Genomic DNA, 72089 nt, shown 5'->3' with positions numbered 1-72089 from the left:
TCCGAGCACTTAGCTATCTTTATACAAAAACTATGACGATTTGTTTTTATAACAGTGCTTTTAATTTTCATAACAATTTGTTTTACCCTTTATCAATAATAAGCATTTCGATTTTGATTTTAATTTTGATGTAAAGAAAATTCTTTGCTTATCAAATAAATAATGGCTTATACTTAAATAAAATATGATAGCCCAGAGGACAGGACGACTTCACTTTCAGGGGCCCAGTTCGAATCCCAGCTCTCTCTCTAATTTTAATTAGTTGTGTGCGTTTTAAGCAATTTAAATATCGGTTGGTTCAACGGTGCAGGAAAACATCGTGAGGAAACCTGCATGCTTAAGAGTTTTACGTAATGTTTTCAAAGGTGTGTGGAGTCCACCAATCCGCACAGGGACAGCGTGGTGGACTACCTCTTCTTATTGTGGAATGAGTTGATATGATGATTTATAATATTGACTCATAATATAGGACTTAAAACATTGCTTTGTAAAGAGAGATGGATGGATATTTGTTACTCTTACACGCAAAAACTACTGAACGCAGTTAACTAAGAGATCTATAAAGATCGCAGGCTGAGAAAATACGCAACGTTCCATAAGATGGCGAATGTTTTAACTTTTTACCATTATTTGAAAACCGTTTCACGACTTTGTACATTTGTCTCAGCTTCATTATTCAATAAGTTGATACGGATATTGAAATGTAATAATATTTCCGTGGAATAGATTTGCTTTTGTTTTTCACAGAGCAAGAGATCGACGTGTGTTCTTGCATAGTTTTAGTTCAAGGGGCAGAAAATGACATAGGCATTTACCTCAAAATTTGCACGGAACGAAGTCGCGAGTAATTCATATATTACGCATATAAAAGAACGAAAAATAATATCCATGAACAACTTATGTCATATCCTGATCAAATGAATTCTGTTAAAGGTTTAATGACATGTTATTTCTTAATACTCTTTCCCCTTCAATTAGTGTCGCAGTTGTAGACTATATAACTACACTCGTAATTGTGAACATTTCATTCATTTCAGTGACGTGGTTTCATATTATGCAGTCGTTTTTATTCACCCTGAATCCCGCAATACAAAGGCGTGTCAACTCACTATATATGTAAAGCATCATGAAATAAGAACCGCACTAGAAGAGTCTCAAAAGCATACTTTCTTATGGTAAGAATAATTTGGTGAAATATTCAATAATTTTTGGAATAATATTCAATAAATAATCAGGCAAGAAAGTTAATTTTTAAGGTACAGATATTATGATACTTTGAACTTTTGTTGTATCTTGAGATACTTTTGAGATACCTACTACTAGACTCTAAGGTAATAAAGTTTTGTTATTGGATAATCCTTACAAAATATTTTAAATGTGAAAGTATATTTGTTTGTTTGTCCCGCCCTAACTAAGCAACCAATACACTTGATTTTTGGCATGGATTTGGTTGAAAGAACTATGAGTAACATGGACTACTTTTTATACCAGGAAAACTAATAGTTCTCACGGGATTTCTAAGAAGCCATACTAAACGCGGGCAATCAACTATCACTATAAGAATGCGAAAGACCGCTTATCGTTGTCTCTTAGCCCCCGGAGTAGATACAGCCAATTTATTACTATCGGCTGGTATAAGATTTTTTATATCCGATCCTGCAATCTACCTCAGAACCTCATAATGCAAGAACAAGCTTACTTTTAGCCCAACGAGATATACTAGTATAGTATTTGATACTTATCCTCTTTTTAACTCACAGCGAAGACCGATCTAGTAACTTTATACGTTTAATATTTAGCACGAATGTGCATGTACGGCGTTATGATGGTCTCATCAAAAGAGCGACACTGTGTGGGCTGAATAGTTAGTCGTCAACGAGTGAAACATCCAGACTCCCCGTAAATCTCCTGATGCGGTTGTGTAGCTATAACTCTTTGTGTATTTCGAAACGAGGCGGGTTGGGTGGTTATTTTACACAAAGTAGCACATGTATGATGTATTTTTTTGATAACTGAGCGGTCTTCTTTGACTAACGTTTCTTTTAACAATAGTAAAAATGATCTTATCTACTTCGGTATCGTGTTCTTCGTGTTCCAATTTGTAGTAGTAGTTTTTTTATCAAAGTTTTTTTTTGTTTTGGTTGTATTCTAAAACTATGTAACAGTTTTCTGTAGCAATCGGTTAATTTGTCCAAAAACTGTATATGTTTTAACAAAAAGTCCGAATACCATGTTGCATAGATTAACGCTATAAATCCCATCACCCAACAGTGATATTTAAATCGCATAATGTGAACGAAATATTTTTTGATAGAAAAGGCAATCGCTGAACCCAGTAAATCTGCTTACGAAGCATTAAGGTAGACCTACATTTCCACGCCGCAGACATCGTTATAATGGGTGAAATTAATGAAATGAAACTCACCCTCAGCCCGCAGAAGGGAAAGGATATTACTAAAGCGATTACGCACACGCGTGTTTGATTCAGGTGAGCATGAAATTCGTCGCCCACTCGATGTGCTGGACCATTTATTTCAAAGCGACTAATGTGGAATCAATGTGAACGACGGTAAATAATCCTTAAATTTATTGCGGTATTAGAATTCACGGAATCGTACAAAACGCAAAAGCGGTTATAGCCTAGTGGTAAGAGCTTCAGCTTCCCTTTTAGGGGGACAGGGTTCGATCGTTTTTAATTCAAGCAATTAAAATATCATTTGCTTTACCGATGAAGGAAAACATCGTGAGAAAACCTGCATGCCTGAGAGTTCTACATAACTCTCAAAGGCAACCTAAACTTTAAGTCTGTGTTTTTTTTCCCTTTCCTTTACTGGATTGCCTAGCAGAGATCGCTTTTTAGCGATAAGGCCGCCCATTGTACCCGCGTTTCATTTAGTGTTGTTTTTGTTTATAATTTCATTTCTATTAAGTGTATTTTATTCAAAGGCGTGTTAAGTCTACCGATCTACACTTGGCCAGTGTGTTAAACTACGGCTTGCACCCTTCTCATTCTGAAAGGAGACCCATGCTCTGTAGTGGGACGGTAATGGGTTGATAGTAATTACTAAACCTATTATTTAATAAAAAAAATAATTAAAATGTTGTCAGCATAAAAAAATAAGGTTTGTTGGACAGTTACAACAACAAAGAAATCTTCAACGACAAAGAAACTATCGAAAACTCATAATAAGCTACCTTTAATTTTTTTATTAGGTACGCTTGAATCTCCTTTATGATGACCAGTCTGATGCAGCGGTGATCGCTTGGATCTTAAATGTGGGGGTCCTGGATTCCCAGCAAGGAAAATTCGTGAATTTAAAATTTCTCTAGTCTTTTCTGTTGGGAGCATATAAATCTTAATAATATTGTCTTGTTATTAAGATTTCTTTGGGCAGGCTTCAGTCGCGACTAGTTACCAGCCTACCAACAAAGACGTTCCGCCGGTACGATGTCGCGTAGAATCAATTACGGTTATGTTTTAAACATAACAGTGAATGAAAAAGTTAATTCGTTAATTTAATTATAGGGGTAGTAAGGTAATGCATAGTTAACCAGTACCTCGTTATACGTAGTTAAGGTATTTTGAAAAAAAGGAGTTCAAATAGTACTAATAATATATTATTTTGAACTCCATATTACTGTTATCATTCGAAGTGAGATTACTGTTGTATCATTTTAATTTTCATCCTACAGCAATAAGTACATGAAAGGAGTCCTTTATACCACAATCGCAACTTAATGCACTCTAAATCTCTTCAGGATCGGATTAGAAAAGAGAAAAGCGTGAGGCTTAGAGCTCTTAATGGACACTTTATTCAGAGGCTATATTTTATAGCTTCATTGATAATATAATCCAGTAGGATACCGATAGCTTATACGGGCAAAATAGGTGAACTTTAGATAGAGAAATAATTTGTTATATATTCGCTTTATCTAAAACTCCAAATATTTTTACTTTGTACTCAATAATTATATCATGAAACTCTGACCGCCTATATGCTTAAAAGCCCTTATTTTAAAATTTTGTAGGCTAACAACTGGGTTAATAAATCCACCGGTGTAAGCTATGAGTTGACTGATAGGCAGTCAATGTGCATATTGTAATCGTGACATGACCGGATTCAATTTTAGTATACGAAGTTAAACACTAGCACCGCTTCCATACTCGAATTACTTCACAGTAAATTATAATTACAGACTTCAATATTCAACATCTTCGAAGCACAAAGACGTTTCATTAATGTTCAGAAATATTTGATGAGGATTACTCGCACCGCATCCATTAGTGCGACAGTTGCTACTTACAACCTGCGTTCCTGTAATTCGTGAATTGGTGACAACACATCACTTTAAAAAAATATATTAAGTTGGATTATTATGTATGTTCTTTCGGAGTAAAAGGACGTTCTGACGGACTGATGATCACAGAAGATGGTAGAATTAGCACTGAGGACGCTACTGCCTGCTAAATTTTATAAGTTACCTTCTACGATACCCGCGAGAAGAGCAGGAAGGTGGCAACTGTATTCTAAACTTAGGTCACTTTAAAATAGGATAACTGTTAATGTAAGTAGAAGTAGCATAACAAAGGCAAATGAAATAAAAAATGTCTAGTGAGACACAGATAGAGCTAGATTACTTAACTGATTTAGATACTCGTGTCAATTTGAATTTCAAATGGCGATTTATCTTTACCCGCTGATGATGTTACCTCGCGTCCTATTAATAAAAATAGAGCTACCAACTAAAAGTAATAACTGTAATTTGCCATTTTTGTCAATAGGTAAACGAACTCCAAACCGTGATATCCAACCTGCGTCATCGTCCTTTCATTCACCTTTCTCCAACCATTTTATATGCCCTAAGATATGCCTGACGAGCGTTAAATTATTAGTATTAGAGAAATCTAATAACATTTTCATTGAACTTTGGGAAAATCGGGAAAGTATTCTGTAAAAATATTTTTGCCCTATATAGGTTTGGTCGTCAGAAACTGAAGCGAGTAAAATACTGTAGTAATAATGTAGGAGCTAAAGGCAATGCTTAAAGCAAACTTATTACTTTCCTCTTTTATCCGCTACTCTTGGGTAACGCGTAGTTCTTATTTTTAACCGAAAGCAATCATACTTATTTTCGTGGATATAACTAACGAAAAATAGTTAAAATTTCTTGAAAAACTAATTAACCTTTCATTTTCTTATTTCACCCGTCATTCAATACTGTAAAACACGTGATTTTTGACGAACTCCCTGGCGCCACGGTAAGCGCTGTGAATTTAAGCAGGAGGTCCTGGGTTTTATTCCCGGCAGGGACAATTTGGGAATTTATAATTTCTGAATTTTCTTTGCTCTAGTCTGGTGGGAGGCTTTGGCCCTGGCTAGTTACCACCCTACTGACAAAGCCGTGCATGTAAGTGATTTGATCCGGTGCGATGTTGCGTAAAAACCGATTAGGGGTATGACTACCATACTCCCTAACAGGTTAGCCCGCTACCAACTTAGACTTAATGTATCTAAAATATCAAACGACCTTTTTATGCTAATAACAGACTTATCCATTGATTATTACTCTACTGCTGATAGGGCTTTTATATTATAGAAGATTGGTTTATGAAGCTCAGATCTATAACACACTGCATGGGGATTACGTACACAATCCCTAGACAGCTCGCTTTATTCTTTATTCGTATAGTGTTATATGAATAAACCAGTTTTGGAATATCCCAATAGCAAATAGTACGAAGCTATCACATATTTAGCAATAAAAATCACTTAAAGCCATTAAAGTTTCATCCTTGCGCTGTTTGCAGCAAATATATCCCACAATAACGTCAAACTTCTTCGAACTAGATCCGCCTCTTAAAAATTAATGTTCCGAGCGAACAAGGGATAACATTGCTTCCTGCGGAACCTGGCAAAGATCCAGGCTTACGTCCCGGTCACAGCGTTATTTGAAATTGTCTTATGACACTCGGTAAAATGTTTCGTGGTCTTTTATTATCTATCTTTTGGTTAGATCTTCCTCGCTCCTGCGGGCGTAATATTAAAAACTAGTAAACTAGAGACAGTTATTTCATTAAGACAAGTATTATAATTATCAAGTAAATTTTGCAAAAAAAAACTAAATCCCTATCGTTTTTACTAATAAGGTACATATTTGAAGTAGCCGACGCCAGCAATTTCGACTACTTGGAATTTCTGATATGCCGCGTGGTTAGAAATTTCCCGCATTATCTACGCCCGCAGAAAGCAAACTACAGGATATAAAACAAATAGTCAAAATACAAAATTAAATACATTTCTGCAAGTTTTATTCCTTTTTTAAACTTTAACCTCACACACCACAACCAATTTCTATTATATTCTCTAAAACTTGAAAAATATTAACTCCTATTTCACCCGTTTTTGGGCTAAGTATTCTTAACATCTGTGAAACACATGTTTCTTATTTTTTAAACTAAAGGTCCAGATAGCAAGATTAATGGATAAAATATTGTTCACAAATAGATAAATACAAAAAGATTCTAATTATTAGGTTTTACTGTTTCCCTGTTTTCGCAGTCTCAACTAGTTCTGAAAAAACAGGTACACTTTTTATCTGCGCATAATAAAACAAAATTTGTATTAATTTATGTGTTATGTTTAAGTACTTTTGTTTCTGTTTTGTTTTTCTTTTCAGACAAAAAAAAATAACATTTTTTCATAGTCGTTTATCGTCGTGATTTACCAAAGGCTATCTAAAAATTCTCTTTCCTTTTAAACTTTGGAAAACGTCACTTTCAAGTAAGTTTGTTTATTCGTTAACTAACATATTATTATCTAATTTGAAAATCATTGGAATCGTTATTCATTTTCATACAGCCTATGGATTATCCTAGATAAACGGACATGAGTTTCTCGTCTGTTATCTAATGAAGTGATCGTCTTATGGACAACTCATGAAATATTCATAGGTGGATATTCATAGGAGGAAGCGGTTGTTTGTGTGATGGATCGAACTACTTAAAATCAAAATAAGGCTTATATTTCAAAAGCCTAAGGAAACAATTCATCAGATTTTTTGAATAACGATCAATAGTACCTAAATCTATATATAAAAAAGAGAAAAATCACCGACTCTCTGAAAAATCACTGACTCTCTGACTGACTCATCCCTTCCTGATTAGTAGTCTCCTTTTAGGTTAAGCGTAAGAGTAAGTGACAGCTAAGAAACGGTTTTGAGAAATTAACCCTAAGGGAGGGAAAGGGGTTCGAAGTTTGTATGAAAGTCCTATGTTTTGGAAATAGATAAGTAGAAATCGGTACTTAAGTTACACCACGCTAACCTTTTAGGGAGTATGGTAGTCATAGCCCTAATTAGTGTTAATAGCCTGTGTCTCGTAGGTTATAGTTTAGTGATCGCACCTTATCCACATGTTTTACATATTCACAAATTAGTACAAAATCTAGGGAGGGCAAGAAAAATTTCATCTCACACGTAGCTAAGTAATAAAGATTTATCATGACGATAAAAATTCGGAGCAGTAAACCGTTCATAAATATTTCAGGCATAGGTGCAAATACTAAATTTACATGGGTCAGAGATGGTCTGAACCCTAACATGGAACTTGATATATATATTTTATATTTACTGGCCCTGAATAAAAGTCTGAATTGCACTGAGAATTAAATTTCCTTCGCAGGCGTCATAATAATTAGGTTGGAATTTACCAGTTCTATGGTAGTAATAACAATAATAAAAAATATACTACTGCAATACACAAATCGTGATCAAAAAAAAAATTCAAAATTCAAAATTCATTTATCTCAAATAGTCAAGTCTGTCTGTTTGTAGTGACTCTACCACCGGTTCGGAAGGCAGATTCTACCGAGAAGACTATGTGACTATACTTGTCCTTTCACGTAGTAGACCTTTCATTTGATGCCCATATTGAGAGAGTAGTGAAAAAATATCTAGTCCGCCATTTTGTGTTGGCGGCCATTATTTTTAAAACTTGTCATAGTGTATTATAGTAGTGTTCTAGTAAGCCCTTTTATTCCTATATATCTATATTAAAGAGGAAAGAGAGGGACACCTATATTGAGGGAGTTTTGAAGAATTATGTAATACGCCATTTTTTGGTTGCGGCCACCTTGGACTGATTTTCATAAAACAGCTTTTTTTTTTTAAATATGACGACATAGACAGTCAATAGACAAGTGCTTGACTGCAATCACACCTGATGGTAAATGATGATGCAACCTAAGATGAAGCGCGCTTGCCTAGAAGATGCCTATTCACTCTTGATTTGAAGGTACCCAGATTATAGGTATCAGGAAAGACGGAAGATGGGAGGGCATTCCAGGCCTTTGCGGTGCGGATCAGAAAGGAAGAAGCAAAACGCTTCGTACGTGTTGATGGTATTTCAACCACGTAACGGTGCAGGTTTAGAGCTAAGAACACTCTCGACTGTGGAAGTGACAACGATAAAGTTTTTACTTTCGTTCATGTTCCAAGCAGGGCGTTAAGCATCGGTTAGTCATCTATTGATAACCTGTGCCTATCAGTGGGAGATTAATAAACTATCAAACATTAACATCCAGGTTTTACAATAATAGGAACTGGTGGCAATAGTAAAAAAATAACCGATTATATTGCCCAGTTTCTAAAACTAATTGTAGGCTTATACTTAAATAAGCGAAGAATTTCACTTGAAAATGTATCTCTACCAAAAACAAGATAAAGTTCAAATTAGAATGCGCTCAGACAGAACTAATTCAAGCTAACAAAAACCACATTAGGTCGCTTTGTCGCTCGACCATTATTTCAGTAGTGCGGCTAACCAAAGGATATCTAAACCATTAACTACGGAATAGGTGTCTTATAAATTTTGACTGTGCACATATAAATCAGGCTTGCGAATTCACCGAGTTCGCCAAGTAAACATTAACAAACAAAGATAAAAGACGTGGTCTGTTTATCTGTAGATTTGTACCAGATGCGACATCACACTTATAAGAACCCGACTTCAAAAATTTTAAGAAAACCAAGAGTTTTATTAATTCACATTCACATTATTGACTAATACAAAACTCAAATTTAATTCATACGTAACAATATTTCGAATACCTTCGATTTCGAATACTTTTCCGTTACGAGAACAACTGGAACAGTAACTTGATACTGCTACTGCACAGACTCCCTGGCAATCGCTGAAGGATTTTTCTGAATGCATCGAATATAAATTATTTTCCTTCATTGTGCGAACCATTATCATTATCAATCATCTACCGGCCTATACAATAAGGGGTGTAGGTACAGGTGTCAGTATGAGAAGGGCTTAGGCCCAGGACCATAACGCTGTCTAAGTACAGATTGGTAGATTTTATACGCCTTTGAGAAAGTTATGGATATATTTACTCTCGGTCATCCCGGTTTCCTCGCACACCGTTAAAGCAAGTGATATTCATTGCGTGGAACGCACATAGCTCGAAAAAGTTAGATGTATGCGCCGGTATCGAACTCGTAATCCCCAAAAAGGAAGACGAAGTGTTACCCACAAGGCTATAGAATATAAAAATGCAAAAATATATTTAATAGAAATTAACTATTCTTTTTCCAAAAATTATATTTGCTTTGAAAACTATATATACTGGGTCAACAATAAAAAAGTCATCGTGTATATACTTTTCTTATAACAAATATATTTTATTGTGAAACGTACGGATTTTTTTCCGAGTCGCCTCTTGAGTAACGTCCGGGAGGTTGGTACGCCGTGAAGAGGACTCTAGAAGTCAAGCGGTCTGGCGAGAAGCCAAACAAGGCTCAAAGTTTTTAGGCCGGCCTGTCACAGACATATTCCACACTACATTTACAGTGTAACATAATAGGATAAAAAAAAAATACTTTCTTACTTCTATGTGTTATGTATTGCTATGGTTAAAAGTATAGGTCTTCAGAATGCTATGCTTTGTCACAAACTGGATGACAATTTCGAAACCTTACAGTAGGGATAAGGTAGTGTATAATTGTTACTGAACATATTCGAGAGCTTGGAATCGATAGTTACATGGCAATGCTGTTTTTTCAGATTATTATATATAAATATTTCTTTTCTTTTTTCACGGTACCATTCCAATCTATAAATTTCTCATGCTACACAATAATCACGTGTAAAAGTCAAAGTCAAAGTCAAAAATATCTTTATTCAAGTAGGCCCACAGGTGGCACTTTTGATGCGTACATAAGATCCACACGGTAGTGGGATGATGGCGATAACCACATTCGTAAACTTAAAACTAAAGCTACGAGAGTTCCAAACGCGTCCTGGTCTAAGAAGAAGCCCACAACAAACTTAGCCGGGTGTTTTTTTTTTTTGTTAACACCATCTCACAATGTCATTTTAAATTATTAGAAGAGCAACCTGGTTAGAGCAATAATTTACACCCAAGCTTTTTTATCGTGTAATGATTTTCTGTGGCCAGTCTATGCCAGGGTATGCTGTGATCTGGTCTAAAGGGCGTGGTTGCTAGTATAATTACAGGCTGAACAGCTCAGATTAGTGGACATAGGGCGGCACAACGTAGGAAGTTTTCCTTGCGTACCTCTGTATACAGGTGACAGTTTTCCTCTTAGGTTGAAACTATATTTTTAAATAATACGTTTGTACGAATACAAATTATACGATGACAAAGACAAGTGTTGGCTAATTCATGGAACTAGAAACTGCCCGGACCCTTTCAGATAAGCGCGTTTCCATCACGTAAGATATCAGTCAAGCGTAGTAATCATCTATACCAATATTATAAAGAGGTACAGTTTGTGAGTTGGTGAGATTGTAAGGGGTTGTCTCTGGTCATAATATTATAAATCTTTTGAGAAGAAGAAGAAGAAAAAAAAGTCTTTATTGCACATACAAATAAAAAGCCAGGTTACCAAAAAAAAACGATAATATACATATGCACAATGGCGGCCTTATCGCTTGAAGCGATCTCCTCCCGTTTGTTATTATATTTACTATAATTGTGCTAATTATAAACATTACATACACAACACATACTAATACTACATATATACATATAATATATATATATATATAGTTAAAACATCTATAAATAAATATATATATATATATATTAACTTTAATACATATTACTATTTAAACATACACATAAAATACATGTAAGTATTATAAATCTGTATATTATTAGTATTTATGTGTATCATATTAATAAAAATACGCTTACTTTGGGGCTAGATGTCGATGTGTGTATTGTCGTAGTATATTTATTTATTATTTACATACATATTTTGCTACATACTAGACAGGAAATAGTCATTTAACCGCGATTTAAAGATATTTAATGATTTGGACTGTCTTATATCCCTCGAAAGCTCATTCCATAGGTTAACCACCTTTACCGTAAAAGAAGTTGAGTTGAGTTTTGTTGAACGCGCAAATCTCAGGGACTGCTGGTTCGATTTTTTTTTTAATGTTGAATAATCTATTTATCGGCTCAAAGCTATTTAAAGTCACGTAGCTATTGGTCGCAGCTATAGCTACCATGACCACGCTACGATCATCAATGAGAAATGTTGCAAAAACTGGAACAATTGTACTTTTTGAGAGAGAGAGTGCAATGCATAAATGGTAAACGTTACGCCAAAACGACGGAAGTATGTAGTAAGTATTACTTAATTGTTCTTCTTTACATGCATTTAAAAAATGTGTAAAAAGACATCTAAAACAGCGAGATTACTATACATTTTATGAATTTCTTAACCTTGATGGAAGCAAGCTGCCAGCTTCGCTCTCATCTCCCGCAGGATAGAAAAATGATTGTAAATATTGATGTTGGAAAAGTGGTAGAGTCACTACATACTTGACGTTTCAAAAGTTCTTATAAAGTTGGCCTATTTGAAACAAAAGAAATTTTGAATTTGAATTTAAATTCAAAATTCAAAAAATTGTTACTACTAACGTTTATTGGTTGACTCATACGCGGACGATGTCGCGAAGAACCGCTAGTATGATATATAAATGTAAATGTGTTTCATTTCTGACCTATACGTCTCCATAATATCAATCCATTACCGGCCCACTATAGGACGAACACGTCCTACAGTGAGTAGGGTTAAGGCCGTAGTCCACCACACTGGCCCGTGCCAATTGATGGATTTCACTCTCAAGCATGCAGGTTACCTCACGATGCTTTCCTTCGCCGTTGAAGCCTGTGATATTTTAATATCTAAAAATACACATAACTTAGAAAAGTTAGAGTTGCGTGTTGGGATTCGAACTTGGCTCCCCGAAAGTGCAGCGGATGTCGCTCACTGAGCTATCCCCGCTTCTTATTGCTAAATATATTGCGTTTACGTTCGAGACTTTTAATCAAATGTTGGCTAACGCCTAGCCTGTGAATAAACTTATAATAAGTTCGTCCTTCAGACCTCCTTCACAACGTTTTTCAGACCAGTAAACAGTTAATAGTAATTTAAAAGAGTGTATAAAATTTGAAAGTCGTACCTTTGAAAAGCCCGGAGCTTACAAACTAGCATTATTTTAATATTATTCACCCTTCATTTTGGATTATAATCGTTCTTTAAGGACGTTAACGTATTTCTTATAAAACCGTTTTATATAAAAAATACTACTTTACGGCTGCTGCGACGGTAGTAAGCCCACTTAGGAAGTGCCTTTGTAAATTAAATATTTTTTCTTACTTGGACAAGGATCCGAGGTGATAGTTCGCTAACGCATTACTGAGGCACACGTTATTTGTTCAGACTAACTTTAGACCTTTTAGAAAGGTTGAACTATGTCTATTGACATGAATATCAACTGCTAAACTTTGATTCATATAGGGCTGAATAAGTTTACTACCTGGCTCGAATACGCTACATTAAATTTATCTTAATTCATATCTACTTCAATATTTTAGCCACTATGCTATTGATCATCACCAACAACCCATTACTGGCCCACCACAGGACACGGTTCCTCTAGAATGTGTAGGGTTTAAGGCCGTAGACCATCATCAAGAAACAAACGCCTTTGAAAACACCTTTGAATAGAGAACTCTCAGCCATGCAAATTTCCTCACGATGTTTTCCTTCACCATTAAAGCAAGTGACATTAAATTGATAAAAACGCACAGGATGTGCGTTTTTAATAAAAATAAAAATAAACTAATATTATAAATGCGAAAGTTTGTTGGTATGCTTACTTGTTTGTTCTTTCTTCACGCCAAAACTAAGCAACCGAGCGCTTTGGTGTTTGGCATAGAGATTAACATAAGGGCGGAGAGTAACTTGGTCTTCTTATTATACCTGGGAAACAAGCGGTTTCTACGGGATTACTTGTTAAAGAGACATGTGTGTCGGGGTTCAAACTCGACCCCTCGAAAGTGAATCCGAAGTCCTATCAACTGGACCACAACCTCTGTTCCAGTAATTTATGGATATAATCAATTAATTACAATGCTTTATAATATTACACATTCATCGTCACGTTTATGAATTCGTTAAGTTAAATAATTAATATTTTGAATATGATAACTTGATTTTAAAATTTTAGTAGTTCCGGTTGGTTAAACTAAAACTAGTTAGGTATAATTAAAGAAAGCTTAACATAAAATAATTCAATTTACATTGCTAATAAATATCATTTAAATATAATAACAAATACATACATTATTTAATGTTATCATATTCATAACATAAACAAAATTTCGTAATGACATCAACATATTAAACAATAAAATTATTGTCCAATTTATCTATGAGAGAGGAGGTTACAGATCTCCTAACTAGATTATTGACTGACCACGCTGCTTGAATTTGGGTAGACGGACTTTAACGTTTATTTTGTTTAGTAACTGTTGTTAATTATATCACATCACGTTAGTGATAACCACCGACACTGTCACTGCGAAAAATGAATGTAAATGTTGATGTTGGAAAAAAGTAATTACCGAGTTTCTGGCGGACTCTTTTCGGTAGAATCTGCTTTCCAAACCGGTGGTATCGTCACTATATTATCGACACTTATAATTTCTTCACACCGGGTTATGAAAATGTAAAAAAATATGTAATATTTAAAAAAAAAGAATGTGTGCGTGTACTAGTGTACACACGTAAGTGAAGCTTCTTTATGACCTTATTTTTCGAAAAATGATCAGTTACTATATGCATCTTTACAGAAATTGGTTAAATAAAGTTAAATGAGATAAAGTTTAACAAAAGGCTTTTATTATCATAGGCATGAATACAAATTATACAATTATTTAATTTTACCTTATTACTACTAAGATTATAACAGCGTTTCATTAAATTCGACGGCCGAGTGGTCGCTACAGCGACCCTGCTTTATGAGCCCAAGGCCGTGGATTCGATTCCCACTACTGGAAAATGTTTGTGTGATAAGCATGAATGTTTTTCAGTGTTTGGGTGTTTATGTGTATTTTCTAAGTATTTATGTGTATAATTCATAAAAATATTCATAACACAAGCTACGCTTACTTTGGGGCTAGATGGCGATGTGGGTATTGCCGTAGTATATTTATATTTTTCATATTTATAAATGTAATAGAATTATTACTATTATTGTTATCGTTGTTATATATTTTTGTTAATAATGAAATATGAAATATATTGTAAAATTTAGTAACCGAGTAAAAACTCCATCAATTGTAGTGCCGGATCTTGTTGCTGTCGCATTTCCACCGGACTGTATTGTTACCGCGTAAAGAGGCACCTTCACTTGTGTATGAAAACAATGAATGGTGAAGAAAATTAATAATATCGTCCACCTTCTGATTAGGAGATAAATATTGTGCAACTATCAAAATTTTCATCCCATTTTCCATTTAGCATTTAGCCATAGATAATTCACCAACTCCTGAAGCTAGTGACCCATGAAAGTCAAGAGAAAGAACAGAAAAATCTATCGATGAAGTTACAATTTTAACAACATCATTTGAATTATGATATATTCCTATACCTCCTGCTCTCGTGTTCAGCCGTTTAAATTTTCCGATGCATATGAAGTTAGTTATTTTTATCTCACTGTCTTTTATCAGCCATATTTCAGATAGAACTAAAACATTAGAATTTTTCACAAATGAATCATTCAGGTTCATGCTGTAAGACTTTGAAAATTGAAAGTAACAAGAAATCGATGGCGTGTAACAGAAAAATGTGACGCGTATCCGAAAAATGTGATGGTAAATTAAAAGGCCGATAAAGAAGTTTCATTTCAAAAATATTTGAAAAGAAGCAGGCCTTACTTTGTGCAAATTAAAGTTTATCATGATACTACAAAAATTAATCTAAATTTGCTATACTTCACTAAAAGCAGGAGAATCTACGGTACGGTGTAATTTATAATTTCTTCAATCTTTATACTCCAGACAATTTATTTTTATTTATTTATTTTTCCAGATATTTGGCAGACAATCCAGATATTTGGCAAGGTACTCTCTACACGTTTCGCTCTAACACCGGAGCATCCTCAGGAGACGTTGAATTTACAATGAATAATTGTTAAGACAATGGAGTATAACAAATTGAGCTTAATTTTCAAACTTTTTTTTTTTGGTACAGTCCAAACCGTCGAAGTGCTTGAGATGTGCGTTGATACATGAGGCAGGCATCTTTTTCATTTACATAATAAACAGATTTAAACAATGTACTACAATCGTTCCATGTGAACTGTATCTTACTATGATTTACGCGACTTATTCCCGTAAAGCGTTCCGAGAGATGGCAAATAAAAGTTTTATAATATCAATAAAATACAAAATCAGAACATAAATCCCAAAAAGGCTTTTCTCTGTAAGTCATAAAACGTGACGTGATCCGATTTAAAATATAACGTGATGAAATTCACGACGTTTTTTTCATAAGAAAGATAAAGAATGGCTTATAATACTTATAAAAGCATTTATCGTTTTGCTTGCAATGATTGCTAAGGTTTACTAACGTAAAATCTTACAACTTAATCTGAGAAACATACATATCCCAAACCGATTTTTTTTTAACATTTTGTCGTTGAACCAAGTTATATGGAGTCGGCTCAACATGTCTTCTTTAAACTTTGAGACAGGCTTGGTCTTGTGGTTTTGGCATATTATTTACCGCCCGCTTATCTGACTTCTAAGGTTTTATTAGTGTAAAAACCATCACCTTTCGATTCAAAGAGGTAATGTAGTAATTCCCTTTTAATCGTTAAACCTTTCGTAGAAGTTTCTTCTTCTTCAAATATGCCTAATACCCACTATCTTATGAGGTCTATTAAATGCATATAAAAGGCTTCTGAAGTATTTTTCTTTATATTAATAATTGCCGGACCAAGGACCAATCTGATGGTAAGTTGAAAACCATCGCGTATAATCAGAGCAAAAAACTACTAAAAATATAATATGCCTATGAAATAGTAATGTTCTCTACTGCTAGACCTTACATCAGCATCATACCAACCTATTACCGGCCGATTGGCGCAGTGAGCAGCGACCCTGCTTTCTGAGACCACGGCCGTGGGTTCGATTCCCACAACTGGAAAATGTTTCTGTTATGAACATGAATGTTTTTCAGTGTCTGGGTGCTTATCTCTATTTTGTCAGTATTTATGTATAATATTCATAAAATTATTCATCAGTCATCTTAGTACCCATAACCCAAGCTACGCTTACTTTGGGGCTAGATAGCGATGTGTGTATTGTCGTAGTATATTTATTTATTTAGTTGTTACCAGCCAACTTCAAGGCACGGGTCTCCTCTCACAATGAGAAGGGTTTAAGGTTGTCGTCTACCACGCTGGTGGACTTAACCCACCCTTGAGAAGGTTGTGGAGAACTCAGGTATACAGGTTTCCTCACAATGTTTTCCTTCACCGTTGAAGCAAGTGATATTTGTATTTCTTAAAACGCACATAACTTAGAAAAGTAAGAGGTGCGTGCCGGGTTTTGAACTCGCTCCCCCGAAAGTGAAGTCGAAGTCCTAACCTAGGCTTGGGCTAGTTAGGCTAGCTAAGGCTTTCACCACTTTTCCTGTTGCTAGGCCTTTCATAGAACATTATTTACTATGATGAAAAGATCAATTTTAAACTCACTAAAGTAACTGGAGCGAAATAAATTATAAGCCAAGTAGCTTATAAACGCATGATTTCCTCCGAACAATGTGCTAGCTTTATTTTCAGACTTCCAAGCTTTCGTTTCCGCTCCCAACGCTTCTCGCTAAGCTCTTTATAGGATTAACGCCAAACACCCCGCCCGCCGTGTTTCCGGACAGTTTACGGTTATGACGATGCACTTACAAGAAGCATACAGCATACTTTTGACAATTTAATATCAAATAAAACTTAATGTAAGAATGTCTCGAGATTGATTTCAAACTCATATTATTATTATGTACCAACTCGTATTTTGATTTTAAAATTGTGTAAGGATTAACAAAAATTTTCCAAATTCCTTATTTACTGAGTCATTCTCACTTATTTAGATGAAATCCTGAAACCTAACTAAAACCGGCTAAGTGCGAGTTGGACTCGCACACTAAGGGTTCCGTACCAATGTGCAATAAGAAACACTACATAATATTGTGGTTTTACTCGAGCCTATCCAAAAAAACACGTTTCACGTCTTGGATGTGATCACACACGTTCTCTAATCTTCACCTTTTTTTATTTCGTTTTTTGTTACTACAGAAATACAGTTTCTGTAAAACAACAAATCTGCCTACCTATTACAGTTTATGCGATACAGCCCGCTGATAGACATGCAGACGGTCAAGCGGAGGTTTAGTTACAGCGATCTAATGGCACCCTTCGGCCACGTAGCATCATAGTAAATTGATCTTTAAAATTTTGAATAACTAAGAATAAATATAAATAAATAAATATACTATGACAATACACACATCGCCATCTAGCCCCAAAGTAAGCGTAGCTTGTGTTATGGGTACTAACATAGCTGATGAATATTTTTATGAATATAATACACATAAATACTTATAATATACTGATAAACACCCAGACACTGAAAAACATTCATGTTCATCACACAAGCATTTTCCAGTTGCGGGAATCGAACCCACGGCCTTGGACTCAGAAAGCAGGGTCGCTGCCCACTGCGCCAATCGGCTATCAAATAATAAAGAATACACCTAAGAAACCTAACACTAAAATAATCTACATTACTTTATTCCGTAAATAACAAAAATTGCTTAAATCCACTCCGGTATCCCTTCCAATTAATCTCTAAGTGAAGTGGAATGGCTTCAGCAGCGGAAATCAGTTTGCAAAGCAAATCACGTGTCGAATTACCGACACTAATTGTGAGGTATTTGTGGGGAGAAAATTGGAGCTGACTGTTTCATATAAATGGCATTGCTGCGGTATCGGCACGATTTCTAAGGCTTGTAGATATATTGAGTGTACTTTAATTTCGATCAGACTCAAGAAGCAGTTAAAACAAAACTTATGTACTTATCTGACATAAAAATGTGTTGTCTACAGCACTGATTTGCACTGAGCATTATAAATTCGGGTTGGTTGGCAGGTTTCCCATGAGGCGACTAAGAGAATATAACGGATGACGGACAGCTGCGCCTTCTGTGCTACTACTACCATCTGCGATTACCAACTTTTTTTTTTTTGGACTGTGTGTAGCTGATTAACCCTAATGATTTTAACAGCGTAACGCGGGCTTGTTGGCAAGCCTCGGAAAGAAAGAAACAAAGAAAGAAAAACATTTATTCATGTTAAGTGTTACAAACAGTACATCTTATAATAATAAAGTAACAACATAGTATACAACATACAATGTCTGTGTGTAACACCAGACAGAAAGGGTGTACAGCTCAGCATTTGCCATGCATTGTACCTAAGTACATGCATGCCGCTGATTTTCTGCTGAGACCCCAGTGACGATACGGCAAACTAAATATATAAATAAAAATAAAGAAATAAATAAATACAGTGAAGTACAGGTTATTCCAATTAAAGTAGGTAATAAAATTGATAAAAGCAGAAAAATTATAATTATACTAAAAAATAATAAAAAATCAGAAATACTGTTAATTACCTAATAAATAAATAAAATGTTGCAATTATATAATTAGTGTTAATATAGTAAAATATAATATAATACGATTTGTATATAAAGATAACAGGAAAGAGACTCTGCCAGGGAGAGTTTGAATCCTAGTGCTCGAAGAAGCGAAGGGATCTTCGGCCTGAAGACGCCTCATGTGAGGCCGAACCTCGGCTCAGGCGACAATTGGAGTGAAAGGGTTACGGACGGTGATTAATCCGCACGCTTCCGAGAACGTGGTGAGAGCCCACGTCCGGATGACGCTAGATGTCGGGGACCTCGTCTTCGCCGGTGAAGACACTGTGCAGAAGTTGATTGTGTGTTCTGATAGGGAGTTTTGTCAGTAGTAATCTGATCGTCAGGGCCGTGAAGAATATGTTTAGGCCTCCTATTGTTGAGAGTGGCGCTAAAATTGGGTGAGTTGGGATGTCGGATAGACTTCTCAATACCAACTCATGTGCCCGTTGGTAGAGGCTTTTAGTAACCCGGTATAAACCCCTGTGTTAATAGCAGATTAGCAAACAGCTGTTACCATGCCTCCTTTTTTCACCAGCATCGTACGAGGAGCAGCATACTCTGTGCTTGCCATCATCTACTGCGATCACCAACCCGTCTGCCAAATGTCATGATTATGAGTAAGCCCTCTCGTTGGGAGAGGCCTATTGTCCACCAGTGGATTGTTATAGGCTATTAATGAATGGCAATATAGGTTGACGGCTTAACGTTTTCTTAGAGGTTCGGTATTGCAGACAGTAAACTTCAAACCTCGTGGTAGTAGAAAACCAACTAGACAAATGTCAGGCACTTGAAGCAGATAAAGTCTGATTAAAGTCATAGTTGAGTCAGTATTTATTACTGCAATATCGACACAATATAATAGTGAAAGTATTTTCCTTCATCCCACTTACTCCAAGGAAAACACTCATTTGCTATTCAGTAACTCGCAGCATGTGAAAGGAAAAGCAATTTATTCAGTTCCATCTATATCTGAATAAGATGAATTATGTCGATATACTGCGCAGATTAATGATTTCCCACTTTCTGTGAGGCTCAGATTTGAGAGAGAAAAAGGAAAGGTATTTTCTAACCTACTTTTAGGGTTCCGTATTTCAAAATACCAACGGGTACTTATTAATCTCCTTCCATCCGTTATCGTGAGAAAATTGAAATTTTCACAAAATGTGTATGTTTTTATGCCACTATAAGAAATTAAAAAAAAAACCCCAATAAAGTTACGAGTTTTGGTGTTTGTTTAGCTCAAAGTTCTTAGCTTGATCGGAACTTAAGTTGATTTTGCCTCCGTACCGCGTTTATGGCAGTATCTTTCCGATGTTTTTTAATGCACCGGATTATTACTAAACACAATTTATAAATATATTATCTTTGTTATAAATGAATAAGTTTTAAGCATTTGGAACATTAATAGGTTTCCTATATCAGCAATTATAATTTAGTTACAATAGCTGGACACACGACCTCTCTATAGGGCTCCCAAGCTAAGACCCACCACGCTGCTTCAATACTTAAATACGGATTGGAGAGTTCTCGTCACATAATACAACGGCATCCTTCTGTCTCGCCAGATAAACAAGACCGAAAGTAGACTAAGTCGTAAATGTTACAGAGAGCGCACTTCAATTACAATTTCAATTAAAAGTATTAGTTAGGAAAATTGCAGTGACCCAGAAAACTAAATGGAAAATTTAATTTCAGTAGGTAGCCAAGGTACTTTAATTGTCACAGCGGAATTATTTGCTTTTGTATTGAAACTGAAATGTTGCGCCAGCTTTCAATTCTAAATTTCAAATGCACTAAAATATACTGAAATGTGGGAAATAGCGTTCAATGATTTAAATCCAGCCCGATTTTGCTTTGATAGGTAATCCCTTGTTATATAAACCTACAATATTTTGCTGAGCGGTTTGAACTGGGGATTCATAAATCACTAGTAGTTAACCACGACTACGTCCGCGTTTCTGTTTTCCCGTTACCTGCGGGAAAATGCAACCTAGCAGTAGCATAGCGTAGGACTTATCTTAAAGTGGGTGATGCCAAATTAGCAAGGCTCTATGACACCGGAATATATAATACTTTGACTTTAAGTGTCTACTTCTCTTTTGATGTTCTGAACTGGTTGTGGTTTACAAATAAAGATCATAAATAAATATAAATAAATGAATCAAAATGTATGTATAATATACGTATATCAAAATGTATGTATAATAAAGTATGTATAATGATGGCCGATTGGCGCAGTTTGCAGCGATCCTGCTTTCTGAGTCCAAGGCCGTGGGTTCGACTCCCACAACTGGAAAATGTTCGTGTGTTGAGCATGAGCATGTTTTTCAGTGTCTGGGTGTTTATATGTATATTCTAAGTATTTATGTATATGTATATATATTACTGGAGATTTTTTTTATTTTGTATCATCTGCATACCCTGTGCATACTCTCTATGCACGCCACTGATGATCGTGTATTCTTCCATCAATAACCTGATTTCCCAATGTAATGTATTGTTGGTAGTTCTATAAGTGGTGCAGTCGGTAGGATACTCCTTCTTTTTCTTTCTCCAAGCAGTTTGCGTACGTAAGCACGTCGCTTGTTGTGCGTAGAAATTTCCCGCTGTTGCTTGCTATTCCAGCCATCCAAGCTCGTTCCAGAAGCCTAGCATGCTGCCAGGGTTGCCTAGGTCTTCCGAAAAAGTGACTGGGGATCTCAGGTAGACATCACGTTGCTCTGCTACGCCCGTGCACTGCAGCATCACGTGCGTTGGTGTTTCATCTGCCTCCATACATACTCTGCTAAGAGGGCTGTCTGTGACACCTATAATAGAAAGATGTCTGTTTAGAGGGCTATGCCCTGTTATTAGTTCCAACACCTTCCTGAGTTTAGGTAGAATACTTATATTATCAGAATAGAAATACAAGAACAAAATTGTATGTTAATATATAAATATAAATATTAATAAAAGCCTATATTTATTTTAAATTTATATTTAATATTACTTAATCTGTTATTATAGCTTTATTTCTTTACATTATTATTTTTTAAAGTTTTTAGTTAAATACTTATTTTAGTTTTTATTTTTTTATAATGTGACCGGAGATAATAACGATAATGCTGTACCTATACACCATTGCTGTATACACATTGATTATTGTAATGGCACTAGACAGAATTTGTAATTCTAACTTATAGTTTTGTTGTTTTATGAATGCAATAAATTGCTGGCATGAATAAATAAATCAATAAATAAAACCTACAATAAGTGAAGATCGGAAAAAGTCACTTAAAAAGGCAGCTCACGCGAGGCCAATATGAGTGCGAGGTTGTCAAGGGCTATTTCACCTACGCCCTTCAAAACATTGGCCACGTGAAATATGCGTTTCTTAAAAAAAAACAGTGGAATTGTTTTTGATAAAGTCTTCCAAATTTCCTTGCTGAATTTTATCGAAAACTATTCAGCAGTTTAAGCGTGAAAATTTTACAGTCAAACAGAATTATTTTTGAATGTATAATATTAGTATGTCTAGACGTATTATTGTTAAATATATACAGCAGTTACTACTGTTATACAAAAATAAAGAATCTGACTCGGTGCAGCATTGCTAATGAATAATGCACGAACTCCGGTGGCTTATCGCAAAATTTAAAATTAAACTTATCCCAAGTGGCAGAGCGGTGGCCAAGAAAATTGGATCTATTTTCAGCGTAATTCGAGACACCTGTTTCAGTCAACCGCTTTATATCAAAGTTATGTGACAGTTATTTCAGGCGAGTAAGATCCCGAATGGTCCTCAGGTGAATATACCTGTTACTAAAACGTGATATTTTGAGAAACGTACCCACTTTCGTTTGAAGAGCGTCAGGGTTTTTATCCATAGTAATTATTCTATTCTTCATTTACTTAAGCAATTTATCATTTGCTTCAAATATAGAAAAACATCATGAGGATACCTGCATGCCTGAGAGCTCTTAATAATGTTCACAAAGGCGTGTGAAGTCCACCAACTCGCACTAGGCCAGCTTGGTGGTTACTGCCTAAACTCTTCTCTACATGGGAGGAGACCCGTTCCCTGTAGTGTGCCGAGAATGGGTCGTTGAGATGATGTTGATGATTCTATTGTTCGTGGTTTTGGAAGTCCCAATAAAGTAGAAAATAGGTTAAATAAAATCTAATTTGCAATCCGCATAGAACGTCTTGAAGTAATTTATTAAATTTTTGCCACCCAAAAATATAAATGAAGTAACTCCTAAGTATTTGTTGAAAATAGTTAAACGGGTATGATTGTCGATATTTCGAGCCAGTTTAATGGATTGTTGAACTATTTTTAAGAAATATTGATTAACCTAAAATCCTAATAATAAACTAATAATTTTCTAACGTAACCACTTCAGTCAAGTCAGGTGCAACCACTTTTGCGGGACTGTGTGAAATGTAGAGTTGATAACATCTTACGTAATTGGGAATCTCTTTATTAAGCTGACTAATTACACTATGAGAACACTTACACTTGTTGTATTTATTTATTTATTTATTTATTCCCATCTTACATTTTTGTCATTACAGGAAAAAGTTATCCTAATACGACAATGCAGCATGTTATGTAAATTTTAATAATATATATAACTATAATGTATATGATCAAATCACTCACTCAGAGTGCAACAAAATAAATCCGTCTTCTCGTATTGTTTTGCGATGCATTAGGGCCCATACTCACTATGCGGTTACTCGCATTCCGGCAAGCCAATCGTCTGTGCACACCATAGCGCGAACTTGCGGCTAACAGAATTGTGGGTAGACCCAAACGCGACCGCAATATTTAGTTGACACAGCCGCGAACCAAACGCACAACGTGGATACCATTCGTGCGACCGCCAGACATCAACTCTAAATTCAGTCTTATTAATTGAACGGTAGGCCGCAATGCAGGTTCTAAGTGAGCCTGAATTTTCATCGCCGACGACCAAACGTTATTTATTTAATCGTACGGCGTATGATTTTACAACTTAGCTAGAGCTGTAATCAAAGTGCTGTAGTGGCGGCCCAGCGTCATTAGAGTCTCTAATAGTTGCACTTTTGTGTTGCATAGTCAGGCTTGCTTTAAAGAGCTGAGTTTTGCTAAATGAGGTTGAAAGAACTTAAACAACTAAGAATTTTCGCAGCTCTTCAAAGCGAAAAAAGGCTTATATTCTTAACTATATTTTTGACTAAATGGTTGTGCGTTTTAAACGAGAAGTTCATGGAAAAATTACAAAATTACGTCTAACGATTATTTTAAGTATGGGTATTACTTATTTAATTAAATTTTGGGATAAAATAATATTATTGGATAGAAGAGGCGTTACGTTGCGGAAATCCATGATATATTTACAATTATTATTATTTTTTTTACTCTTTATTTGTACATCAAATGAAGTAAAAGAAACATTAAAATAGAAACAGAATATAATAATAATAAATTGATTGATTGATTGATTAAAATTTATTCATTGTAAAGTTGAGGATGCTCCGGTTTCGGAGCTAAACTTGCGTAGAGGGTACATTGCCGAAGATCTGTTTGGTATGGAGTATAACGATTGAAGAAATTATAAATTACACCACACAAATTCTCCTGCTTTTCGCGAAGTATAGCAAATTAAGCTTAATTTTCATAATATAAAAAATGGTATCTAAGTAGACAACCTACAGATATTATGGTTATTCAAATAAAAAAAAACATTTTCTATCAAAGTTAATAGCAGTTGCATATTTTTCAAGCTTGATGTAATAATTTATTTACGTTTTAGTTGGTATAACATTTATAATACTCGTACATAAACGAAGTCTGATTTTTGTTAAAAAAATCTATCTTGTGTAAAATTCTTTTGTATGTCGGATGGTAAAGAACATGGCGTGTTTGTGTGCGTTTAAAAGGGCAAAGACCGCGTCCCATCCATTAGGAGATTAAAGCAGGTGTGCCACCTGCAACTTGTAGTTAAACCGTAATTTTATTGGGTTTCTGTTATACACGATGGGATTGCTTTTAAAGTGGTTGAGAAAATTTATTTCGTATTGGTTTTAGAGACTGTGTTGGATTTCAATTATAACTCGTTTGACGAGGTGTAGGGTACGTCTACCTTAACCTTTTTGAATACGAACAAACTTGAATGCATTAAAGGCGTGAATTTTCAGATCATTAACCCTCAGGTAAGGGACATTTGGCTTGGTGACAAGTGGTTTGGCACGGAAAAAGAAATATAAGTGAGAAAATTTATTTCGTATTGGTTATAGAGACTGTTTGATTTCAATTATAAAACGTTTGTCGAGGTGTTGGGACTTAAACTTAAACTTATCTTTTTGAATACGAACATACTTGAATGCATTAAAGGCGTGAATTTTTTAGATCATTAACCCTCAGGTAACAGGTCAGGTAAGATATTTGGCTTGGTGACAAGTGGTTTGGCACGGAAAAAGAAAAGTAAGTGTCATGATATGTGCTATGTATATTTTTATCTTTCATCATATGAACCTATTACCACCCACTATGGGGCACAGGTCTCCCGCAGTGATAAGGGCTAAGGTTGTAGTCCGTCACGCTAACCAAGTGTGGATTGGTAGACTCCACACGCCTACTCGATTCCTCACGATTCCTTCACCGTTGATATATTAATTGCTCGAACCGAACGAACTCGGCCTTCCAAAAGTAAAGCCAACGTCTTATCCTCCAGGCTTTCATTGCTTTAATAAGCTATCACTACAGTTTTTTGACGTAAACGAAACGTAAACGTAAAGGGCTAATGGGTACTGAGATACAGATTCCATTGAAGATTGAGATGGGTATCCCCTTTGATGCTTTGGGGTGAATCTCTGCCGTACCTTTGTTGATATATGCTATTAAAAAGCTATATATTATACCTACCTACTAATAATTCATTCACGATAAAAGCTTTCGTGGGTGAACGCTTGCTGCACCAATGCAGGTTGGTGGGTTTCACCCATTATTTACACAGGTTAGTTATAATAACCGGCACCGATAGCTCTGAGCTAGACTGAGAATTTCTTGACAGAAATAACAAACAATATTGAACCTGATTCGAGAATCGAACTTAGGATATCGTAACCCATAGTCAAACCAGCTAGCCACTAGATCAACGAGATGCCAAATATGAAATCAAACATTTAAAGATACATCGAGATACGGCCTTGGAAAGAATGTCGCCCCGTCTGGCTGCCCATTACACATGATTTCATCACATACCTAACATGTTGTAAGGGTGTATTCAAATTATCCACAATTTGCCACTAAACAACAGTGCTGAGCTGTCGAAATGAGGAATCGAAGAAATCGAGCTGAGAAAATAAATAATACATTTTGCCTGTGAAAGGCTTCGGCCGTTGCTAATAAGCACATTACGAGGAAAAACGTGGCACTAAGCTACTTAGCGTTCCGGTACGCTGTGCGTAGAAACCGATTTGGGGTATAAGTTTAATATAGCTGTTATAACAGGTTAACCCATCTTAGATTGCGTCATCACTCACCAGCAGGTGAGCTTGCAGTCAAGGTCTAACTAGTAGTGGAATAAAAATAACCTTAAACTAATTTTCTGCGGATGAGAAAGCTGCTGATTTGGCATTAAGGTTATTTTGGTAAGCTATTCTCTCATGATTTGGAGTACTAGCTTACCGCGAGAATGTACAGTTATTCTATCTATTCGGGTTTTCCTTTTCGAAAACTTCTTTTACATTCCTTAAGAGCAGTGCCTTATATCTTTGTTCTTTTACGTACACTTTAAAATGCGTTCACACTATTAAAATATATTGGTTTCGTTGGAAATTAAATACCAAAACCGATGTTTAAAAGGTGTAGCTAAAAACCATTTTTTAAACAAAAAAACTGTATCAAAATCGGTCAATTTCTGTAGGGACCTGAATAAGCACGACCGAATTTACAGTAACTTTTGGCATTGCTCGCTAATGGCACGTGGCACATGGTGTCATTTGAATGAACCATAAAACTGGATTGAGCGAATCGTGGTCAAATGCAAACCTGTCGCCGATATAAAGGCTATTATTTCTGTATAATCTAAAATTTCATTAAACCTTGCCTTACTGGTACCTACACGTTATAGCCATTTCGATATTAAACTGGCGATGGCAAAGAATATTGCATGCATAAACTGTAATGTGATAATATCGGTGCCACTGGGATATTACAGTTCCCGTTAACACGGCAACTTTCTATGCCAGATCCAACCTTTAATATTATTTAAATATTTCTTGAAGCTAGAAAAAACATATCATAGTTTGATATTATTTAATTTAATTTTGAAATAATTTGGAAAATTCAAAAGTGCACGCCTCATAATCTCATTCTTCACTAAAAAGGTTTCCCGTACTGGGTTTTTTTAGGTTTTCATTAATTGAAATTAAACGACAACGAATTACCAAGAGATTTTCAATAGCAAACAGCGCGCTGAGATTATGAGGATTTAAAAAAAAAACTTCGATACGTTAATTTTTACGGTCGCGAGAGTGCCAGATCCATACAGACAGACATCCGGACGTCCTCGAATAATTTTGTAATTTAATTTTTTTTATACTTTAAACAAAATAATTGTTTTTTATTAACATTAAATACGTTAAAACGAATGTTTTTTCTTGAATTATATATGATAATACTATCCTACGATTGCAATGTGAGAAAAATACAAACATTTTTAGTTTCCAAAAGTACTTGACTTTCATATATCGGGAGTAGAGCATCACCTAAACGCTTCGCTTATGAGGCGTGCAATATCGTCAGTTACTAGAAACAAAACTTACTCCAAGTAGGTATATAAAATACCTACTTGGAGTAAGTTTTGTTTGACATTTGTTTTCTTTTCGCCTTACCGCGCGCTAGCACAATTCTTCTTCCGCATAATAAATTCTATCAGACATCCACTCTTATTCTTGTTGCCCTTCTTTTAGCTTCTTAGATGTTAAACTTGGCGGCGTAATGGCCGTAACGGCGGGATACTTCCGCATACTTAAGTACTTAGTTAACGCATAGTTTTGTTACACTTCAACTACTTCTACGCTTCTTGGGATTGTTTTGCTATGGGAATAAACGTAACTTGATAAATCAAGGAATAAACGCTTTTATTTTTCTCCCCTCCACATTACTACTAGGTTTTCTCGTAATTACAACTAAATAATTCATAAAAAAAACAACATATTTGCTAAATAAAATGGCATGTATCCTAGAATGTATACTTACATGCCAATAAACGGACACTTGTATGCATTTCCATATATAAAAAGTGACCCGAGTCAAAGTTAATAAAAATAATAATATTATGCATAAGAAAACCATCATAAGTATAAAATAAGGTTTAACAAATACAAAGTTAACCCCAGCATTATATTAAATATAAAATCTCTAAAAGCTTCTCATTCCTAAAGCATCTCCATCCAGATAATTAAGCTTAACGGGTATAAAACAAAAGTAAGCATTCATAAGAGAATCTAATTAAAAACGCAGCACCGGCGTTTCTTTGCCTACACTCAGTTGGGAACCATTTCCTCTCAAGATGTTACTTTGAACGATGAAGAAAGCCCTAATAGAGTCATTATGCTGCTTTTTCTTTGTTCTTTATACGTTACGTTTTGTTGAAAAACTTAGTAGTGACGCAAATTGGTTATGAGTGCCGAGTTGTTTCAGTATATTCTTGCATAAAACTCATACTTATTTATAATTATCTTGTTAAGCTGCTGCTGAATGAAGTTGAAAGAACTGAATCTATAAATAATCGTGGTGATTTTTAACAGCGAAAACGCATTATTTTATTTTTGATCGTGTTTCTGATAACGATTATTATTATAAACAGTCGTCCGCATTACACGATTAAATAGTTTCTATTAAATGCCGAATTTACGTATACCGAAAATTTTAAGTACGTTTTAGCTAGTTATTTATACAACTATTGAGTTTTTGGCTATTTTTAAATTTCTTTACGTAATCTAATTTATACTGATATTTGGTCAAAATGTAGGTAAAAATCGTTTAAAAGATTAAAACTTTTACCTAACCCAATGACTCCCAGAAATCATCAAAAAAAAGTTGTTACTTCGTAAAATCAAATCCGGTCATGTCGCGATCACAATATATAATATTATTGACTGCCTATTCATAGCTTACGCCGGTGGATTTATAAACACAGGTAGGTATACGAGAGATCCTTTTATGACGTAGGAAAGAGAGAAGGTGTCACAGCATATAAAAGCTTGTCTTCTTATGAAGTACCTGACTGATTGAAAGACAAGTTGCAGAGAGGAAATATCCTTAGAAATGTAGAGATATAATAAGAAAGGGTTTTCTGAAAATCTATCCCTAAAGGGTCGAAACAGGGAGTGAAAGAGTTTACGTAGGTCTTAAAAATAAAATATTAAATACCTTTTTGTATCGTTTAATTAATCGTTTAATAACAGCTGTTTAAGCTGTAGTTTTTAAATTACTCACAAGTAGGTTTAATATCCCTTCATTATTTAATTGTTATGTCCAACTCCAAGCTTTTTATAAAAGTAAGTACTGAATAATCGTCTTAAATAAAAAGTCTTTACTTGAAAGCGTAACAAAAGAAATCTTCTTTGATGTTTAATTTCTCAAGTTAATTGCGTATTCCGTAAAGGAGCAACTTATGTATTTTAATTAAAGAAAATAATGGAAATTTTACATAAAAGCCGCCGGTATGTATAATGCAAAGGTTTTTATTGGATTTTTGTTTGAGGACAACAATCTTACAGCTAACCTAATTGATTGACATATCGACATACCGATGTCTTGAAATGTATAAATATTTTTTTGTTTGAATTTCAGTAGTTAAATTGATTCAGTAGTACAACATCACAGTGCAATTATATGATTACCTTTACTTGATGCTGCAATTAAAATAATCTGCGCAATAATAACTCCTTGCACGTTTACTGCAGACGGTAATATAACTCTAGGGCTCTGATCATTATTCACAGTAGGTCTATCTGCAGTCGCAGATTAGTACGTAATGTACGTATTTTTTGAGTTAACGTATAGGCAACTCCAATTGCTTCTTCACTCCTGAGAACTAGGACCTCGTACCCAGTAGCCGTACAGTAACCAACAAAGCACTAGTAACTTAAAGAAATTCAACATTTCTCCAAAGGTCTTTTATTAGGCTAAAGCAAAAACGGTAATTTAATAAATTATAATTTTATTCAAGGGGGTTTATGTTGATCGCATACTAGTCTTCACGCACCACCGGCCGCACGCACCAAATAGATGTGACGAATGCTAATGACTTCATTTTAATGAACTAAATATAAGGGTACTAATGGATTTCTGTACAGTCATTCCACTTTTCTGGCCCATCATAATCCTGGACCTATTACGCCCCACTGCTGTATATAGCCCTCTTCTCGTATAAGAGAGACCATTAGAGCTTTGTCCAACTCTCCTTCAATTCGAATTGGCACTTAGTAAAATAATCACATAGCATTCCTTGCTCTCTAAGGCACGTAGGTGTCCAAATCATAATTCTCGGATGTTATATTTTTATGACTTTAACTCCTATTAAAATCGCAAACATGCTTTTAAAAATTATAGGTAGGTACGATCAAATTTTTAAAGCTCTAAGCGTCTAAGCGTTTTGCGTTAGCATGCGATCAGCTTAATGTGGGACGTGCGGAGTTTTTCAATGTAATAGCAGATGTTCCAGCCGTTAAGACCTCAAAGGCAATGTAAACCTTCGTCCAAATGAATTTCATTTCGCTGAAAAGTGACTAAGATGCAAATTGAATTTTAATCTTTTAAAAGCAAAGTTATCTTTATTGGCAAAAAAAAAGGAATTACAAGCTGAAGTTATAATTAAAATGAATATGAAATTATACTTATATTTCCACGTAGCATAAACAATAATACTGTTTGATAGTCTTTTATAAAATGGTCAGGTTGGGTAACCTCATTCCGGATTCTGATTATTATAAATAATAATAATGATAATTATGACTCATGTACACTATTATATAACAGAATTATCAAATAACAGTAATAATCAAAAAAAAAAAAAAAAATTACATGAGATATTAATATTAACTATACAAAATAGTTACAAATTAGAATGTCTGCCTCCAGGCTACATGGATTTTTATATATAGCTTGTAAATTGGAGAGTCGTAGGTATCTATTTATTAATGTCTTCAGAATTCCTTTGCTGATTACCGTTGCGTTTCTTCTGACGGCAAAAAAGTCATCAGTTTAAGCCCTCGCGAGTATTTCAGATGCGCTACAATAACGTGGTAAGCCCACCTGAAAATGAAATAATAAATGAAAAATTTCTGAAATGATATGTATGTATGCCCAACAGCATTACGTTGACGCCTACAGCTTATATCGCTAATAAAATACGCGTCGAAATACTAACCACCGCCTTTTGTGAGTTAGTTGAAAAATGGGATATCCAATATTCCCAGGTTTGTAAATGTCGATAACCGCGCTGTGGTTGACTTGTAGCTAGTTGTTGGTTATATCAAGAGATCCAGTTTCCTTATCAACGTTCACCCGGTGCTGTAATATTAGTTAGTGCCCGGATACCTCCGATCCGGGGCGGAGTTGGGAATTGAGGAAATACCGATTTGATTTACGGCCTTATATTTTACTGGTAAACCTTTATAGATTTCGAGAGAGTAGTCACCCTAAAATAAATGGATTGGCTATTTTTATTTGTATCTAACAGATATCATTGGATGGAATCTATCTGATCTGATCTTGCTGACTATCTCTTAAGTGATAGCAGGTACTCGTATGTGCCCTGTAGTGGGACTTTAATAGATCAATGATGATGGAAACTGATGGGATACAAATACCTTATATTGCCTAATCCTCACAATCCTCTTATTAACGTCTTAAAGGCACAGGCGTCTTATCTCATATTAGAACGCCAGTTAGAGCACAAAACCACCATGCTGCTCCAATGCAGCTTGGCAGGTTTTAAGGATTATTATGAAATGTTAGTGACACGACTGGTACAGCTAAGTGTGCTCTCTGAAGCACAGTAACGAAAACTGCCATTTTTTTAAGTCGAAGCTGGTACTGAGACTTTTTTACAGAATAACGCAATATCTAACAAATTTTTGACCCGAGGCTGGAATCGAACTCAGGAGCACGTGATCCCACTAGATCAACGAGGCATGTTATATAATAACATTGTGGCATAATCGTATAAAACTCGGCCCTGACATTATTTAATATGAATGTAAAGATATAAAAAAAAATAGCATATTGCTTAAATCTAATTTAACTTTGTTGAGAGGGCTCTCGGTAAAATAAATAATTTTAAATCATTCAGAGATTTCAATTAGTTACCGTTTTATAAAAATGCCCTAAAAATCTGTATAATAAGCTACTGTACCTTCTAAACTATTCGCGACTTCGTCAGATGTAAAAGTCAAAGAGTAGTATAAGTGTTGCATAAAGAAATTACACAAGAAAAAAGCATAACGGTCCCTTAGCTTCTATTTGTGTTACTCAAAGTAGCATCTTGAGAGAAATTGCCCCCGACTGTGTGTAAGCAAAGAAACGGCGGTCTTATGTTCCTAATTAGAGTCGTTTATGAACGCTCACTTTTGTATTACGTTCATTAGACCTAATTACGTAGATAGATGGGGATTAGGACGGAAATATTAGATGTCCCATACATCTATAGTACCTACTTACCTTCTTATATTACACAAAGTAACTTTTTTATGTTCTTTTGCTTGTTTGCACCAAATAAGATTCATTGCTTTTGGATTGGATTGGATGGAATTTTAACATTTTTCTTATCAATAGAAAATTATCATCATAAAAAAAAAATATAGGAATCCTTAAAAATTGCAATAATGTTAAGTAGCAAAATGTTACCTATAAACTTGACTATCATCATCATCATCATCAGCCAATGTGCGTCCACTGCTGGACGTAAGCCTCTTTCAAGCAGCACCGACTGTTTCTATTTTCGGCTTTCATCATCCAGTCGATGCCTGCCACTTTTTGGAGGAAGTCGCTCCATCTAGTTGGGGGCGCCCGAAACTCCGTTTACTGCCACGATTATTCAAATTCAAATTTTCTTTATTCATGTAGGCCTATCACAGGCACTTATGAAGCGTTCATACGTAATTGTAAGGGGATGGTGATAACTTCGTTCGCCAACTTAAATCTAAAGCTACGAGGGTTCCAAACGCGCCCTGGTCTAAGAAGAGCCCACAACCAACTTAGCCGGGCATTATTAAATGCAAATATGAGTTTTTTGTAACAGCTTTATCGATTCTGCGTAAACGTTGTCAGAAGTACAGAAAAGCACAAAGGATACCCTGTATTCAGAAAAAATGCTTTCAGAAAAGCACCGCCCGAATCGATTAACAGAATCTATACGGTTGACTAACAATGGCTAGTAAAAAATAAACATTACAATAATATTTAGTGGAGCAAAATAGCTTAAAATATACATAAGCTTCATTGATAACTCCCTCTTGAAAAATCGTATTCGTAAAAAATTTACGCACATTTGTTATTTAAAGCTGTGGTATATCTTCAAAATGCGCCCTTCTCCCAAACCGGGGTCATACATCATTCTGTCGACGCAGATTGATGGCGTAACTTGCAAATTGCTTTCATTAGCAATTATAATTAACATCCGTTATTTAAAAATCATTTTTTTCAGGCCTGGATAAAATTATGTAAGCTCTAATTATTCCGATTAGACCCTTAACGTATCGATATGTAAACAAACGTCACATCATTTCTTTTTTATCTCATTCCTCCTCATTATATTTTTAAAACCACATCGGCGGTGCTCTATGAAGTGGCAGACTTGAAGTCAATGTTTGACATAAATAACTATTTTGAACATAAATTATCACCGTTTTTGATGATAATAAACAATTTTTTATTATTTACCCATCCCACTGCTGAACATAGGACTCATTTCATAAGGAATACAGCTTAGACCCACCACGCAGCTTCAATACGGGTTGGCAAAATTATGTGACATACTGCAACTTTTGGGAAATTATTATTTTGTAGCATTGCGTAGAAGGTAATAATGACAGAGGCAGACGGCTTAACATGCACTCCTGTATGCATGCATGGAGGAAAGGTATTCGCCTAAGCTTCTTATAATGAGCGGTACAATATTGAGAACATGGAAATATATTTTAATAGTACGTGTTTTATTTTAATAGCAAAAGTAAGCTAGCTACATTTACATTATATTTCTTGAATATAATTTTACTATAGTAGTTCATGCGATTTTAAAAATAGAACAATTAAAATTATAGTATGCAGACCGCTAGTGGGATACTGTAATACTTAACCAAGCAGCATTAAATTAAATATGCGATTAAAAATTAAAGCAGGCGAAAAGAAATACTAAGCGAACTTAATACTGAATGAATTACTTTAAGGTGATGAATAGAGGGCTCAAAAAAAGTGCAGTAACTGTTGTAATACAATATTTTTTATAGTTTTCTTAGTGCAAATAAAACATTGTAATCAAATTTTTTTCCGACCAGATAGTAATAGCATTCTCGCTATTGTTAGACCCGCCCCGGTACGAGGGTTACAAAAAACAGTCGTTTAATTTTCATAACTTTTGGCGAACAAAAGGACAGATACAATGTTATGATAAGTTTTAATGAGTTTACGGAGTTTCACAGAATTCCATTGTTCGTAATTTCGTTAAAATTCCGGCCCTTTTTAAAATTTTAACATATTACTCTCAATGGTTACGCAATGAATTTTCTTTGCATAGTCAGGTGCTTTTGCAAATTTATCCAAATATATTATTCTGTGTTAAATGTTGTTAAATTTGAATCTTGAAACATTAAAATGAAGTCAACTTCATTTACACTTTTATAACTCGCATTTAACTCTAACTATATAAATTATAGCGGTGATATCGCTCGGTAGGAGCTCGACTTAACTATCGGGGGCCGAGTTTGATTATAACCCAATACTGTATACAGTTGTTTTTAACCTCAGAGTTTGATTATAACCTCATGCATGCAGGTTTCGTCACGATTTTTTCCTTCACTGTTGAAGCAAGTTATATTTTAATTACTTAAAACGCACATAACTCAGAAAAGTTAAAGGTGCGCTACACTGCGCTATCACCGTTTCGAATGGTATTATATGTGAACTATTTTTAAGAGACCTATAAACGGGTCAAGCAAATTTAAATTGTTTTTTGCCAAGCCATTTATATGTAGGGAAAAAAAAAACGTTCATATGTAAACGTAAACCATTATTTTATTATAGCACACAAAGAACGTACTTTTAACGTAGCATTTTGTAAATGTGTTACCTGTGGTTAGACAAAATTCGGGGCACTTTTTCAGGCATTTTTCGTACAGACAAAAATGCATTTCAAATTGTACCGAGCTTACAAAGTTAGTAGCAGACAAGTTTAAAAGAGATTTCAGCGAGTAATGTAAATGGAAAATTATTTAACTATTTTCAGCGGTAACAAGATGAAAAGGAACGTTACGAATAGTTTTCACGCTAATGGAATTTTTACTAAAAGGTCTTTAATTCTTTGAACTTACTCGTATTTTAACTTATGCTTCGGGTTTCAATTAACCTTCAATTTAAAGTTCAACACCAACACATAAACCACTGAATATATCGCGATCTTCAGTAGTGAGAGTACCCGGGTTTAATCCAAATAAAGGAATTTTTAATTTCTAAATTGGTTTTCGGTATGATTAAAACTAAAATTGAAGGTTAAAATTTATAACTAGTAATCTAATCATCAATAGCTTGTAACAGTTAACTTCTGGACTAAAGGCCTCTCAGTAGAGTGAGGGCTTATCCATAATCACTACGCTAGGCAAAAGGGTTTGTGATCGCAGTAGATGGTAGCAAGAAGGACGCTTCTGCCGGTTTTCCGATATATTCCTCAGTCGCCTCCTACGACGCCCCGGGTGGTGAGAACTTTATGCTGATATGCCAAAGTAATAAAAATAATGTATTATAATCTGTGATATCTACTGGCATATGACACAGACGAAAATGCTGAGATAATAAAATTAAATCCTCCAAATTTTATATATGAGAGTATATAAAATTTGGAGGCAAGCGGCCCAGGACCGTGCATTGTGGAACTCCCTACAAAAGACCTATGTCCAGCAGTGGACGTCAATTGGTTGAGATGATGATGATGATGATATAAAATAAGTATATAACTAAATTAAGTGCTATTTTTAGATTCGGCTTCTGTATTCTGCTGGAGTGTTGTAGGTAAGTTCTAACAATAGGTACTTTGTATTCGAGCGGTTATATTGTTAAAACGTTAATAATTTATCGTAACATACTTATATTGTCCTTGGCGCGGCGCTTCTTACAATAATCATTTAGGAAGCGATAGATGCTGAATGATATTTATTAGGCAATTTTTAGGTTAACTCGATATATAATAAAACTTTAATCTTGAATATAATATTCACAACCTAAATTGGATAAAAAGTAAGAGAGGTGCTTAAACCATCCTGTACCTTGAATTGCGTCTGTCCAATATTCAATAAAAGTTTGAGCTCCATGGCGCAACTGCGAGCACTGTGGACTTATAAATGGAGGTCCCGGCATCGATTCTCGGCAGGGGCTATCTGGGTATTTATAGTTTCTAAATTGTCTCTGGGCTTTGGACGTGGCTAGTTACCACCATACCGGCAAATAAGTGCCTCTGAGCTGTAAAGCGTTCCGGTACGATGCTGCGTAGTAACCGAGAGAAGAACCATAACTCAAACGTTTATCTCGAAACAATCTCAGATTGCATTATGACTTACCGCCAGGTGAGTTTGATGAAGCAATACTATTAATAGTGTCCCCCAAAGCATAATGTAAACGAGGTTTAACTACAATTGTATAGAAATCCTTCTTAAATTTTAATAGATCAATGTTGTATGTACCTGCTATCAAAGGTCGTATTTTGAACAATGTATGTATGTAATACAGTCATAATAATTTTAATTGAAAAAGTTGTAACAGTGCATGCATTGTATAATGTTATGGTGGCCAGGGATTATATTCATTTTGCAATTTTAATGAACTTTTTAAAAGTGCTTGCAATTTTACAGAGTTAACGAGCTACTGTTTGTTTGCTAACACACGTTGCGAAGTCTGGTATAATAATGAATATAAATATACTAAATATACTTCGATTATCCACACATCGCCATTTAGCCCAGAAGCCCAAAGTTAGCGTAGCTTTATGGGTATGAATGAATGAATGAATGAATACACTTTTATTGTACCAAGTGTTTCCGTAAACGATGTAACCAGCCATGATAAGAATCTTAATTTTGGGGTGCCACAAGGAAGCGTACTTGGGCCCACTCTTTTTTTAATATACATTAATGAGCTCTGTCAGTTCACCCTACCAAATTGCAAGATAATAAGTTATGCTGATGACACGGCTCTTCTTGTTCATGGCTTAACATGGGAGGAAGCACGTGGTAATGCTGAATTAGCTTTGGCTAATGTTATAAACTGGCTGTCTTGCAACTTACTAACAGTCAATGTTTCAAAGACAAAATTTGTAACATTTGGATCAAGGCGTTCCTTGCCACCTGCTTCATTCTCAATCTGTGCTCATCGATGTTCTGTCCCACTTGATAAAAGTTGTGACTGTAGCCGGATTGCGCGTGCGCAAAGCATCAAATACCTTGGTGTGGTTATTGATGAGTCCCTCACATGGAATGATCACATTGAATCTGTTATCTCCAGAGTTAGAAAGACAATGTATATTTTCAGAAATCTCAGAAATACAGCCAAAATAGACACTTTAAAATCTATATACTTTGCTTTCGTGCAATCTGTTCTTGGTTACTGCATAACAGTTTGGGGAGGTGCCGGGAAAACTATAATGCTTCGGTTGGAAAGGGCCCAAAGGTCTGTATTGAAAGTGATGATGCTGAAACCGATACGTTTTCCCACCACTGAATTATATAAGCAGGGCAGGGTTCTTTCGGTACGCAAACTATACGTGCTGTTAATTACTCTTCGTAAGCACGGCAATACTACCTATGATTCAGAGTTTGTTAAAAATAAGCGTAGGTTTGATAGGATTTGTCAAGTTGAACCACGCAGAACCGCTTTAGCTGGTCGCCACTCTTACTTCATAAGTTCAATGCTTTATAACAAAATTAATAAAAAAATATCCATTTACTCATTAACATCACGAAAATGTAAAATTGAATTAACGAATTGGCTTCTTAACCTAACTTATGATGAGACTGAAAACCTTATTCAATAATACATACAATCACACCCTCACCCTCACCCACACTCACATACACATACACATAAACACACGCGCACGCACACACTCATATTTATTTTTTTAAGTACAATTAATTATATTTAAAAAAAAATCTTATGGATGTATTTATGTAAATGTAGAAAAAAAATAAATAAAAAAAAATGAGTTTATCAATGCTTTCAATTGGATTTAATTCAAAAAGTTTTTCGGTTTTTATTTTTATAGAACTCACTAGATTTAATTTAAGTGTATGGTTCTCGCTCTAGAGACGGGCGATAATAACTGCGACTCGGTCTTGCACTATAGCAGTATTATCGAATTTGGGTTTCATGATACACATTACCTTATGTTTGCCTTATTTTGTACTATTTTTAATTTGCTGTGTAACTGTTAATTGAAATAAACTTATTACTATTACTATTACAACACATTAACATAGTAAAATTGTAAATAAAAATTTAACAGAAAGTATACAATTTGGCGGCCTTTTCGCTGCATAGAAATATCGTCCAGGCAGCTAAAGGCGTAAAGCTTAGCTCAAGAAGAGAGGTAGGTGGTGCATATAAATAAACATATATACACATATAATATAAACATACTAGGGTACTACACGACAGATGATTACTTTTTATAGATAATATACATAGACTCTTATAATATACAGTTAAACACCCAGGCACTGAAAAACATTCATGTTCATCACACAAACATTTTCCAGTTGTGGAAATCGAACCCACAGCCTTGGACTCAGAAAGCAGGTTCGCTGCCCACTGTGCCAACCGGCTGTCATGGGAAAACACATTATTTTATTCCATCTTGATTAGCCATTACATGCTTATTGAAGCATGTAATGGCTAAATAAGATGGAACATACAAACTTTTTAACCCTGACGGTATTATCTAAAGGTTAATAAAGAATCGTTTAAATTAGTCGTGACAATAAACAGTTCCACTGGAAAATAACGAAAAATATTAATATAGGGCTAATAATCAATTTCAACTCATCGTACAAGGGAAATCAAATAAGAATACAAAAAACGAAGCGTGAGGCGAGAAAGAACATGTTGGCTGGAAATCCTTCGCCAATGGTTACACCATTCTACTAAAGAACAGAGAGACGCCGTGACCGATCTTATTCCTATGTGGTTGACATTCAGTCAACACGTACGAAGCGTTTTTCTTTCCTCTGATAAGTACCGCTAAGGTTTGGAATAATATTCAAACATCGGTGTTTTCTGCCAAGTATTACATGAGTAACTTTTAGGCAAGAGTGAATAGGCATTTTCTAGGCATGCGCGCTCCAACCTAGACCTCATCATTGCTTTCTAAATGGCATGATTGTCGTCAAGATCTAGCTTATTACTAGTGAAACAAAAGGAGAGGCTAACAGACTGCGTTATCATTGACAATTAGGACTAGTAGTCAAGGATATACTAAATTTCTGTGAAATAAAATAATTATTATCATCATCACATCAACCCATTATCGTTATTCATTTCTACGTCATTATGTAGTACTCTCAGGCATGCAGGTTTCCTCACAATGTTTTCCTTTACCGTTAAGCAAGTGATATTTTAATTACTTAAAACGTACTTAAGAAAAGTTCAAACAAGATTCAAACTTACCCCCCCCCGAAAGTGAAGTCGAGATCGTACCCAATGCCGCTTCCAATAATTTATGCTTCAAAATAAATTACTTACCAGTAATTTGCTTACAAGTTAATGTTTTTTTAACTGAAAGTTTAGTTGTTCCGCTTACACTGCAGTTCGATCACAGGTTCGAAGAGGCAAATGGAAAATGTCAGAAATAAAATACGTTTCTAAATGGTCAGTACGTAAAAGTCATAAACTCCAGAAGCGAGCGGACGTACCTCAAAATATTATTTCGGTCGCGCGTATATTCACTGGAGGACCCTTCAGATCTCACTCGCCTGAAATAACTGTCGCATAACGTTGATATAAAGCGGTTGGCTGAAGCAGGCGGCTTGAATTACGCTGAGCATACATCTAATTCTCTGAGTACTCGTTTTGGCACCTGGGCAAAAGGTATAGAGTTCTTGTTAGCGAAATGTCACACCAACGCGAGGTTTTATGGATTTCTTGACCATAAAAGTAAATTATCATCCCGTTCCGCCTAATTATGTCCTTGCTAGGACACACAATCCAGTAAGATTATTTTGAGGAGCTAAAACCACCAAATAAACTCGGGCAGCAAATGATGCAAATAAAACCTAGTCGCTGAATACGGCTATATTAGAACACTCATAATTGGCATTGACTCAGATCAACTCTACGTTAACAATAAACCAAACCAAGCCAAATTAACAATAAACTATTGTTAAAGCACTGGGTTATAAATTATAAACGGACAGCCAAAATAAGGGGGTCCGCAAGGAGCCCCATTACATGGGTGGCGTGAAAGCGTTGAGTGTAGCCTTACGAAAGGCCTATGTCCAGCTATGGACTTGACAACCATTACAAAATTATCCAATCTATGCTAAAAATCTGAAGGCTGTCTTCGAATAGTGTGAGTTGCCAATGATGACTTACGGATCTGAGACGTGGTCGCTCACTATGGGCCTTATAAGAAGGCTCAAAGTTACTCAGCGGGCGATGGAGAGAGCTATGCTAGGAGTATCTCTACGTGATCAAGTCAGAAATGAGGAGATCCGAATGAAAAGTGGCAATGGGCAGCGCACATAGCTCGGAGAACCGATGGACGTTGGGGTCTTAAGGTGCTTAACGCAGCGTAGGTCGGCCCTCAGCGTGGTGGCAAACGGCCCAGGACCGTGGATTATGGAACTCCCTACAAAAGTCCTATGTCCAGCAGTGGACGTCAACTGGTTGAAATGGTGATGATGATGATACTAAAAATCTAAATTGATTTTAAAATAATCCAGATATGAATATAGATCAATTAAAACGACACATGAACCGTATAACACTTATAAAATGAAATTAATAAAATAGTAATTAAATACAACGAATCGGATATAACTCTAACCGGCAAAAGTTCCCCCGATCCAATAATTGAACTCGGCACTTTTTGATTGAAATTCCCTGTTGAAACATCTATTGTTCAGCGAAAATAATGATTATCGTTGGGAGTGGAAGCCACTGGGAGTTTGTTTGTTTCAAACGCTAATTGACTGTACTCAATGTTCTAACGTTTTATTTCTATTCAATGACTGATAGATGTTTATTATAAAAAAAGTAGGAAGTAGGTTGGTAGGTAGTTTTTTTTTATGCTGAATCGCTTTGCGGCACGTATTTGTCGTTAGTGTTTGTGTTCGACAATACGATCTTTTAAGTTAACAAGAAAACATATTACAAGTAAACTTGCTGTTAAAGTTTAATTTTTTAGTACTTAATAATAACTTTAGCTTATTTATAAAAAAAACCCTCGATAAGGTAAGCTGTTACTTTTATGAATTAGAAAACCTCTACATTATAAACTCAACGCGTGAGAAAAAGAAATAAAAGCTGGCACAAAAATGCAAAGATTAATAATCCTAGAGACAAGAATTTACGTAAAAGACATTCCGACTTCTTCAACGACGAGAAATACTAATAATGTAAGACTTTCATTGCATTCTTGTCAGAAAGAATAAACGTAGAAAAATTATTTCCAGAAAATACTAACGTCACAAGCTCAAAGAAGCGGATAATCTAGATTCAAGAGGTTATTAATTAATTCTGAACGACGTCGACATTGTGTTTGGCTATGAAACGTAATACTGGGGCTCTGTCAGCACAATGCTGTTCGTTAGTGGGTCGTGAATAGTCTCGAATGACTTTAATGATGTATTGTCGTGTTCCATGCTCCGCAAAGGGGGTGCGTCTAGTTATAATTCTCTTAACATCGCGGTACAACTATAAACAATATTCTAAACGCTTAGTGGTACAGCAATTTCGGTACCACGACACGCATATTACATACATAAAAATGTATGTAAAAGATCTTGACTTGGAATAATAAATATATAAAAAGTTAGGTTACTGCTAAGATTTTTAAGTAACGTAAGGTAACTCAGACAAAGTTTAACTCAGAAACTGAAATTACTCCCAAACTAAAAAAATCCGACTAGTTTACAGTAATTAAAAGAGTGGTCCATAAATTTAAATATATAAAAATGAATGTCAGCTCTTTGGTCTCACTAAAACTCGATAACAGCTGAACCGATATGGCTAATTTAGGTCTTGAAATATTTTTTGAAGTCTAGGGAAGGTTTTAACGAACGAACGAAAAATACTAATATATATAATTCTTTGTTACGTGTGTTTGTCACCTAGCCCCTTCTAGCAGTCGGACTGATTTTAATGAAATTTTGTTTGTACATAACAATGGGTATAATAAGGGTTTTTTATTTATCATAACAATGGGTACCCAGTTGGTTTAAAAACACAATTGGACCTGGTAGGTGGCGCTACTTTACCAGGCTGGACGACGTCTGCCAAGACCACTAGTGATTAATCAAATTTGACTGCAAATTCTTTAAACTAACAATTTATTAAAGGTTTATTAGGTACATCTTCAATTCAATCTTTAAATTCATTCAAGTATTTGCAACTTCGCAGTTCTCGTAAGTGTATCAATATAAGTAGCTTAATATTTCCAACATACCTAACACTAGTGTAGTGCGTACAAAATTGATAACCCAAAGTAGTGCGGGCGCAATATCTATTTCATTTTACGTATAATTTCCCGGGGGCGATGTTCTGCACATGAAAGCGGGACGTATGATAATGTACGTACAAATAACGCTAACATTATTTCACTATAGAATAGTCTGAAATACGTTCTAATTTATTTAAACATATTCTAACAATATTTTAATGACAGCTGGCAATAATGACCATGGTACAAATTAGATTATAAACTAGCTAAAGTTCAAAAGAGAACAGTTAAATACTAGGATTATCAGACAGAGAAAAATAATTTTGTTAAATCAAATTATCACAGCCTTAGTTCTTCAACTCTACGTAGCAATCATCGCATTTAAAACAAACTTAATGGACGCACTGGTACTAAGTAAAACATCGTCAAATCATCAGATCATAGAAAAACCTGTCCCGAAAATCAAGCATACGGTCGCTGAGATTATGACGTGAACATAGCCGTTGTATTTCACACCGGTTTGGTGGGTACTAACTTCGTTCTAAATTCTTCACTAATTATTCTTAATAACATCAAAAACATCTTAACAACTGGTGCCATAAAAGGAGGTGAATTGGTGGTTGGTTCATTAATCGCTTTAATTTATATCTATATGATTAAAAATTGGTATGTATTTTTGTGAAATAACAAAGACTATATTTTAACAAAAACGTCTAAAAATACACAATAGTAAAAACAGAGAACATCGTATAACACATACGTAGAAATGTGCAAAAGAAAAAATGGATCGGCAAAAAGATTAGAACAACAATAATAACAAGTTTATGCAGGTAGAAGGTTAGTGTATAGTGACGTCGAGGGACAAAAAATAGAGATCTACTAACCTGCAAATCACACGTTTAGTTGTAATTATACTTCAAGTAGGTGGAATTGAATGGATAAGTCCATTAAACCATGATAGAAATCGAAGTTCAACCGATTAAACAAAAATATATCAATGAATTATTGGTTTCTGAGGGTGTACTGTAGGAAGCATAACCGAAAAATTATAATATTATTCAAAATGTTGACCTGTGGAAGCGTTCACGTAACGGCATTAGTACTTAGTATTTAAAAGGATAATATTATTACACCCTTTTCACTACACGAGTAAACTGGATATTCCTGTATTATCTTATTCATTCGAAGTAGCGGGCATCGGCCAGTCTTCATTAATGTTAAACGAATTAAAATTCATATTCGATACGATAGAAACTATGTCCTCGACGCTCTGTGATATTCGCATGATAATTATCCTGGTGTTAGAACGTTAACTAGAATTTTGGTTTTTTAATAAATACTGTAAATAAAAATGGAACAATCGCGCGAGGAATATAAATATTCAAGTGTGTGTAGTGATCCTACGAAATCTTCATGGCTACCCTTGCTAAGACAGGTAATTAATTTGAGTACTATTCCATGAGCGATTATAATAATAATAATAATAAAAATAATAATAATGGTTTTTTTTGTAACTATGACCCATCTACACTATAACGGAATAATTAAAAACTAAACTAAATCAAGTTTACATGATTACATGAAATATTAATACTAAATATACAAAAAGTTACATATTAGAATTCCTGCCTCCAGGCAGCCCTACGTGGAGTTCAAAATAAAGCTTGTAAATCGGAGAGTCGTATGTATTTATTAATGCTTTCAGAACCCGTACAAGAAAGAACCTGTTTAATTACAAAAAGTATATTGTATAAACGGTTAAAAAAGCACTTTTGATAGATGAAATCAATCGTGACTAGGCGAATTGTTCGATTCGTTTGACCACTAAGATACGTATTTTTGTTTAAATACTTAAACGACATAGTGTATTACAGTCGAACAATAATGTTAATACATAACTACGTTAGCCGCAAGAGAGTTCCGCCTTGAACAAACCGAATAAATGCTCCTCGTTATGCAGCTGATGGTATTTGCATATTCAAGAAGCTACCACCGCATAAAGCAGTATTATTTTAGAATAGAATTTTATATTATGACATACCTTGATGTCTTAAAAACTTCAACAATATCAATATTGTCTTGCTTTAAGCGATTATAGTAAGCCACCCCATATTGATAAAATGCGTCTCTTGTACTTCTTGCGGCAATCTGCATAATAACGTGCGGCACGAAAAGTTTTTAAGAAACCCATACACATTTTATAGTAAGAATGCTATCAAACGCGTTTAGCAACTCCTCATTCAAAGATTCGTTATTTTGTGATATTTATATTAAGGCTCCTTATATTACATGCATATAAAATACTTGGCGACAAAACAGCAATATTAAGTAAGTTGCTTTAAAATAAAACTACTACAGTATGAAAAATTATAAATTACATAAATATGTTTTTTAGATTTTATGTTTTTTTTTTAAGTTTATTAAACTTTAGTTTCTTCAGCGAATACTTGTAACAAATTATCATGATAGTAATCATATTTAGGCTTTAAAGACCGAAACAGGCTCTGCTGCTTAAGAATCATCGACACAGAGCCCATCAAAACTACAAAAAAACCTCAGCCTATTAAGACAATCGTGAACCTTGCTGCTGAGGACTCGTCATCATAATCAGTCTATTAAGATCGTTGTTAACGATGCTGCTGAGGACTCAACATTATCATACCAAGTTTGTTAAGACTACCACTGATAGAAGCTCATGATTACTCAATCTGTTATGACTGCCACAGGCCCTGCTACTGGGGACTCATAATCAGCCTATTGAGACGGTTACAGGCACCGCTGCTGGTGGTTGTGCTTATATAAAGTGTTTGTTTTGTTTGCTCTCTTGTTTACATTTAAAAAAAAAATACTTTTAATTACAAAAATAAAACAACGGGTGACGCCGTTGTCCGCTCAGAGTAATACTGGAGCAAACGGAAAATCAGTATTGTTGCACAGAATAAGGCTGAGTTTAGGGCCATATTGCTAAATAATAAAGTGGTAATTACTTAGTTCAAGAACAGGCAATAAAGGATTTTATTATTTTATTATGATTATTATTATTGAGCACTAAGACACTTAACAATGCTCCAATGCAGGAGTTAAACAATGAATAACTTAATTGAACAATGAACAACGGTAATAATTACTGTTTCACAAAGTGATATACAATTATTGACTACAGAACCCTTGCAAAGGGTTTTGAAACTTAATTTAACTTTTTTTTTTTGCAGATGTATGTGTGTAGCGGAGTGACATCGTACTTCTTCATTTATGGATTATTTTTTGGTGCCCCGACAGTTTATGTACCACAAATACGGAAAGAGGCCAACTCCACTGAAGCTATTAGTATGGAAACGATGTCGTGGTTGTGTAAGTACAAAACTTCAATACACATTTTTTTTATTCCACTAGAAGTCAACCGCAAAGCGTATGGCAGTTATATTAAACCCATACCTAGTGGCAACAGGTTTTTTACGCGACATCGTACCGGAACGCTAATTCGCTTAGCGGCAGGTCTTTATCGTATCTGACCACCGCCGCAGCCTAGAAAATATAAATTCTAGAAAAGATAAATTATAAATTCCCAAATTTGCCCCTGCCAGGAATCAAACCTGAGACTTTCAACTTAAAAACATAACCAGAAAAATTTCAAATTAAATGTTCCATAAACCTCACAAAAAGTATATGTTTACATTTTATTTTTCTTTGACATTTAAGTTAACCAATGTAGAAATCACCCTCATCTCATAAATTTTAAATTTGTGGCGTATCAAAAGTGCAACTACAGGCTTATTTGACTAAATAAAGCTTGGCTATTATTTTTATTTAATTTTTCGAAAAATGTTGTCGATTTAAAAGTTATCAAAAAGTTCCATCATTAAAGAGTTATTATTGCCCATACACTATATCGATATATAGCGTACCAGAAGTTGTGTACGTTTCAGATAACCAGCAAAAAGTATTGTATCAGCGTTGTGGGAAAGGGCTGAGACTAGCTGTGGGTGTATATTTTCTTTTTCTTTTATTTTACAGTGTCAATCTCGAGTTATGGATCACTACCATGGGCGATAATATGTCCCATAATTGCAGAACGGTATGGGAGAAAAGTACCATACATTATTTTATGGGTGAATACAATGGTTAGTGTGGCGCTATTTTACTTCAGTCAATCTGTTACTGAACTTTTCATAAGTGGTTTCTTTCAAGGTATGCTTCAAACAATACAAATAGGAGTCTCTATTATGGTACTCACAGAATATGTTTCACCGAAATATAGAGGCATTTTCATCACCTTTAAGTCTGCAACATTTTACTGGGGTATCTGGATTTCAAATGCAATAGGAACCTTCTTTCATTGGAAAAATATTGGTATATTGATTTTTTCATGTTGCCTTTATAATATTAGTATATTATTTTGGCCTGAATCACCTTATTGGTTGGCATCTAAAGGGCGTTTCGAAGAATGCGCAAAAAGCCATCGCTGGTTAAAAGGAGAAGATAAAGATGCTGAAGAAGAACTTAAGCAACTCATACTATCGTCAAAAGAGAATTTAAAAAGAAAACAAGAACGAAAACAGGGAGATCAGAAGAATAGTATTATTAAATTATACAACATCGTCAAAGCCAGAAGATTCTACAAACCACTAATACTTTCAGTACTTACCATATGCCTTTACCACTTTTCAGGAAAGTTGGCTTGTACTAGTTATGTTATAGATATTATCAAAAATATAACTGCTAACGAGTCAACAGCATATGAAGGAATGCTTGTATTAGATGGAATTACTGTTCTAGGGATGTACGTAGGTGTTTCATTTACAAAGTTCTTTAAACGCCGTCCACTGTTATTTATTTCTGCGTGCATTGGTGTATTGTTTTTGTTTGTTTTGTCATTGTATTTATATTTAATACACTTAAATGTCATATCGGAAAATAAGTATTTGACTTTATTCCTTTTAATGGGTTTTTCAGTGACTATAAGTTGCGGTCCAATGATTCTGTCTATGTGTTTCTCTAGTGAATTAACGCCATTAAAGGGTAGAAGTGTATTCATAAGCATTTTTACATTTTCAACTTGTACTATCATGGGGTCGATATTAAAAATTTCTCCGTATATTTTTAAAATTTTTGCCTCACACGGCGCTTTTCTATTTTATGCTATAATGTCTTCAGTATTCATTTATATACTTTACAAGGTATTGCCTGAAACGAAAGACAAAACAATACAAGAAATAGAGAAATATTTTTCTGATAATGACAATGTTGTAGAAGAAGAAGAACTGATGAATACGGAGGAAGCTCTTAATAAATGATAATTCTCGGCGTTAGTATTTAATAATAGTATTTTTAAACTAGTACAATAATGTTATGCCAATGTATTTTAATTAGTAAGAAAAATAAATATCAAATTATGCTGTTTATTTTATTTATTCCATGATCTGTGAACAAATGTTTCTAGTCGAAGAATCTACATTATTTTATTTAACATAGCACTGTCATTTAACTGAAAAAACCGTGTTTGTAGTTGTAATCTTTGCTAGTTTATATTTGCATCGCGTCGCACGAATAAGCTTTTGATTGAAAGCCCCAAATAGGTCCGAGATTAGTATGATACACTCCAGCGAAATTACACGTGACCCTTCGATTTGCCTGACTCTACCGATACTAATGCTCTATTTTCTCTCCACATTGTGACAAATATTAGGTATGGTGTTTTGTTAATTTTATGACTTACTGCGCTGAATCAAGAAAAAGCTTTTTTATTGGGCCAAATATATATGTAAAGGTGTATGAGATATACCATAAATTAAACCAATACTGAGCATTGATTAAAAATCACCCAATAAGCTGCAGCGCTGGTTTTACTGAGAACCTGACAAGGTAAGGCAACTGACTCAACGAAAACCTAATATTTAACTTAATATTTAACAGTGAGATTTACTTATTTATAGATTGGCCATGGTGCGGTATGGATTTATTAAAAATATGTTGTACTTCTCATGCTTCTGAAATTCTTTTTTTATATCAAGTGTATGGATTAAACAGTTTTAATAAAAGTATTTATAGTTCACTAATAAATTAAACTAATTAAGAAGTAAAATTTAATAGTTAATTTAAGACATTTGAAGCGACCGAGCGGTCGCGGTTTCCTTTGAATTTTAACACCGTAGTACAGTAAAATGCAAATTTCACGGGTCGACGAATCGTACAAAGTTTAAGTTTACCAAACCACGACCACGATCTCCAGTAATAAACTCTTTAATTTTCCAACAGTGCGCATAATTATAAAGAACTTATTAATTTAGTTTTACTAGCTCGTGGTTTAGTAGAGACCCTTTCAAAACTAATCCGAAATTATACTGCATCGTCGACTTAAATACCCCCGATTTAAAGGAAGCAGAATCGTAGCTTACCCTAACAAAGCGTTTGAATATAATATTTCCATAAAATAAATAAATATATAAGCCATTTAATCCCAAGTACCATATTAAACATGGCTTTACAAAAAAAAAAGATTCAAATAACAAACATGAAAAATAAGTTAATTGGGTACCCATCTTCGGGTAAAGGCCTCCTCCATCTTGCCCCACTGCACTCTAGTGGCGGCCTGCTTTGGTCGAGGGACCACCAGTGCAAGACAGTCATCTCTATAACGCGCCCCATGTACCGCCCAACGCCATTTTTGTTTTCCCGCCAGTTCCGCAGCGTCAACTGACTGTATTTTTTTTTCTTATTGCTGCGTTTCTTTGGCGGTCACTTAATCTTAAGCCAAGCATACTTCGCTTAACCGCTCTATGAAATATGTTCATAGGAATATAAAATGCCTATTAACCAATCAGTGATAAAATAAATGTGTCAGAAAAATCGCGTTTATAAATATGGTTACGTATTTTAGTTTAAATCATCAACTCAGTCTGATTCGGAGATATTTTTTAGATTATAATAATTCAATCGATTATAAGAGATCTTTAAGAAATTTACCAACCAGCCATCATTTACTAATCAAAAATGAAATGGCCAAGCTTTCAATCGAGTACAAAAAGATACAAAACTGAAATATCAGGCATTTCAGGACTGTAACTTTTTGTATTGGATACAATCGATGAGTAATCAAACACAAGTATAAACTGACTTCAGACTTTGGTCTAAAGGACGATCTCTTGTTACAAATATGTTGTTTCAAGAATAGTTTAGCATCATCATCATATCAAACCATTACCAAATGGTCTAGTTTTCTACGAGAAAGGTTTGGGACGTAGTCCACGGGCTTCACACGCCTTTGAGAAAATTATGGAAAAATTGCAGGTTTCCTCGAAATGTATTCCTTTACCTTCGATGCAGTAATAATTATTTGCTTGAAACGCACATAAGTTGTTAAAGTTAGAGATGCATTCTCCGGGGCTAGAACTCGGCCCTCCGAAAGTGAAGCCGCAGTTTAAACCAGGCTATCACCGGGATCAATTCAGGGAACGCGGTAGTATTTTTATTTCACCCAAATCACTAAGAAAGCTATAATATATATATATATATATATATATATATTACAATGTATAATATAGTATGTATATTCAATAATATAGTATGTATATGAAAATATATTAAATTATACAATTATTTTGTTTTTTACTTGGTATTTTTGTCTTCACCTCACGAAATTAATTTAACAGATTAGTAAACATGAGCTACAGTCCTTGAATATGCTAATCTCTCTTACATATTACGTTTTGTAAATTTACTATAAAATAAATAAGATAAACATCTGTATTTTAATGGAGCATTAGCAAATTATTTTTATTATTAACCGACTTTGAAAAAGGAATTTCTCAATGCAGTTTTATTTTGTACAGAATTAAGAATATACGGAAACCGTGTTCACGACTAATATTAAATCACGAAAAATAACTCCACTTAGTAGTGTATCTCGAACAGACGGATAGTCACTTCATTCAATTTAGCAGTTGACGGTAATTATTTTACCTCTAATGTTCTAAACGTTTACCATAAAATGGGCAAAATGAAAAAACTCACCAACTTTTCTCGCAACGTTGCGTGGGGCATTTTCGCTGGACACAATGCACGGTAAGTAATAATTGATAATTAAGGGTTCCATAGGTGTTTAATTCTGTGGTATTTTGATTTTTTTTATGTTTGTTACCTCAAAACTTTGTCATTTACTAAACAATTTGGTTTATTTTTTACAATTTTTGTAATATAATGTTTGTTTTTAAGTAGGTACCCTTGCGGGTTGCTATGGGCATGCTGTTTATATATAAGAATATTATTAATCTAATATTTATACTAATAGTAAAATTTTTACTATTATACTTATTTTTACTATTTTATTAGAAGTTAGCTGGCTAACTTGAAGTGGGATGAAAACAAGAATAAAAATATTTTGAAAATCGTATAGTGCTGCAATACCACTTTAGGATCTATATTAAATGTACTTTTTTCAGATGTATATTATATAACTAGATTTTCGTACTTTCATTCAGCACCAGTTTTTTTAAACTCCCTGAAACAGCGGTGAGAACTGTGGCTAATAGTGAGCAGCCGCAAGTTCAATTCGAGTTTGTGAGTAGGGTGATAACTAACCATGACCTAAGAGTTTCCCCCTACACTAGACCAGAGAAAATTCAGAAATTATAAATTCCCTAATTTCCTTTCGGGAATCGGACCCGGCACCTCTTAAAAGACCACAGCGCTCACTACATAAGAGAGTTCTTCATATGTAACTTCCATATCCTTAACAGTTTAGCCTGAGATTGCAATCAAAGGCTAAGTTGAGCGTAAAAAGGCGTGGCTTAAATACTTTTTCTTTTTTTTATAGTTTTGTCACCACTTCAAACTAGTAAGACTGGTAATGAGAAAAGTCAACTATCAACTTTTATATGTATCTCTTTCATTTACACGGATTATTACGGCAACTATACGTTTCTTGAGCGAGAAAATAGCCTAGAGCCAGTCCCTTACTCATCGGCGCGGCAGATACAGGTAGAGACGAAGTGCGTTTATAAAACAAATTGGAAATTTTTGCGCATATATATAGTAAATAAAACTAATATCCTAATAGTAATCTCCTAATAATAGTATATAACGTCACGTGATTGCAAACAAACACTCTTTTCTGTTTTTCGTGTGTACCGTATAAAATCTTACACATCCACTAAATAAATGTATGCGTGATTTTTTTATATACTTTTCTTTGTCATTTATGAGGTACGTTACACCTAAGTACTACCAGAAAATTTTGAGATTTGTAACAGCTGGATTTACCTATTGAATACATGGTATGTTTGAAATGTAACATCATGTGTATCGTAAATAAACACTTGGTGTTAAACAACTCACCTGCGGCTCGGGCATCAAATCCGAGTCTGTATTAGCATCCCAAAACACAAACATGCAATCAAACCAGCATCGTACCGCGAAGCAAATTAATGTTCTGATACAACGCTGTACAAGTTGACTGATCAGTTAAATGAGAATTTTTCTGACCATGTAAATTTACTAGTTGTAAAAAGCAGGAAATAAACAATCATGTATATAAAAGCATAATAAATAAATAAATTATTTCCAGGTTTGCGCTCCATCTAAGAGCACATCATCACTTTCCTCAACATTTCACAACAAAAATAAATTAACTTTGCGCACTGGTATCATAATGTACTGTTATGGTCGTATTCAATTCACTTATCGATAGGCAATTTATAGACAATAGCTCATAGTTTAGTACGCTGTCGTAGCGTCGTGACATTTGGGCTGAAGATAAGCACGTGCAATTAAAACATTTAACGTTTTTATATTCTATTCTATTCTATGTAAAAATTTCTTACAAAAATGGAACAATCTGCCGAAATAGATCAGGTTGCAGTTAGATTAAAGACCACTAAGTCTTCATGGATGCCGCTACTAAGACAGGTAAGAATTTAACTTTCCTTTAAGTAACTTTACCTACTAATATTTAACAAAAAATAATAGTTTTTTTGTATTTTTTGTATGTATATAATTATATTGTACCGATTTAAATCCGTGTTTCAAACACGGATTAAAACTGTTTCTTGAGCTACCGATATAAAAACATTATCAGCCAAGAAGCGGGGAATCGGTAATACGTATGTACGAAAAATAACACGCCTCAAAACTCGAACTTACATATCATTAGGTACAGTTATTAAATATTAGTTGTGGTTGTTTTTGAAAACCGAATATATTCACAAATCTCAAACTAAGAAACGATTTCTGTGACCGAGACAATTTTTAAGTTATCTTATTTGAGGTCTTCTTAGTAAAACTGTAAAAATGTGGACAAAGGTGACAGCTTAAAACACACTTAGCATTCCCTAGTAAATAAAAATCAACTGAAAATCGTATGAGCACCACTAAAGGAACCGCCTTTAGCCATAATTTAGTTTCCAAGCATTACAGTGTGATGTTAAAACAACATGTTATAATGAAATTCAGATACAAAAATATGTTGACTCCATTGTTAATCCGCTATATGAACATAGTTAAGTAAAATTTTCTCGACGGAAAAAAAATAACGTAAATTTACAGTAAGACTTTATTTATACGTTTAAACGTAAATTTACAGTAAGACTTTATTTATACGTTAATTTTTTTATTATTTTGGTTATGTTTAATTTTATTTTAGTTAAGTTTTAGTTAGCAACGTTTTTAAATCGATTTCGTCCAGTCACGCTTTTAAGACATGAATGACCGCTCCCGAATAACACCATGAAAGCTTAATGATTCTTCTTGTCACTTAAATCCAAATTCCATAGGTATGAGTTATCGAGGTTTGTATCCTAGAATTACATCGTAGCTACTCTAATCAAACTAAATATTGATTGCTAAAAATTGAGATTGAGATCTTTTAGATTTTTAAGAGAACAGTTAAGAATACTTTATAAATTGCAATGTTAATAGGTCTTTTGAATATTTTAACGTCAATAGGATCGGGCTTATAACTTTATATTAAATCCGTTTTATACATCCAAAGTTTGTTTTTTCAGATGTTTGTGTGCAGTGGAGTAACATCATACTTTTTCATTTATGGACTATTTTTTGGTGCGCCGACTGTTTATGTTCCGCAAATACGTAAAGAAGCTAATTCAACTGAGGCTATTAGCATGGAGGCAGTATCTTGGTTATGTAAGTTTAAATGTTTCATGAATCAAAATCAAATTCAAAAATTCTACAGATATTCATGTACAACAATGTTTTAACGCAGGCACCTGTGCCTTTTTACATTTTTAACACTATAAACATTTTTTTATCGATTATTGTAAGATGATACCTTATCGTTTACTTAAAACTAAACCTACGTTGGCTCCAAACACACTAGCTGAAAAAATTTTGGAATATAATTTAACAGAATTTCTATAAATGTAGGTCAGACTACAATTTTATTACTACTTTTAATGGACAGATTTCTAGTCCTCTTTCTTCATAAAACCCAATATGTTTACCCAAATACGAAGGGCTACGATTTCAGCTACTTATGTTTGAGACCTTGATTGTCTGTATGTCAGTTATATTGATTTTCTAGTATTTCCGAATGAGCTTATCTGAATATTTTAATAAATAATTTGCCTCATCTTTTTAGCATAAAAAATATGTTTATTCCATGATGATAACTTTAAAGGTTTTAATAATTCATGAAATTAATCTTATTTATTTTGGTTTTAGTTTCCATCTCCAGCTATGGATCTCTACCATGGGCAATAATTTGTCCAGTAATTGCACAACGATATGGGAGAAAAGCACCATACGTTATTCTATGGATAAACACAATTATATGCGTTTCTTTACTTTACTTCAGTAAAAGTGTCACTGAACTTTTTGTAAGTGGGTTTTTACAAGGAATGCTCCCTACTGTACAAATAGCGGTCTCTGTCATGGTTCTCACTGAATATACTTCACCCAAATATAGAGGAATATTTATTACTTTCAAGGGTGCAACGTTCTACTGGGGTATTTGGATCTCTAATGCTATCGGAACCTTTTTCCATTGGAAAAATATTTGCATATTGATTTTTATATGCTGTATATACAATATTAGTATATTATTTTGGCCTGACTCGCCCGTTTGGTTGGCAACTAAAGGAAGATTCGAAGACTGTGCAAGATGCCATCGTTGGTTAAAAGGGGAAGATGAAGATTCTGAATCAGAACTTAAACAGCTTATATCGTCACAAAAAGAAAACTTAAAGCGAAAGCATGAACGTAAACAAGATAACAAAAGGAACTGCTTTATTCAATTATATGACTCCGTGAAAGCCAAAACATTTTACATACCGCTAATATATTCACTACTCACAATATGCCTTTATCATTTTTCAGGGAAGTTGGCTTGTTCTGGATACATTATTGATATTATTAAAACGATAACTGCTAGTGAATCAACAGCATATGAAGGAATGCTAGTATTAGATGGTGTTACTGTACTGGGAATGTATATTGGCGTTTTTCTTAATAAGATTCTCAAACGGCGTACATTGTTGTTAGGTGCAGCGTCTATCGGAGTTATATTTTTATTTATTTTATCAATATATTTGTATTTATTAAATTTGAATGTATTGCTAGAAAATAAGTATTTCACATTATTCCTTTTAACAGGGTTTTCAGTAACAATAAGTTGCGGTCCTATGATAATGTCTATGTGTTTGTCTAGCGAAATGACACCATTAAGAAATAGGACTTTATTTTTGTGTCTATTTGCCATTTTAAATAATACCGTTGCGGGAACGATTTTGAAAATGTTTCCTTATATTTTAAAATATTTTTACTCGCATGGAGCATTCTTTTTCTATGCTACAATGTCGTCAATATTTATTTCTATTCTCTATAAGGTATTACCCGAAACAAAAGACAAGACAATTCAAGAGATAGAGAAATATTTTACGGGCGATGCCAATGTGTCGAAAAAAGAATTATTAAATTTAGAAAAAGATTGTAACAGAAAATTACTTCCAGAACCATGACTAGAATTAAGATTATCTTTGTAATTAAAAAATATATTAAAATAATTTTTGCTTTTTTTAACGTGTATACTGTTATGTGTTTTACCTGCATTAATAAAATATTATTATTATTATAAATATGCATACATTTATGTTATGTTAGTACTCGTCTTTATTACCTATTTATCCTTTTTTATCTTTATCCAAAGCTTCAATAAAGCATGTATGATAAACTACACATATTATTAAATAGTAACTGGAAGATACCTGTACTTTTAATATATTTATAAAATTTAATCAGGGGAAGCTCAAATATCGATACGGAACCCAAAACAGGGTTTTGTTTCTTTTTTAATGTGTGGTTCATGCATCACGAGAAAACTACTGACGTATTAAAATGAAGTTTAGAATACTTATAGCTTATACATATATAGCTCCGGGTTAAGATTTAAGCTTTTTATCCCGAAAAACATTATAGTTCCTTGGGGGTAGGGTATGAAATATTTTGTCAATTCCACACCACAGCTCTGTTATATCTTAACCGATTTTCATAAATCTTTTTTATTCGAAATATTGTATTATCAGTGTTGATGTGCTCAGATATAGGACATGAAATAAAATTAAATGAAAAGACATCATCATCATCGTCATCATATAAGCCCATTACAGTCCTATTACAGGTCAGGGATCTCCTCCGACAATGAGAAAGGCCGTTAAGGCGTAGTCCACCACGCTGGGCCAGTGCGGATTGGTGGACCTTTGAGTACATTATGGAGAACTCTCAGGCATGCAGGTGTCCTCAGGATGTATTCCTTCACTGTTGATGTAAGTAAAATTTTATCGTTATATCTAATAACGCAGAAAAGGTGTACTTGATAAAAAATGATAACATTTTCTTGTTTGACCTTCTACATAACTAGTGGCGATATAACAAATGACGTATTGTTAAAAGCATCTTTATTTTCCGTTGGTTCTAGGTTATGTGACGTTAGATTAAATTTACTCTGGCGTCCTCTAGAAAATATAAAGCCATGAATGTGATTTTTTTGTCAATACCTTTTTTTCTACCTAACGTTAAATCAATACATTCTAACTGAAGTAAGCGATGCGAGCTTTAGAAAAAGTAGCTTATGTCCACGGCTGTCTGCTCTGAACATCATAATGAAGAAGTAAAAAATATTTGTCTCAAAATAAAAAATATTTAGTTGAGTGTTTACCACCTAGACGTGCCTTCAATGCGACCTTGTACCGCAAATGTTTAATGGTATCATTACTTCTTTATTTTGACGCCCGATTGGCGCAGCGGGCAGTGACCCTGCTTTCTGAGTCTAAGGCTGTGGGTTCGATTTCCAAAACTGGAAAATATTTGTGTGAAGAACATGAATGTTTTTCAGTGGCTGGATGCTTATCTGTATATTATAAGTATTTTTACACATAATTCCTAAAACTACCTATATCACAAGCTACGCTTACTTTGGGCCTAGAAGTAAAATTAATATATCGGTTCGATCGATGAATCGCTTAGCAGCATGTCTGTCGGTAAACTAACCACGGCCGAAGCCTCCCAAAGGACTAGACCAGAAAATTCTGAAAAAATTCTAATACCGGGGATCGAACACGAGACGTGCCACTTAAAACCAGGTCGTCGTCCTTGTGATGTCGACAAAGAATTTTAGAATTGGACAAGTAATTAAATTATTTCTGATATATTTTTAGTTCCTTAAGTATAAAAACGTTTGCCTGTCAATCCATCTTGTGTTTGCTTTTGTAGGCTTTGCTGCGTATAAAACGATCGGAAAAATTTTTCAGAATGTTTGTTTTTTTCAATCATTTTCTTTCCAAAATTTCGATGTATTTTCAATAGCTGATCTAGTATATTAACAATTAATATTGATATAAACTTGATTTATACTAAGCATTGTAACGTCAAAACTAAAATCCTTTTTTTCTTAAAGCTTTTATGATATCAACAGTCTTACAAATGACATATCTGTATCGTTTTACGTATAAAATAAATTAATAAGGCGCGAGGAAATATTTATTAAAAACTAAAGTTTTAATAAACGCGAGCGACTCCATGGTACCTATGTTGACCGTCCATTCCTGTTTAATATTTTACCATAATAGTAGTTAGACATCTGCGGCAAATGGGTGATGTGAGTGCGTGGACGGGGAAAACGTGAATCGTGGAAAAAAAGCTGTTGTGTTTTAGTTTCTATTTTTATATTAACTTAAAAATGGAACAATCGCGCGAAGTTAATGAAGTTACAAGTACAAATTCAAAGAACTCTCCTAGGATTTACTTACTAAGACAGGTAAGAATAAAGTTTATTTCAAAGGAAAATAGGACGCTTAAGCTAATATTTGGTAAGCATATATACTTACCACTTAAAATTAACCAAAATAAAATCGAAACTATTTTAGTGAGAAAATATCTTATTAATAGTGCGGAATATACATGAAAGCGTGACAAAGTCCAATTCAGGTTCGTTATAATTTCATTTTATAAGTATAATTAAACATTTCCATTGCATTTTTTTTAAATTCCATTAAATATGAAATCAAAATGCATTATAACGCATTAAAGTATTAAATCAAAACATTGGTACACTCCTCGAGTTCTACGTTCGTCAATGAGTATTTTTAATAAATTGTGAAGTTTTTACATTAAATAATAATATAATAACATTAGTTTACTACAGTGACCCACTTATTTAAAAGCAAATTATAATAGGCACTTTATCTGAATAACAGACGATAATAAAATTTGATCCAGTGGGAGATACTTTATAACAGAAAAACTCAAATTGAATCTAATTTGTTTTAACTCCCAGACCTATGAATGAATAGACACGAAATCTGCATATGAACTTGCATTTTGCAACCAAAAAATAAACAGAATATATATATTATGTTTATTACCTAAATTAATTTTCCCCAATTTCTCTGCAAATTGAAAAAAAGTTTTCATTTCTCGAATATACTCTCAATGCGAGTCTGTCGGTCTTTGTTTATCATTGCCTCCTTATTCATTGCAGATATTTGTATGCAGTGGAGTAACTTCCTTCTTTTTCCTATATGGTTTATTTTTCGGTGCCCCGACTGTTTTTATACCGCAAATAAGGAAAGAAGCTAATTCGACTGAAATTATTACTATGGAAATGATGTCTTGGTTAAGTAAGTAGTTATTTATATATTATTTTTTGTTTGAGATTATAAATCTTCCGGTTCACAGTCCAAGCTATAATAAGATTTGGAGCTGAGTAAAGTTGTCTGGCAAATAAAAATAGTTTAAAATTATAGATATGGGTTTAGAAAAGCTACACATTCATATTTTTTTTTGAAAAAAACTATGACGTGCCTTTTAGGCGTCCTATAACATTTCAACATGTAACGAACAGACAGACAGACAATCTTATGGCACGTAGGTAGAATAAGGTTAAATGTGGTGTCAAGTATAAGGGTTTGTTTGAAATTAAACCCATAACACCATATTTCTAATTTTTGGATTAAATAAACAAAAACTAATGGATATTAATTTTTAGTTAGTTTTATCTTTATAACTGATTACAACTGTTGATAGAACTGTTTTAAGGAATGATGATTTAAAAACTCTTTGAGTATGGTTCTAAACAGTTTTTTCATATTCCATTACTTACTTTGGATCTAAAGAATCAGCGAATCATTTACACATGCTACTTTGTTTATATGATTAATATAGAGTGTGTTTTTTTTATTTCAGCTTCTATCACCAATTATGGATCTCTACCATGGACGATAATTTTTCCCATAATTGCATTTAAATATGGCAGAAAAGTACCGCACATTATTTTATGGATAAATACCATAGTTTGTGTTGCGTTGTTTTATTTTAGTACGAGTGTAACCGAACTTTTTATAAGTGGGGTTTTACAAGGAATGCTTCCAGCCGCACTGGTCTCAATTTCCATCATGGTTCTAACTGAATACACGTCACCTAAGTATAGAGGAATACTAATTACTTTTAAGGCTGCAACCTTATATTGGGGTATTTGGGTCTCTAACGCTATTGGCACGTTTTTTCATTGGAAAAATATTGGTATATTAATCTTCATATGCTGCGTCTACAATGTCAGTATATTATTTTGGCCTGAGTCACCTGTTTGGTTAGCGACTAAGGGACGTTTTGAAGAATGTGCAGAATGTCATCGTTGGTTAAAAGGAGAAGACAAAGATTCCGAGGAAGAACTCAAACAGCTTATAACTTCTCAAAAATATATTTTAGAACGAAAACAAGAACGTAAAGAAGAAAAAGTTAAAAATTACATTACAGTGTTTTTAAGGACGATTAAATCTAAAAGGTTTTACAAACCACTTATGTTCTCAATACTTACGATATGCCTTTATCATTTTTCAGGAAAGATGGCTTGTACAGGATACATTGTACATATTATTAAAACAATATCATCAAGTGAGACTACAGCATATATAGGAATGCTTTTTTTGGATGGTGTTACTGTATTTGGGATGTATGTTGGCGTTTTCCTTACTAAGTTCCTTAAAAGGCGTACATTATTATTAGGTGCAGCATCTATAGGAATATTGTTTTTGTTAGTTTTATCACTGTATTTATATTTAATACATTTTAATGTGATATCACAAAATAAATATATCACTATATTCCTTATAACGGGTTTCTCAGTGATGATTAGTTGTGGTCCAATGATCATGTCGACGTGTTTTTGTAGCGAATTGACACCACTTAAAGGTAGGAGCTTCTTTTTGTGCATATTTGGATTGTCATGTAATATTATCATGGGTGCAAATTTGCAAATGTTTCCATTTATATTTAAATATTTCGATTCTCATGGTACATTTGTCTTTTACGCTTTCAGTTCATCAATATTTTTGTACATACTATATAAAGTTTTACCTGAAACAAAAGATAAAACCATGCAAGTAATAGAAAAATATTTTTCGGATGATGAAGATGTTGTAAATAAAGAAGAAATTGCCCTCATTAATATAGAAAAAGTACATTAATAGTACTCTAATTACTTCGGTGCAAAATTTGTGATAAGTATTATTTTTATTAGTTTTGTACACTTCACAAAGTAAACTAATGGATTTTATAAGTGATCGTTTTGGATTTTTTTTAATTCAATTAAATATATAATACTAATATATGATACTTGAGTACTCAATACTTGAGTAACATATTTCAGAATTCCTTCTATCTGTTTAATAGTATTAAATCGTATCACTTTTATAAAACTTAAAGTAAAGCGTTTTGGTGTGTAAAGTGAACCTACTTGACTCGTATTCTTGTACCAGGGTTTTACATTTGTATCATTTAAAGGTCAAAACACCAATAATGGTTTCTTCGTATATTAAGTAGTTTATTTATATATTAACTACTATCAGCCTGTTTATTAAGGAAGGTGTATTTGTATCTAATAATATTGTAAAATATTAAAAATTCGTTTGCACGTTTGTATTTAGAGAGGAACTCTGGAACTTCTGAACCGATTTAAAACTTTTATTATTTGAAAAACTATATTATTATTTGGGCAATTTTTAACGGATGTGAAACTACTACGCAAACTTTCTAATATAAATTGGTAGATCAAATTATATATAACGTTATAAACTATCCTTATGAGTATTTTTTTTATATAACGACAATAGCTTGTGTTTTAGATACTGTTGAAAATTTGTATGTAAAATATACACAAATACCTACAATATACCTAGAGATAAACACCTAGACACTGAAAAATATTCATGTTCATCACACAAACACCTTCAAGTTGCGGGAATCGAACCCACGGCCCTGGACCCAGAAAGCAGGACCGCTGCCCACTGCGCCAATCGGCCGTCAATTGAACGCGGAATGAAAATTTCTGTGGAATTTAATACTGTTCCTATATCTTCCAGCATACTAAACGTATTTTTGAAACTTTTTCATTACCAGCTTGTTGTATCAAGTGTTGTTATTTGTATAGAAAATTTTTATAATAATAAAGTGAATTTTTAGAATAACACCAAAACTGAATCCAAGACTTACCAGCCTATAACATACAGGTACAAATTTAGATTTTTGATTTTGTAAAGCGCTAAAACAATTGCGTTAACTTAGAAGTACTTCTGCTATAAGGCTTTCCAAAACAAAAATAATCTTCACACATAAAACCTTTGGTTTTGTTTTAAAGCATACCGTAGGAACGGTTTATTTGGTAGATGTGTAGCATTCAATTTAGGTATAGTTCTACAGATATTTTTAACTTGTGTATTTTATTTTATTTCTGGTGTAGTTTGTAAAAGAACTTTTTCAAAAAGAACTGTTTTGTTTAGTTGTATTAAGGAGTACATAAAATATTTAAACTCGAAATGAATGAATTGAAAAGTATTTTACTGCTATATAAATACTCTTGATGACAAAACTATTTATATGAATAAAAACTTATACTGCGATACTAATTAAACCCACTTATGTGTGTGTAATGTGTCTACCGGCGAACTAATAAAATTTTGAACAACAAAACCTTATTGTTAGGTAACAATTAGTACTTAAAAAATTATAGCCTTTGTTGCTTCATTATAGTTTAGCTTTCTTTTGGCGAAGAAGTGGCTAAAATCGGTTCAGTACTGTCGGAGCCTATTCGGTACAAAACCGAACTGAAAAAATCTTTCGTCTTTACAATATTAAGTATAGAAGTTTTTAAGATTAGCGGAGAAATAGCGTAACATACATACAAAACATAAAGGATGAATTGAGAACCTTGTTGGTTTAAAAGTTTATTTTAGTCCAACCAAAAAGGTTACGATTTGTTTTTCGACGGGTTGCTTTAAATAATTACTATAAAAATACTTAAAAATAATACATATTATGTACTTTAGCATTTTTTTCAAGTTCATCCCTGTAAAGGGATACAATTATTCATAAATTTCTTTATTACGGTACTTACCCAAATTACTACTATCTTCCTTTAAAAAACGAAAATGTGCACGGGCAAAGTCGCGAGCATGGGCTAGTTATAAATATATACTCAAGAAACAAGCCTGAAGATGGGACTTGTTTTGTTTAACCAAACAAAAGAACAAGATTTTATTTCCGATTCCAATACGAAGTTTTACATTTATCTAATCCACATACTTGAAAATATTTAGATTACAATTTATTATGTCAGTGATTACAAAATTGTTTCAAACTGCCTCATTGATCTAGTAGTTAGCATGTTGAAATGCATATCACGAGGTCCCGGTTCGGCTTCGGCTTTTAAGGAGTTGTGAATTTTCTACACCTGAATTTTCGACACCAGCTAGTAGTTAGGAAGATTGCTGTAGTTAGGGGGGTGTCAGTCCCCTTGTCTCGGAGAGCACGTAAAGCCGTCGGTACTGGTTATTATCACTTAATTGTGGTAGTAGTTGTTATAGCCCACCAACCAGCAATGGAGCATCTCGGTGGGTCTATGCTCTATGACGTTTATAGGCTGATGATGATGACGAGACCTTTAAAAAAATATTTGGTAAATAAAATGCTATTATTGGTGCTTTTGTGCAAAAGTGAAAGTAAGTAAGTTTCGCTCTTATAATGAATTACAGCGTGCTAGGCGAGAAATATAAATCTCTAGTAATAAAAAAGTGCTGACTGACTGATATATAAACACACAGCATAAACTGTGGCAGCTTGAAATTTAAAATTTTGTCAAATCTTCCTTATAATTTCAAAATCTCCAAATCTTCCCCAAACATTTCATGCTCTGTTTAACTCCAAAGGGGTTGAAAGTTTTGAGGATGGACCTCAGTTTGGCTTTCAGTTAAAAATAATAAAGTACATGTTACGGTTTCTTTAAATTCCAACCCATGTTAATTAGGGTTTAAGGTTTGTGGAAAATTATTTCATCACTTTCTTCCTGGAGAGATAAAATTTCGTATTCTCACTGAATATCAGAAATTCTATGCAGAAACATGCATGTTGCTGGAATCCGCTAGTTATATTTTTATTTAAAAGAACACAGAGTAAATAGTAATTCGCTGCTGTTAAAATATATTGCAATTTTGGCGCAAAAGAGAACTTAATGAAGAAAAAATAAAATAAAGACTCGTAATTACAAATAAATTGCACAGCAGTGTCAACAATGGGGCAATTCTGCGACAGAGGCGACCGACGGACGTATGCATGAATACGTAATGATCCGCGATGACCGCACGATACATTTTGTTACTGATGCGTACTTTTGCGATACTGACAGCAACTCTCCGATTTTTTTCTTATTACTCATTCATTTAGTAATTGATTGTTAAGACGTCTCATCATCATCATCTTATTCTAAAAAGAGAACAAAGAGTTTCAAATTTCACAGTATTTTTGTCCACCTGTCAAGTGTGGTTAGATTTGAAATGAAAACCCGAAATCAAGATTCGGAAATTATTTTCTTTACTCTGCTCTGCCTAGAGGCATAACTATTTCTCACAAAACATGCATCCCTTGTGTGCTCTATCGGAACAGATCAATTTAGAAATTATTAATTCCTAACTATCTCTCACTAGTACATTAACCCAGGAATACTCGACTGGCGCAGAGAACTCCGCTGCGCTACAGAGATCGTCTAGTTATAAACATAAAGGTAACGAACAAAGGCCATTGTAAACATTATGATGGATAGCGAAAGTGACAGGCTTTCATACATGGAAAGATAAATCGTCGGCTTTGTAGCTCTCCATGAACTTGTAAATCGCACTTGGTACTCCGAAAATAAAGGGAGCGTTGGCGAGTGTAAAATTAACCATAAATTAAAAGTGCAATATTTAATTCAGACTACGCTGCACGCAACGTTGTAGGTTGTGTCTTAACGCCTTAAATTATAGTCCCTTTGAAATTTAAGGGGCTTGTAAATCAATGTGTAGACTAACTGAGACAATACAGAAAGTGGACGTGCATGGAAAACGGTCTAATGGATCAGTTGGGAAAATAGGTGTCCCACATGGGTCTTTTGTAGGACCATTTCTGTTCCATATTTACATTAACCTTCCTTACCCTGCCGGAATAGTTAACCCTGCAGAACTATAGGAATAGTTCTGTTTGCTGGTGATCACTAATTTTTAAAATTAGCTTAGCGTGAATTAGATTTTGACGACGTAGACAACTCTCTTGCTAAAATTTTAAAGTGGTTTTAATAATTTGATTGACAGTGTAATTTCACCTTAGAAAACTATAAGACCTTGCTTAGCTCAAATAATTATCATGAAACTGAAATAATAACTATAATAATGATTAAGATTTTATTCCCTTGATGGATAATTAATAATATTAATAGCTACTATTATGTAGCTATTATTATAATATTATTAATTAGCCATCTCAACTACTTAAACTACAAGGTCAGCGTACTCAGAACTGTTGGCAAATGTATTTTTTAAATCTAATTTTTCCTTTAGTTGTAAATGGTTTAAATTCTTTATAAAATTATATTAGTTTTCCCGGAACCTTAACTTACGAGCCACTCGTACATTTTGTATATATAACCGACTTTAATGAGAGGGAAGTTCTATGTTCATTTTTTATCTATGCCCATTTATCGAATTCTCTGTCAAGTTCTGACCGTTTGTGATATTTAGTTAATTGTTCAAAGTCAAGATCTGATGGAGGACCCCATAGAAATCGTGGAAAAATATCAAACTGTATTATATATCATAATGTTTTCATCGAACATACAAATGATATGCAAACCTATAAATAAATAAATAAAATTCTCGGTATGACAGTCTTAGTCATTAAAGTCAGATATTTACAATTCAGGTAACTAAGCAACCGATCAGCTTGATTCTTAGCATGAAGTTAGTTGAAACATGAACAAGGTTCTAAAAGTCGTGATTTTAGTGCATGATGATATGCTTTCACCGCGTTTTAAAATGTTGCCTCACGTATATTTAGTATGCAATAATTGTCTGGTGGTAGGCTCATAGGCCGTGACAACCACCCTACAGACGTGCCACCAAGAGATTTAGAGTTCCGGTACGATGTTGCGATAGGAACCAATTAGGGATATGACTTACAATTGCCATATCACTAAAAGATTGCATCTTCACTAACAATCAGTTGAGATTGCAGTCATGGGTTAAGTTGAAACAATCGCATCGTATCGTAGTGTGTTTTTAGTCTTATTTAGTAAGACAAGTTATTTTAAGCAATATTATACTATATTAAGAAAATTAAGCTTAATTTGCTATACTCCGCGAACAGCAAGAGAATCTGTATGGTGTAACAAATTAAGCTTAATTTTCATAATATATTATGGATTTCCGCAAAGTAACGCCTGCTTCTATCCAATAATATTATACTTAATATAATCTAATAATAATATAAACATCACAAGGTGAAATTATGCTCCTATTCTTAAACTCTGTTTAATAATTTTAGTCTGCGTTCAATATTTTGGGACATTTAATGTAGTTGTTATAGGTTTTCCTTAACCCCAAAATATATAACTGAAAAGCCCTTTATTAGAATCCCTTTGTGGAGTTACCAGCTTTATTCACTTATGGTAAACCGCAAAACCGTTTATATGGGATACCAGCCAACCACAAGCGAATAGCTTTGTTTAGCAATTTACGTAAATAATAAGATTTAAAAACCAAATAACCTACTTCTATGTGTGTTATCAACATCGGAATGTCTTGTGATAAAATAAGTTGCTAGCAGATGATATAAATTTTTAAAGAGCTTTTTATAAATAAATAAATAAATATACTATGACAATACACACACCGCTATTATGGTATTAAGATGGCCTATGAATATTTTTATGAATAATAAACATAAATAGTTATAATATACAGATAAACGCCTAGACACTGAAAAACATTGATCTTCATCACACAAACATTTTCCACGTGGGAATCGAACCTACGGCCTTGGACTCAGAAAGCAGGGTCGCTGCCCACTGCGCCAGTCGGCCGTCAATAAAATTTTGCTACTTTAAATCTGTTCATTCGTAGGAAAAATGCAAACTAAATTAATAAAACTGAAAGTTAAATCACCTTTCTTCGTTCTACAAATGTTAATAAAAGTAACACAATTTCCTATTTTTTTATTGCACTACCAGATAGCCTATGACTGCAATCTCACCTGGTGAGAAGTGATGATGTAGTCTAAGATGATAGCGGAGTAACCTGTTGAGTAGCGGTAGTATGGCAGTTACATTAAACCCATAAATAATAACCTCTAATCGATCTATACGCTAAATCGCTTAGCGGAAAGTCTTTGTCGATAGGGTGGTAACTAGCCACGGCCGAAGTTACAAATCTATTTATTTAATGCATCATATATCTATGTAAAAAAAATGTTTCCTTAGTATTAATCATTGCGATTTTTACATCTTTTTTAATGTTATTAATGCGAAAGTATGTATTTTTGTTTATTTACTTGTTTGTTGATATTGAAAAATTATTTTTTTTCAAGTAGGCTTACTCCATAAGTACTACTGAAACGTCATATGCCTGTTTGTTGTGACTCTAACACCGTTTAGGAAGCCACATTCTACTAATCATTTTACCTATGCAATGCTTCTCAGCACAACAGATTGCGCAAAATTTTGCATAACGCTAGATTACACCCTGGAGACGGGCATATGATACTTTTCACTGCGGGAGATCAAACAGTTCCCGCGAGATTTAAAAAAAAACCGAAAAAACGAAATGCACTCAATAGCCTGCTTTGATATATTGAAGGTTTATTGTTAACTAAAAATTGCGGTGATTTTAATTTTACAGCCATTGTGCATCGCCACGCCAATAGTCTGACCCGTATCAGATGATTCACGTTATTAATCTGAATTTTTTAGGTTCTCACGGAGTTTTACAGCAAATAAAGTGAAATTTTTTGTCATAATTTACGGGACCGACGCAACCGTTTAACATCCGAGGCTCAGGCGTGGACATCACATATTTTCTAACTCAAGACTGGTAATAACATTTGTATAATAAAAACCCATACTCTACAATTCATAGACGGAACGAAGAATTGAACCCAAAACCTCGCGATCATGCCTACTGCCTGTACTACTAGACCAGCAAGGTAGCCTTAATTAACCAAACTCAACTACACCGAGGCACTGTTATAACAAGACATACAATCTATATTCCGTTAATAAAGTTCTCGCATCCCGATAGTTTAAAATTTGTATTGGCATTGTTCCCGTGTATTTTAATTACGACTGCCATGCTTGGACTACACTTTGCCCTGGCCTCGGTGATTGCTTACAAAGTCTGCCAAAATGTTAACAATTTCACGCTTTTGGCATGAATAGCGTGGAAGTTGTTAATGATGCACGAAAAACTCATTTTTTCCAAGCGTCAAAAAAGCAATTCAACAGCGTCTGGGATGTTAGCCCTCTGGATTCGTGCCAAAGTCCGCAGGACGCTGTGTGTTTGGGTCATAAACCAAAATGTACTATTGATCATTTTATCTTCCAGCCAAGTATGTTCTGAATGAAATAGGTAATCCATTCAACCATAAAATCCATTCATGGTAAAATATTTATTTAATTTAAATAGCCTTGTACCGCTTTCGATGCGTATATAAGATTAATATATCGGATTGTTCCAAACATGCCCGTTCTAATAAGAAACCAAGAAAAAAAAACTTAGACGGATGTTCTTATTGTTGTCACTAATTCTACCACTTCAAACCATTTAAAGCTACACGATTGGAGCAATAATTATTCATATCTTTTGTATCGTCAACCATTTAATACAAATTGAAGTTTTCTTTAAACTAAATTTGGCTTTTTTTGATTTAGCCTCCGTCCGCATTAAAATCCGTCTTGATTGAATTCATATTTTTTTTTTTTAATTCTCTGTTTATATTGGTTCCTTCTTTTTTATGAGAAACTAGCTGTCCCGGCGAACTTCGTACCGCAGATCATTTTTTTTATTGATGAATGTTATATTTAATACTTATTATCCTATTCCGGTCTAAGAGAAATCCAAAAAATCTAATATCATAAAAATTGGTCCAGCCGTTCTTGAGTTATAGTAAATGGTGTAACTAACACAACTTTCTTTTTATATATATAGATGATTATGATTTTCGGACATGTATAACGAAGATCCTGATAAAACTGCCATGCCTTATGACCTCCAGATCATGACTCATTCACAGCAACACACAACACACGCACAACACAATACTTAAGCTTTTGTATTTTCTAGAATAGTCCACTTGGTATGTATTTTGTGTGTAATACGACAAACAACCGACTTAGATCGGCTTTCTGCAATTTATGTTCCAGGCAAGGGATAAAACTGCATTCTGCACAGTCTGGCACTGATCCAGATAACTAGCATGCCAGTCACGATGCTGGAATCACTTTGTGGCACTCTGAAATATAATGTCATATTTCCTGCACACTTCACAATTACGGCCTACATGTTAGTAAAGTCTATAGCAGAAATACGTACATATTAAAGCACAGTATTTAAGTTACAACTTATTGCTGATTTGAGCAGTCGATTAATCCCTGAATACCCTTTTATTTACAAGTTAGTCCTTGTCTGCAATCTCACCTGGTGGTAAGTGGTTATGCAGTCTAAGAAAGCGGGCTTACCTGATAGGGGTTCGGCAGTTAAATTAACCCTTACCCCTAATAGGTTTCTAAACGACGTAGTTTCAGGTATGCTAAATTGCTTAGCGGCACGTCTTTGTCGGTAGAGTGATAACAGGACTCGGTCAAAGCCTCACAACTCTCAATTTACACATGCCAGAAATCAAACCCAAGACCTACAGTTACACCACAGCGCTCACAACTACGCCACTTAGGTCTCGGAGACCATCTCATTATTTGTCAAAGAACCAATTCCCGCACTATTCCATTTATAAAAAATAATTTATTCCAATCCACTAGGCAATAGTATTTAAATAATTAAGAAATATTGCCACAAAAATTTTACGCCAATTAAACTCATATCATGGAACAGCTTCAGGAAATTCCGTTTAATCTGTGTTGGCACACGCCTCTGTGTATTAAATTAAACGCATCGGAGCTGCACCGTCGTGTTTGGCTGAACAGACAGCATATTGCGAGTTTTCCTTATTGAAATTTATAGTTGTGATCGATCTCACTTTGAGATTCACTACCATTTCATAACAGTAACTAGCTTTTGCCCGCAGCTTCGCTCACGTTAACTTCAATTTTGATTTGGTAAATTTAAACTACGAAGGTTTAAAAAAGTCTTGCTGCTAATAGAAAAATAAAATGAATAATAAACGTAAATTACTTAAAAATCAGAAACATTTTTTTTTTAATTAATTCCCTTTTTGATGCCTTTGGAGTTAACATTTTTAAAATTTGTGAAACACGTATTACACGTACACGTTACACGTAACTTGAAAAATAAAATTTTAATGAAGGATTTTATACAAACTTTCATCCCCCATTTAACCCTCTAAGGGTTGGAATTTTCAAAAATCCTTTCTTAGCGTTGTAATAACTATCTGTGTGCAAAATTTCAGCCCGAGCCGTCAAGTTGTTAGAGCTGTGCGTTGATAGATCAATCAGTCAGTTACCTTTGCCTTTTTTATATATAGATTATAGTACCAAAATTATTGACGTGTGGTGACGGCAAAACAGAATACGGTTTTCACCACCCCTCTTCTGTGTTCTTGTCGCACGACTAAGTTTTATTTATTTATTATGGGCTGAAATTGAAGGAATATAATGTAAAATTAATTTGCTAAGTCAAAAGCTGAATATTTGTTAAATGTAGTTATACCACGAAAATTGTTGTGATGTCTGGGAAGTTTTCGGTTTTGAGAATTTAATAACCTAATATCTCGTTAGTCTCTTATTTAATGGAGCTATTTATTAAATTCTTTAACGGTTGTAATGTTGCCAAACTAAATATTACAAGAATTATTGGCAACTTTTTGTTTACCTGCAATTCTCTGTTACAAATAAGAAATCATATTGTACAGATCAAGGGTCAAAAGAGTACTTTTCTGATTTAAAGTAAATTAAGCAGTGTTTTTTATGCTGCTTTGTTACGCTTAGAGTCCTCGGACGTGATTATCGGAGACTTTTCTAACTTATTAGCTAAACACTAATCTTTATTTTTATTCTTTTCATACCATACTTATGCCAGGAGGAAAGTTTTTTTGTTTCTCACAAAAACATGGGACATTTATAAAAAGTGCCCCTAGCCTATATATATTTTGTCCCCTTTAGAGGTTATTCCAAATATACACGGAACACAAAATCTTTTTCGTGCGCGCGGGTAAACTGGGGACAGTAGTTAACTATGAGAATAAATTACCTATAAAACCTTTGAAACGAACTTTCTGTTATGGAAAAAGCCTTAAAAGAAACAAATTAATCAAGTACCAGTCACCGTCTACCGCGAACGTGTTCGTGAACTTTAATGGTCCTAAACTGGTTAAAGTTATTTCGGTTCACGGCCTAAAGTGACTTAATTCTAAAATTTATTTTGCACATTAAGGAAATTTATAGATAGGAAATCCGATAAAGCACTTAAATCACATTCAATGAGAGATTAACTTACTACAAATACACGCAAGTCCCATATAAAATCAATTCAATTAAACACGAGTTTTATTTGTCATTAACGCCCTTGTGTTTTATTAATTGTGCCTTACTTCCATTTACGAAGTATGTTGATGAAAAAAGGTATTTTAAGTAAATTGAAGTATTCACAGCACAGTCAACTGTAACCATTTTCGCTATATGGTTAATTGGTTAATTAAGGCCGATTGGTGCATTGGGCAGCGACCCTGCTTTCTGAGTCCAAGTTCATGGGTTCGATTCCCACAACTGCTCTTGTGGTGAACATGTATGTTTTTAATGTCTTGGTGTATGTTATAAGTATTTATGTATATTATTAATAAAAATATTCATCACTCATTTTAGTACCCATAACACATGCTACGCTTACTTTTTCTTCTTGTAAATTTATGTAACAAAATTAACATCGTCCACAGCCTATTAACGTCCCACTTCTGGGCACAGGACTAATTTCTCAAAGGATAGATGGTTAAAGAGCATATATTTGAAGTTTCACGGAAATGTCAAGTTTTGTATTTGTTTACATACGGTTCGTTTTTCCTCATTTAGCCTGAAAAAGTATACTAATAATTTTCGGAAGTCTAATAATAATTTTTG

The 72089-nt window shown here is 34.2% G+C and overlaps 3 protein-coding genes across 3 annotated transcripts; all 3 read left to right on the top strand.

Annotated features, from left to right (window-relative positions):
* Window positions 1–44336: 44336 nt before the first annotated feature.
* Window positions 44337–47221, top strand: LOC120627166. The gene is made up of 4 exons (XM_039895042.1): window positions 44337–44420; window positions 46198–46336; window positions 47000–47106; window positions 47174–47221. Exons 1-4 carry the CDS (start codon window positions 44337–44339, stop codon window positions 47195–47197), a joined length of 354 nt encoding a protein of 117 aa, XP_039750976.1. The 3' UTR covers window positions 47198–47221.
* Window positions 47222–52807: 5586 nt separating this feature from the next.
* Window positions 52808–55953, top strand: LOC120627035 (sugar transporter ERD6-like 15). Its single transcript, XM_039894875.1, has 3 exons — window positions 52808–52888; window positions 53983–54121; window positions 54659–55953. Exons 1-3 carry the CDS (start codon window positions 52808–52810, stop codon window positions 55951–55953), a joined length of 1515 nt encoding a protein of 504 aa, XP_039750809.1.
* A 2216-nt stretch (window positions 55954–58169) lies between these two features.
* LOC120627034 (sugar transporter ERD6-like 9) lies at window positions 58170–60954 on the top strand. Its single transcript, XM_039894874.1, has 3 exons — window positions 58170–58247; window positions 58971–59109; window positions 59675–60954. Exons 1-3 carry the CDS (start codon window positions 58170–58172, stop codon window positions 60952–60954), a joined length of 1497 nt encoding a protein of 498 aa, XP_039750808.1.
* Window positions 60955–72089: the final 11135 nt, after the last annotated feature.

This window comes from Pararge aegeria, chromosome 10 (genome assembly GCF_905163445.1).
Source record: "Pararge aegeria chromosome 10, ilParAegt1.1, whole genome shotgun sequence".
Classification (NCBI taxonomy): Eukaryota; Metazoa; Arthropoda; class Insecta; order Lepidoptera; family Nymphalidae; genus Pararge; species Pararge aegeria.
This window is presented reverse-complemented; position numbering and strand designations above follow the sequence as displayed.

Bases quoted from the DNA above. Each gene is read 5' to 3' on its own strand.
- LOC120627166 (XM_039895042.1), top strand. From the start codon at position 44,337: ATGGAACAATCGCGCGAGGAATATAAATATTCAAGTGTGTGTAGTGAT. The intron at 44,421-46,197 runs GTAATTAATTTG...TTTTTTTTGCAG, and splicing joins GGCTACCCTTGCTAAGACAG to ATGTATGTGTGTAGCGGAGT. The intron at 47,107-47,173 runs GTTAGTGTGGCG...GTTTCTTTCAAG, and splicing joins TTTTATGGGTGAATACAATG to GTATGCTTCAAACAATACAA.
- LOC120627035 (XM_039894875.1), top strand. From the start codon at position 52,808: ATGGAACAATCTGCCGAAATAGATCAGGTTGCAGTTAGATTAAAGACC. The intron at 52,889-53,982 runs GTAAGAATTTAA...TTGTTTTTTCAG, and splicing joins GGATGCCGCTACTAAGACAG to ATGTTTGTGTGCAGTGGAGT. The intron at 54,122-54,658 runs GTAAGTTTAAAT...TTTTGGTTTTAG, and splicing joins GGAGGCAGTATCTTGGTTAT to TTTCCATCTCCAGCTATGGA.
- LOC120627034 (XM_039894874.1), top strand. From the start codon at position 58,170: ATGGAACAATCGCGCGAAGTTAATGAAGTTACAAGTACAAATTCAAAG. The intron at 58,248-58,970 runs GTAAGAATAAAG...TATTCATTGCAG, and splicing joins GGATTTACTTACTAAGACAG to ATATTTGTATGCAGTGGAGT. The intron at 59,110-59,674 runs GTAAGTAGTTAT...TTTTTATTTCAG, and splicing joins GGAAATGATGTCTTGGTTAA to CTTCTATCACCAATTATGGA.